Source organism: Schistocerca nitens, chromosome 5 (genome assembly GCF_023898315.1).
Source record: "Schistocerca nitens isolate TAMUIC-IGC-003100 chromosome 5, iqSchNite1.1, whole genome shotgun sequence".
Taxonomy (NCBI): domain Eukaryota; kingdom Metazoa; phylum Arthropoda; class Insecta; order Orthoptera; family Acrididae; genus Schistocerca; species Schistocerca nitens.
In genome coordinates, this window is record NC_064618.1 from 801,632,883 (window position 1) to 801,704,971 (window position 72,089).

Here is a 72,089-nt window from a genome sequence, read left to right on the forward strand (position 1 = left end):
AACCCAAAGCAGGCTCAGATATATTCAAAATACTTCCAATTTGTTTAGAAAGTGTGCTGCATTACCTGATATCAACAAAAAATCTGTAAAACATATATACTACAAACAGTGCCTGAAAGAAATTGGTTTTGATTTTTACATAATATTGAGCCGGAAAAGTACCCTGTATCCTTAATGAATAGGTTATGACAGCATTTTACATTTTTAAACTCGGTCAGTAATAACTATACGAAATATTGAAAATCAAATTTATTTTGCCCCTGGCAGTTGTTAGATAGGCAAACCCGCAAGTCGGAATGTGACAGAAGCACCGGGTTCGTCAGTTAGGAGTATAGATAACTATCATACCATATTTTGGCAACCGGTTAAGTTTTATGGCCCATCGTGGTTATGTCCTTTACACCGACAGCAGCTTGGAAAGGCAACTTACCGACCTGAGGTAATTCTTCATCAGCAGCGATGACCGGCAGATGGCGGTGCACTGCAGCAGCCACACCACGCCGTGGTTGACCAGCATACTGATGGTGACCGTGTACGCGACAGCCACACTCGGATGCCCGATGTCGAATATGAACGTCTCCGCCATGACTACCAGGAAAGTGAATAGCGGCACCACCACTGTGAAGAACATCGACGGGCGCCGCAGTCTGAGGTTGAGTTGTGTCCCAGTAGTCCTCAGATACGTCTCCTGCAATAAGTGAACTTGCGACTGGAATCGGGTCAGAGCACACTCTTCCGCGTCCGCACAGCTGTCTTTCTTTGCGGATGACAGCACCATTGTAATTACTGACAAAACACCTGATCTCTTCGTAGAGAAATTGAATGAAGCCCTCATAGATTGGTCAGCAAATAATGAACTAATGGTGAATATAAAGAAAACTTACAGCAAGAATTTGTTTGTACCACGTTAGAACTTATCGTATCAAGGGGCAGTGACCTATCTTCGGGCTAGAAAGTGCCGGAGGTTTGTAAAGGGACATCCTCCTCTTGCATTACTTTTCCTTAACAGTAGTAGTCGATACCAGAAGTATTTTTCGAATTTTGGACAGATCAATGTTATCTCAGCTGTATTTTTGTAGATTTTCATATAGTTTTATGCACACTATGTTATATTTCAAGCTAAAATGTATGAAAACGAATTACTTTGTTTTCGTTGTTGCAATCGATATTTACTAGCTCTGAATGCATAGTTAAAATTGTTTTTAGAAACATCTAAAATTACAAAATATTTGGCACGCTTAAGGTTTATATTATTATTTACGCTATCTAGTACTATTTATTAGCCCACTTGGCTAGCTGCGCGGTCTAACGCGCAGCTTACTAAGCGGGAAGGTGTGCCGGTCCACAACACGAATCCGCCCAGCAGATTAGTGTCGAGGTCCGGTGTGCCGGTTAGCCAGTGGATGGTTTTTATGGCGCTTTTCAATTTGCCTCGGCTAATACGTGCTGGTTCCCCTTATTCCGTTTCAGCTACACTGTGTCGCCGACTGCTGGGCAAACACCGTTTCCACGTACGCGTACACCATAATTATTCTACCAAGCACTATTAATCAAATTGCGTGCATGTGGAGTATCGTCTCAGTCATGTGACTGGATTCGTGATTTACTCTCAGAGAGGTCACAGTTAGTGGTGATAGATGGTAAATCATCGAGTAGAACAGAAGTGATATCTGGCGTTCCGCAAGGTAGTGTCATAGGCCCTCTGCTGCTCCTGATTTACATAAATGATCTAGGTGACAAGCTGCGCAGCTCCCTTAGATTGTTTGTAGATGACGCTGTAATTTACCGTCTAGTAAAATGATCAGACGATCAATTACAATTACAAAGTGATCTAGAGAGAATTTCTGTACCGTGCAAAAAGTGGTAATTGGCACTAAAGAAAGAAAAGTGCGAGGTCATCCACATGGGTACTAAAAGAAATCCGATAAATTTTGGGTATACGATAAATCGCACAAACGTAAGGGCTGTCACATTCGACTAAATACCTAGGAATTACAATTACGAGCAACTTAAATTCGAAAGACCACATAGATAATGTTGTGGGGAAGGCGAAGACAGCACTTTGTTGGCAGAACACTTAGAAGACGCAATAAACCCACTAAAGAGACAGCCTACAATACACTTGTCCGTCCTCTGCTGGAATATTGCTGCGCCGTGTGGGATCCTTACCAGGTAGGATTGACGGAGGACATCGAAAAAGTGCAAAGAAGGGCAGCTCGTTTCGTGTTATGACGCAATAGGGGTGAGACTGTCACTGACATGATACGTGAGTTGGGGTGGCAGTCACTGAAACAAAGGCGGTTTTCTTTGCGGCGAGATCTATTTACGAAATTTCAATCACCAACTTCCTCTTCCGAATGCGAAAATATTTTGCTGACACCCACTTACGTAGGGATAAATGATCATCTTAATAAAATAAGAGAAATCAGAGCTCGAACGGAAAGATTTAGGTGTTCCTTTTTCCTACGGGCCATCGAGAGTGGAGTGGTAGAGAAGTAGTATGAAAATGGTTCGATGAACCCTCTGCCAGGCACTTAAGTGTGAATTGCAGAGTAACCATGTAGATGTAGATGTAAATCTTTTGGGGTTACACTCGTCTGGTATGAGACGTTCTAGGGCGTCCACTGGGGGCTGGGGCGGCGGTGTGGGCGATGGACTGCTGTGGCCTGTTGTGGGGGTTGTGAACAACTGAGGGCTACAGCGGGACGAAGCCTCTCCGTCGTTTCTAGGTCCCCAGTTTAATACATACCTATATACTGTTTATTGTGTTTATTTCTGAGTTCATTTATAAAATAGTAATCTAAACTAATAGAAATAGCACTAGTAAGCATGCCTCTGATGTGATCGGACGCATTTTTGTGTTTTGGACGAACGACGTAATTTCGGCTTTGTTAATGTGAAAATTCAAATGACAGTGTGATACAGTAAAATGTGAGACAATAAATTAACGTGAATACAAAAATTCTGCGTAGATAGTTTTCAGAATTATTTAGATCAATTGAACCACGAGAACCTAAAGCGTGAGAATTTCAGTTCAAGTATCAGACACCTAGGCGTGAAGAACTCGAGTCAACTGTGCGAGAAAAGATAAGTAAAAAGTTTATTGTAAAACTTACTCCTCTCGAATCTTCTGGAAAGACTTCACCATCGTGGACAGTAGCAGCAACAAGGAAGGGAGGGGCAGATTACAGATTCACTGCGCGGTGGTCGGCCACGACTGATGTGGTTGTTGTCTGGAGTGGCGCAAGCCGGAAACGTGATTGGCGAGGCGTGTCTGATGGGCGGAGAGAATCAGCCGCGAACGAGGGTCTACTCGGTGCCTGATCGAGCTATTTTATTGCTGAAGTAGCAGTGCTTGATCGGGAAACGTGAAACCTGCATTTGTGGCTTTGCAAGTACGACGAAGCCGACGTTTGAATTAAGGTATGATTGTACTGTACCTCTATTGAGAGTTTACTGAGGAGGCCTCTTTAAACTGTTCACTGCTGTAGTCACGGTCTATCTCTTGTGAATTATAGATTACTATTTGTAATTCGGATACAAGGCGTGGAATTTAACAGTGGTCATTCCCTTGAAATGTGCCAATGGTATTTTTAAAGGAGCACTAAAGGCATCTCATAAGGCACCAGAGTACTAGGGCGGTGTTTCTTTAATAGTTTTGTAGCAGTCTGACGCTGCTGACCTCATTACAGGTGCTTGCATATTGTTTGTTAAGCTGATGAAACGTTGTTCTTCCCTGTGTGTAACATATGCCTGTTGAAAATTACTGAAACTGGTGTCTAAGTCCTACGTTTATGAGAGTACCGTCTGCGTCGATGAACTCCATATAATGTTGCTCCTGTGGAAGGAAAACACGCCTTATACGGGTTTGTGTTGCTGAATCACTGGAGAGAATAACGGAAGTCGTTGAGGTGTGTTGCAATGGAAGGAAAGCAGTATTTTGCATTCATTACAGATTTCTGCAAATGATACTGTAAAAGATATTCACATACTGGGCTCTAACCTGTATCGACAGCTAATGGCCTCAATGATCACGGTTTGTTCGATAAACATGGAAAATCAAGATGATTGTACTGTGGTTTTATAACAGTAATAATTTTGGATTTTGTATTTGCTGATTTTTAAATTTCTTGTCTTAATAACAACTTGTGTCATCTTTGCTTATCAAAAACTATATTATGGAACCTTAAGGATGGAAACTGTTTTTTAAGATTTTGCTACAGCGATTTAATTTTTAGTAGCTTTATCTTGTTAGTCATTCTTACATTAACTTGCTATTATTATATTGTACTAGTTAAACTATTTATTACTGGCGTCACTATTGTGTAATTTGATCATTAAGTATGACCTTGTATAGTATACTCAGTCAATTGACTCTACGTGTAATTACTTTGGGTCCAACTCCCTGCTTCCATTGCAAGTTTGAATAGGCAAAATGTACAGTCTAACAAAAAAAGTGAAGCAGCCTGAAGGCATGGTCGGATGTTAACGCAACTTCGTACATGTACATACCGTCAGCTGAAATGTAAATGAGTTGCAGCTCTCTGGGATGCACAGAACGTGCTCCTAGTGGTGTTACCAGGACTAAGGTTGAATGATCACAGAAATGATGACGGAGATGCCGCGAACTCGAGTGCGACAGCCATCAGCGTATGACAGAGATTGGAAGGGCTCTCTGTTATGATGGAACCAAGGTAACCCCTGAGGGCCGGCAAACCATATTACACCGCAGAGGACTGGGTTGTCTATGTCCAAGGTGTGCCAAAAGCGCCATGGTAAACACCAGCTACTTACATAAAAGATAATGAAAACAGACATTCCGAGCACTACTTCCTGCATGTGGAGCTCGAGCCACGGCCTGCAGGAGGTATCACTACACCAAAACCTGATTGGCTGGAGACAGCTATTTAGGGGTTAGAACCAGCCCCGAAGTTCTGTTCAATCCAGATGCCAACCTTGTGGACTTCGACCGCTGAAGATTACGTCTTCGTCTCTGAATTGGAGTTTTACTAGTGTGTGTGTGTGTGTGTGTGTGTGTGTGTTTGTGTGTGTGTGTGTTACCACGAACCTTTGTGGAAAATTAGAAAGGAACTTTTGTTTGCCTCTCTTAGGAGACTTTTACTGGTATCGTTATTGTTACCTTTCTTTTGTGGTTCAGTCACCTTGTGAACTTACATAAATTAATGTTGTGTTTGTGAAAAATTGCCAACTCTCAGTCACAAGAGTCTCATTATGGGTCTTAAGTTGAGCGGGTGGTCGAATAGTGCAATATCCAGATCTGAATGTCATTTGGTTGTCACAGTGGGCCGACATTGGACTACATGGGAACGTGGCGGTAGAGATACTCGTTGTCGAGGTTCCGCTCGAACAAGGCTGATCACCATGAGGGAGGATCGTCGTATTGTGCAGCAAGCATAACTTGAGCTCTTTACATCTGCGCCTGCCATTTGAGAACACCACCGCACCATTGCTCTGAGACTTTCAGCACCCCTACTAGGGAATTGCCGTCCTATGCATAGCCTGACATCGACACCATAACGCAAGCAGCTGCGCTTCGAGTGTTTTTGTGATAGGTAAATATGGAATGCTATTGAATGGCGTCGCATCGAGTTCAGTGATGCCCAGATCTGTCCCCGATAGAACATCTTGAACCGGCTCTAATGTCTACTCCGTCGCATTTACAATACACAGGATATTAGGAACCAATTGCGAGAGTTGCAGGCCAGTTTGACTTGGAGGAGGATACAGTGACTTTGTTACATCCTTCCCGAGCGAATCAGGAAATGCATCTAGATCGGAGGGAATGGAGTATAATACTGACATGTGGACTCATACTGCGAAGTTCTTAGCCAATTTGAGTCGATTTTGTAATCACTGAAATAATATCACGTACTCTCTCAACCCGTGAAATTTCTTTTCAGTTACCCATACTCTTGGGGATGATTCAATTTTTTCGTTAGTCAGTATATTATCGTCGAATTACATGTAGGTGATAGCCTCAAAGATTACGTAACAAACACACAATTTTTTAGGGATGAATATCGGCAGGCAGTTGAAGTGGAATGAGCGCACCAAGATAATAGCAAAGGGAATGTCATGATGTTATGACGTTAGACTCCTGTCATTGGTGAGTAACTTCTAGTGCCTCGTAGTTACATAGCTTTCCTATCTATGTTATGTATCGCTTTTGGGGATTAAGTGCACAAAAGGTGGCTACGATATTCATGCTACAGAGAAGTGCAATAAGAATAGTAACGGAAGACAATAATCAGACCATTTGTCAAAGTCTGTTTACAGATTTAGGGATTCCAACTACGTCTTACGAGTACATCTACCAACCCAGTAGGGTCATTAAAGCAAACATTAGTAACTGTTACACAAATAGGTTCACTCAAGATCGGGCAACTGTAGCCACTCTTAACTCGCACATATCGAGTAGAAGAAAGTAAATAAAAACAACTAATCCCTATTAGCGAATAAAAATGTACTACAAACTGACCAAGGGAATGAGAGAGTTAATTAAAAACAATACAGTTAACGAGTTCCAGCAGAACAAAACTGTTGAACAGGTAATAACTCTACTTCGATACAAATTAATTGAAACTACTCGCATTACCAAGCGACACTTTGTCGAAGCGTATCAGTTCGTAACAATCTGTGAACTGGTACTATCGTGTCCCGCTGTGTCAAATTTCATCAGAATCATTTGACTCTGAGGCAGCAGAGAGCAGTTTGCTGCCGAAGTACGATCAGTTGTACGTAAAATACACTCCTGGAAATTGAAATAAGAACACCGTGAATTCATTGTCCCAGGAAGGGGAAACTTTATTGACACATTCCTGGGGTCAGATACATCACATGAACACACTGACAGAACCACAGGCACATAGACACAGGCAACAGAGCATGCACAATGTCGGCACTAGTACAGTGTATATCCACCTTTCGCAGCAATGCAGGCTGCTATTCTCCCATGGAGACGATCGTAGAGATGCTGGATGTAGTCCTGTGGAACGGCTTGCCATGCCATTTCCACCTGGCGCCTCAGTTGGACCAGCGTTCGTGCTGGACGTGCAGACCGCGTGAGACGACGCTTCATCCAGTCCCAAACATGCTCAATGGGGGACAGATCCGGAGATCTTGCTGGCCAGGGTAGTTGACTTACACCTTCTAGAGCACGTTGGGTGGCACGGGATACATGCGGACGTGCATTGTCCTGTTGGAACAGCAAGTTCCCTTGCCGGTCTAGGAATGGTAGAACGATGGGTTCGATGACGGTTTGGATGTACCGTGCACTATTCAGTGTCCCCTCGACGATCACCAGTGGTGTACGGCCAGTGTAGGAGATCGCTCCCCACACCATGATGCCGGGTGTTGGCCCTGTGTGCCTCGGTCGTATGCAGTCCTGATTGTGGCGCTCACCTGCACGGCGCCAAACACGCATACGACCATCATTGGCACCAAGGCAGAAGCGACTCTCATCGCTGAAGACGACACGTCTCCATTCGTACCTCCATTCACGCCTGTCGCGACACCACTGGAGGCGGGCTGCACGATGTTGGGGCGTGAGCGGAAGACGGCCTAACGGTGTGCGGGACCGTAGCCCAGCTTCATGGAGACGGTTGCGAATGGTCCTCGCCGATACCCCAGGAGCAACAGTGTCCCTAATTTGCTGGGAAGTGGCGGTGCGGTCCCCTACGGCACTGCGTAGGATCCTACGGTCTTGGCGTGCATCCGTGCGTCGCTGCGGTCCGGTCCCAGGTCGACGGGCACGTGTACCTTCCGCCGACCACTGGCGACAACATCGATGTACTGTGGAGACCTCACGCCCCACGTGTTGAGCAATTCGGCGGTACGTCCACCCGGCCTCCCGCATGCCCACTATACGCCCTCGCTCAAAGTCCGTCAACTGCACATACGGTTCACGTCCACGCTGTCGCGGCATGCTACCAGTGTTAAAGACTGCGATGGAGCTCCGTATGCCACGGCAAACTGGCTGACACTGACGGCGGCGGTGCACAAATGCTGCGCAGCTAGCGCCATTCGACGGCCAACACCGCGGTTCCTGGTGTGTCCGCTGTGCCGTGCGTGTGATCATTGCTTGTACAGCCCTCTCGCAGTGTCCGGAGCAAGTATGGTGGGTCTGACACACCGGTGTCAATGTGTTCTTTTTTCCATTTCCAGGAGTGTAGATGGCAGGATGCGATTTAGCGGTAGCGTATGGGAAACTATTGTTTGTGTGCAAAAGATATTGCACACAAAACTCGTACGGCTCATACTTGGATACTGCTCAAATGTCTAGGACCCATTTCAGGTCGTACTAATAGCGAACGTCGATCTTAGATAGAGAAAAAGGCAAAAAGAAAATGTTGACCCCAAATCTCAGTGTTTATCTACGTATTTAAGGTATAATTTTCAAAATTTTCGGCAGGTACCAATGTCACATACAACAAATTTAGAAGTAAATAGGTCGGTCATGAGATCTCAGACACTTCTCTGCGAGACTTTCATAGAGGCCTAGAGCGTCTTTTATTTCTTTCTTTCTTTCTCTCTCTCTCTCTCTTTTTTTTTCTTTTTTACGGCAGGTGACCAATCACGATAATTGTTATCAAATCGCACACATAGCTTCCAAGCTATTGTTACAGAGACACACCGGTAGCCTTGACATGTGTGAAAGGGGTAACTAACGAACATGTATGAGTCTGCCAACTATTTGAAAAGCGAACGTCTGGTTTATACGTACCTTGTTCCCACAAGGAGCAACAACCTGAGAAGTGGTAGTGATCTACTACCTCTCTGACCTCCCTCTTTTCCCGCTACTTAAGTTACACAGCCAGCCTAGTAGGTTAAGATGAGGAATGATAGTGGAAAAAATTATTAACATACGAGGTGTGGCTAGAAAACAACCGGACTAGTACTGGTGAAACAATAAAACGAATGCAATAAGGCTGAAAGTAGCGTGGCCTGTCACGTGACTCTCGCTCCGCCTACTGCTCGAGTTTCATCTGCCTCCTGCACTCAGTCTGCCCGTGGCGTCCGTTTTAAGTAGTTGACGTTTTGTCTGTGCGTCGGAAAATGTTGAGTGTACAGAAAGAACAGCGTGTTAACATCAAATTTTGTTTCAAACTAGGAAAATCTGCAAGTGAAACGTTTGTAATGTTACAACAAGTGTACGGCGATGATTGTTTATCGCGAACACAAGTGTTTGAGTGGTTTAAACGATTTAAGGATGGCCGCGAAGACACCAGTGATGACACTCGCACTGGCAGACCATTGTCTGCAAAAACTGATGCAAACATCGAAAAAAATCGGTAAACTTGTTCGACAAGATCGCCGTTTAACAATCAGAGCAGTGTCTGAGTTAACAGGAGTTGACAAGGAAAGTGTCGAACAAGTTTACCGATTTTTTCAATGTTTGCATCAGTTTTTGCTGAAAATGGTCTGCCAGTGCGAGTGTCATCACTGGTGTCTTCGCGGCCATCTTTAAATCGTTTAAACCACTCAAACACTTGTGTTCGCGATAAACAATCATCGCCGTACACTTGTTCTATCATTACAAACGTTTCACTTGCAGATTTTCCTAGTTTGAAACAAAATTTGATGTTAACACGCTGTTCTTTCTGTACACTCAACATTTTCCGACGCACAGACAAAACGTCAACTACTTAAAACAGACGCCACGGGCAGACTGAGTGCAGGAGGCAGATGAAACTCGAGCAGTAGGCGGAGCGAGAGTCACGTGACAGGCCACGCGACTTTTAGCCTTATTGCATTCGTTTTATTGTTTCACCAGTACTAGTCCGGTTTTTTTCTAGTCACACCTCGTATGTTGTCTTTAATTTGAGACTGGTTCTGGAGTTTTGGTGCAAGGATATGAAGGGAAAGATTAAAAATAAGAGGCTGCTTGTGGGAGAAGAAACCTTTTAGCAATAAGCAATTCGACTCGTCTCAATCTTCGAAGCCAGAGAGAAGACATAGTACTCACCTAGGAAAAGTTTTTTTTTAAATAGTTAGCATGATTGTAAAATGAAAGATTTGCCAGTGGTGGAACGAGTGTAGCATGTGATAACACCTTCTTCTTTTCTTTGGCAGACGTTTTAACTTACCAACTGTTGCCTGTTCTCAGGTGCCACATTCTTCTGTCACTTTCCTTCTGATGTTGTTGTTGTTGTGGTCTTCAGTCCTGAGACTGGTTTGATGCAGCTCTCCATGCTACTCTATCCTGTGCAAGCTTCTTCGTCTCCCAGTACCTACTGCAACCTACATCCTTCTGAATCTGCTTAGTGTATTCATCTCTTGGTCTCCCTCTACGATTTTTACCCTCCACGCTGCCCTCCAATGCTAAATTTGTGATCCCTTGATGCCTCAAAACATGTCCTACCAACCGATCCCTTCTTCTGGTCAAGTTGTGCCACAAACTTCTCTTCTCCCCAATCCTATTCAATACCTCCTCATTAGTTACGTGATCTACCCATCTTATCTTCAGCATTCTTCTGTAGCACCACATTTCGAAAGCTTCTATTCTCTTCTTGTCCAAACTAGTTATCGTCCATGTCTCACTTCCATACATGGCTACACTCCATACAAATGCTTTCAGAAACGACTTCCTGACACCTAAATCTATACTCGATGTTAACAAATTTCTCTTCTTGAGAAACGCTTTCCTTGCCATTGCCAGTCTACATTTTATATCCTCTCTACTTCGACCATCATCGGTTATTTTACTCCCTAAATAGCAAAACTCCTTTACTACTTTAAGTGTCTCATTTCCTAATCTAATTCCCTCAGCATCACCCGACTTAATTCGACCACATTCCATTATCCTTGTTTTGCTTTTGTTGATGTTCATCTTATATCCTCCTTTCAAGACACTGTCCATTCCGTTCAACTGCTCTTCCAAGTCCTTTGCTGTCTCTGACAGAATTACAATGTCATCGGCGAACCTCAAAGTTTTTACTTCTTCTCCATGAATTTTAATACCTACTCCGAATTTTTCTTTTGTTTCCTTTACTGCTTGCTCAATATACAGATTGAATAACATCGGGGAGAGGCTACAACCCTGTCTCACTCCTTTCCCAACCACTGCTTCCCTTTCATGCCCCTCGACTCTTATAACTGCCATCTGGTTTCTGTACAAATTGTAAATAGCCTTTCGCTCCCTGTATTTTACCCCTGCCACCTTCAGAATTTGAAAGAGAGTATTCCAGTCAACATTGTCAAAAGCTTTCTCTAAGTCTACAAATGCTAGAAACGTAGGTTTGCCTTTTCTTAATCTTTCTTCCAAGATAAGTCGTAAGGTCAGTAGTACCTCACGTGTTCCAACATTTCTACGGAATCCAAACTGATCTTCCCCGAGGTCCGCTTCTACCAGTTTTTCCATTCGTCTGTAAAGAATTCGCGTTAGTATTTTGCAGCTGTGACTTATTAAACTGATAGTTCGGTAATTTTCACATCTGTCAACACCTGCTTTCTTTGGGATTGGAATTATTATATTCTTCTTGAAGTCTGAGGGTATTTCGCCTGTCTCATACATCGTGCTCACCAGATGGTAGAGTTTTGTCATGACTGGCTCTCCCGAGGCTATCAGTAGTTCTAATGGAATGTTGTCTACTCCCGGGGCCTTGTTTCGACTCAGGTCTTTCAGTGCTCTGTCAAACTCTTCACGCAGTATCTTATCTCCCATTTCGTCTTCATCTACATCTTCTTCCATTTCCATAATATTGTCCTCAAGTACATCGCCCTTGTATAAACCCTCTATATACTCCTTCCACCTTTCTGCCTTCCCTTCTTTGCTTAGAACTGGGTTGCCATCTGAGCTCTTGATATTCATACAAGTGGTTCTCTTCTCTCCAAAGGTCTCTTTAATTTTCCTGTATGCAGTATCTATCTTACCCCAAGTGAGACAAGCCTCTACATCCTTACATTTGTCCTCTAGCCATCCCTGCTTAGCCATTTTGCACTTCCTGTCGATTTCATTTTTGAGACGTTTGTATTCCTTTTTGCCTGCTTCATTTACTGCATTTTTATATTTTCTCCTTTCATCAATTAAATTCAATATTTCTTCTGTTACCCAAGGATTTCTATTAGCCCTCGTCTTTTTACCTACTTGATCATCTGCTGCCTTCACCACTTCATCCCTCAGAGCTACCCATTCTTCTTCTACTGTATTTCTTTCCCCCATTCCTGTCAATTGTTCCCTTATGCTCTCCCTGAAACTCTCTACAACCTCTGGTTCTTTCAGTTTATCCAGGTCCCATCTCCTTAAATTCCCACCTTTTTGCAGTTTCTTCAGTTTCAATCTGCAGTTCATAACCAATAGATTGTGGTCAGAATCCACATCTGCCCCTGGAAATGTCTTACAATTTAAAACCTGGTTCCTAAATCTCTGTCTTACCATTATATAATCTATCTGAAACCTGTCAGTATCTCCAGGCTTCTTCCATGTATACAGCCTCCTTTCATGATTCTTGAACCAAGTGTTAGCTATGATTAAGCTATGCTCTGTGCAAAATTCTACAAGGCGGCTTCCTCTTTCATTCCTTCCCCCCAATCCATATTCACCTACTATGTTTCCTTCTCTCCCTTTTCCTACTGATGAATTCCAGTCACCCATGACTATTAAATTTTCGTCTCCCTTCACTACCTGAATAATTTCTTTTATCTCGTCATACATTTCATCTATTTCTTCATCATCTGCAGAGCTAGTTGGCATATAAACTTGTACTACTGTAGTAGGCATGGGCTTTGTGTCTATCTTGGCCACAATAATGCGTTCACTATGCTGTTTGTAGTAGCTAACCCGCACTCTTATTTTTTTATTCATTATTAAACCTACTCCTGCATTACCCCTATTTGATTTTGTATTTATAACCCTGTAATCACCAGACCAAAAGTCTTGTTCCTCCTGCCACCGAACTTCACTAATTCCCACTATGTCTAACTTTAACCTATCCATTTCCCTTTTCAAATTTTCTAACCTACCTGCCCGATTAAGTGATCTGACATTCCACGCTCCGATCCGTAGAACGCCAGTTTTCTTTCTCCTGATAACGACGTCCTCTTGAGTAGTGCCCGCCCGGAGATCCGAATGGGGGACTATTTTACCTCCGGAATATTTTACCCAAGAGGACGCCATCATCATTTAATCATACAGTAGAGCTGCATGTCCTCGGGAAAAATTACGGCTGTAGTTTCCCCTTGCTTTCAGCCGTTCGCAGTACCAGCACAGCAAGGCCGTTTTGGTTAATGTTACAAGGCCAGATCAGTCAATCATCCAGACTGTTGCCCCTGCAACTACTGAAAAGGCTGCTGCCCCTCTTCAGGAACCACATGTTTGTCTGGCCTCTCAACAGATACCCCTCCGTTGTGGTTGCACCTACGGTACGGCCATCTGTATCGCTGAGGCACGCAAGCCTCCCCACCAACGGCAAGGTCCATGGTTCTGATAGAACTCTTTTTCCATTGCTTTGGTTATAGTTACCCTCCACATTGCCCTCATCCTCCCTCAATTCACTCAACTCCTTCTCCCAGGCGGAGAGCAGTTGAACGAACATTGTGGCCATCGCTGTTCCTCCTTTCGTCTGACATATCAACACCATCTCAATGCTCTAGCATCAATCCTGTCTGCGACTGATTCCACCGCGCCCTCTCCATTATTACATATTCAATCCTCAGTCGATCCAGGCAAGTCGCGATTCAAGCATCTCACCCTCATGCTCTGCTGTAATACATCCATTTTGACAGGCTCAATTTTCCTCCTTTGTATCTCATTCAATGTCCAACACTCTGAGCCATATGACAGAATGTTTCTAACCACAGAACGTAGCACCACTTTCTTTATTCGTATGAGTATGCGCGACTTGAAAGGATACAATTTAATGAACTAATCGCTATACTCGCTTGACTTAACCTACGGGGTATGTCCACTTCACGCTGCCCAGTCTTATGATTAGTGAACCCATATTTTAGAACACTTCCAAATTTTTTACCCAGCCAAACTCAAAATCCAAATTATCACCTTACCCATTTCCAACAACAAGATATTCTGTTTTATTCATATTGACTGTTAAGCACATCGTTTGAAAGCATCCATTAACTTTCTCATTTGATACATTGCCTCATCCTTATCAAAAGCCATAAGTACTTGATCGTCGGCAAACAGTGATCAGTGCAAACACTGATGCTACACTGCCACACCAAAACGTCTGCACTGTCTGTTCGAGTAACCAAGAACAACTTCTAGATACGAGTCTCACTCCAAAAGAAATGCACACTTTTTTTTAATCCATCTTTTATTCTACATGTTTGAAAGTTTTACAGTGTGTAGATACATTCTTTAGGAACAATATTTTCATTTCTCCACATAATTTCCATCCCTCTCAACTGCCTTACGCCATCTAGGAACCAGCGCCTGTATATCCACACGGTAAAATTCTGGACCAACCTGATAGAGCCACTGTTTGGCAGCGCGCACAAGGGAGTCATCATCTTCAAACCTTGTTCCACGAAGAGAGTCTCTCAGTTTCCCAAAGAGATAATAGTTACATGGAGCCAGGTGAGGACTGTAAGGCGGGTGTTTCAGTGTTGTCCATCCGAGTTTTATGATTGCTTCCATGGTTTTTTGACTGACATGTGGCCCTGCATTGTCGTGCAACAGCAAAACATCCTGCTTTTGCCGATGTGGTCGAACACGACTCAGTCGAGCTTGAAGTTCCTTCATTGTCGTCACATATGCATGAGAATTTATGGTGGCTCCACTTGGCATAATGTCCACAAGCAAGAGTGCTTCGGAATCGAAAAACACCGTAGCCATAACTTTTCCAGCAGGTGGTGTGTTTTTAAATTTTTTTTTCTTGGGTGAATTTGCATGATGCCACTCCATTGACTGCCTCTTCGTCTCTGGTGAAAAATGATGGAGCCATGTTTCATTACCTGTCACAATTCTTCCAAGAAATTCATCTCCACCATTCTCGTACTGTTCCAAAAGTTCGCTGCATACCGTTTTTCTTGTTTCTTTGTGAGCCACTGTCAACATCCTGGGAAACCACCTGGCACAAACCTTTTTTAACGCCAACAGTTTCAGTATTCTGCAAACACTTTCTTCTCCTATCCCAACGTAGCGTGACAATTCGTTCACTGTGATGCGTCTGTCAGAAGACACCAATTCGTTAATTCTCTGCACATTGTCTGGAGCGTGTGCAGTACGAGGCCTGCCGCTTTCATACTGTAACTTGCTTGCCCACCGACTAACTGTACTGCGATCGACTGCAGCATCTCCATACAACTTTTTCAACCCCTTCTGGATGTTTCCCACTGTCTCGTTTTCACCGGACAGAAAATCTGTGACAGCACGTTGCTTCTGACGAAAGTCAAGTGTAGCAGCCATCTTGAAGACATGCTGTGACGGCGCCACTCACGGGAACAGGTTGAACTAAATTTGAAAACAAGCGGGAAGGATGTATCTACACACTGTAAAACTTTCACACATGCAGAATGAAAACTGTATTTTTATAAAAATAGTGTGCATTTCTTTTGGAGTGACCCTAGTACAATTTCAATAAGGTTGGTAACATAGAATATACTTGTCTTAATCCTTTTCTAGTTTCAAAACTTTCTGATATCTTAATGCCAAACTTCGCAACTGCCTCACATTGGCGATACATTCTTTCCATCAAATCTACTGACGCACTGCTAATATAATTTGTTACAATTTACTGTAACATGATGGACATTTTGGAACAATTTTGCTGTAAAATGAAGCAATTTGTTACAATTTTACTGTAACATAGTGATTATAGGGAGGTGAAATTTCATGTAGTCTCCACTGTGCAATAGCATAAGACGACGTTTTGTACTGTAAAGTTAAACTAATACCCTAAAATGGGTAACAAATCATGTTTGGCTGACTTTGATATCGGATTTACCTGAATTAAGACGAATTTTTGACAATTTTAGATGTAGGAATCGTGGCGCTTACTTTGGCACAAAAATCAAAATCTTCTCATTGATAAGTGACCTTCAAGCTGCAAGTTAGATCAGCAGGAATGCCGATGTATGTTTTGTAGTACTATAGAACACATTTTTATGTATTTTTTTAATATGTGGTGCAAAGACTGAATGATATTCATAAACCAGTTGTTTATTTCATTAGTACAAATGAATGAGCTATATGTGTTTTCATAAGTAATACAGACAATTTGGATGTGAAATACTTTATTTGAGAGTCCATGGTGCCTTGTAAAATGTGGTGCAATAATCGAAGTTTGGTCATCATCAGTGTACCGAAACCTGTAAGTTTCATCAGTAGTGCCAATATTTGAGTCATGTGTTCTTCTATGTTACAGAAGAAAAAATTACGACTGTAAAGCCATATATATTTTCTGCTGGAAATATTACGTATTTTGAGCAACACTTTTAGTTTGGTATGAAGATCGAATTTTCGATTGTGATCAGAGATCTGCAGTTATGATTACATACCACGATATGCAACCTGTGTGTGTGTGTGTGTGTGTAAAACCTTGTTCGATCATTGTCTTTGGCAATTTTTGCATTCGTATGCCATGCATTGTGAAAGTCTCCTTGCGTATTACAAAAACATGCAGTTAAAGTGATACACCACAATTAGGATTTAGTAAAAAAAAAAAAAAAAAAAAAAAAAAGGAAAACGTTTGCCCTTCCTAAATGATGCATAGTCAGTTCGTTTCGTTAGCCTTTGGCTATGATGTAGTTTACATTTCGCATTATGATTAGATTTTGGTATTATTTAGTGGTAGATTACGAAAATACAGTCTGTAAACGTTTCCGAGCCTGGTGAATGTCGCAGCCTTCCTCAAAAGTTGGTTGTGTATATAACCTCGAGTAGGCCTAGATCAAATGTAATAAAAAGATATATTAGCTTGTCAATACCATCGATTATATTTTTCTAGTATAGAACGTGATGCATTACATTCTTCATCTTCCCGCTCTCGCTGCTTAAAATGTTTCATGGTGATGTGATGCGTTAGTAAACACATTAAAATTTTTTGACATCAACTTGAGACATGAGAATAGTGTAGGTTACCCCTTTACATACACTGAAATAAGCGTGAACGTAACATTTAAATCTTCACATAAACACTGTGTGTATGTGTGTGTGTGTGTGTGTGTGTTTGTGTAAGTGTTGTTATGCTATTCACTCCTAAAATGATACTTGGTCATATTTGTTGATTTAAGCCAAGAATGGAATGTCAGCTGCACATCACATGGTTTTCTATAGTTATAGGACAATTTTGTTAGGGAATTAGCGTCATGGCAATTAACTGGGGAGTTCCTAGTCAAGCTTTACGTGTCAAGTACATGTCATACGTTCATCCCAATCTTTCACTAACCGACGTTAATTTACACTGCTTATTTGTTTGTGTCAGCTATCACTTCTTGCGTGCAAATCACAGTATTCTAGCCAACATATGTTTCGTGCAAATCAGGTGAGTTTTTACTCAAACCCTTATTTAGGCACAAGAATGAAATGTCAACTGTCTGCTTAGAACGTTATTTTTTAGTCATATACAACAACGTAAACACGGGAATAGCATGGGGACAGTTACCGTACTATAAGACGCACTGTTATCTTCGAAAAATTGCCTAAAAATTCAGGTGCTTCCTATGTTGTTGTTCTTGTGGTCTTCAGTCCTGAGACTGGTTTGATGCAGCTCTCCATGCCACTCTATCCTGTGCAAGCTTCTTCATCTCCCAGTATCTACTACAACCTACATCCTTCTGAATCTGTACAGTGTATTCATCTCTTGGTCTCCCTCTACGATTTTTACCCTCCGCGCTGCCCTCCAATACTAAATTGGTGATCCCTTGATGCCTCGGAACATGTCCTACCAACCGATCCCTTCTTCTGGTCAAGTTGCGCCACAAACTTCTCTTCCCCCAATCCTATTTAATACCTCCTCATTAGTTATATGATCTACCCATCTAATCTTCATCATTCTTCTGTAGCACCACATTTCGAAAGCTTCTATTCTCTTCTTGTCCAAACTAGTTATCGTCCATGTTTCACTTCCATACATGGCTACGCTCCATACAAATACTTTCAGGAACGACTTCCTGACACTTAAATCTACCGGGTGATCAAAAAGTCAGTATAAATTTGAAAACAGAATAAATCACGAAATAATGTAGATAGAGAGGCAAAAATTGACACACATGCTTGGAATGACATGGGGTTTTATTAGAACAAAAAAAAAGTATTGCTAGAGGCGTGAAAGATCTCTTGCGCTCGTCGTTTGGTGATGATCGTGTGCTCAGCCGCCACTTTAGTCATGCTAGGCCTACCAGGTCCCCAGACCTCAGTCTCTGCAATTATTGGTTTTGGGGTTACCTGAAGTCGCAAGTGTATCGTGATCGACCGACATCTCTAGGGATGCTGAAAGACAACATCCGATGCAAGTGCCTCACCATAACTCCGGACATTCTTTACAGTGCTATTCACAACATTATTCCTCGACTACAGCTATTGAAGAGGAATGATGGTGGACATATTGAGCATTTCCTGTAAAGAACATCATCTTTGCTTTGTCTTACTTTGTTTGCTATTTTGATCAGATGAAGCGACATCTCTCGGACATTTTTTAAACTTTTGTACTTATTTCGTTCTAATAAAACCCCATGTCATCCCAAGCATGTGTGTCAATTTTTACCTCTCTATCTACAATATTCCGTGATTTATTCTGTTTTCAAATTTATACTGACTTTTTGATCATCCGGTATACTCGATGTTAACAAATTTCTCTTCTTCAGAAACGCTTTCCTTGCCATTGCCAGTCTACATTTTATATCCTCTCTACTTCGACCATCATCAGTTATTTTGCTCCCTAAATAGCAAAACTCCTTTACTACTTTAAGTGTCTCATTTCCTAATCTAATTCCCTCAGCATCACCAGACTTAATTCGACTACATTCCATTATCCTCGTTTTGCTTTTGTTGATTTTCAACTTATATCCTCCTTTCAAGACGCTATCCATTCCATTCAACTGCTCTTCCAAGTCCTTTGCTGTCTCTGACAGAATTACAATGTCATCGGCGAACCTCAAAGTTTTTAATTCTTCTCCATAGATTTTAATACCTACTCCGTATTTTTCTTTTGTTTCCTTCACTGCTTGCTGAATATACAGATTGAATAACATCGGGGATAGGCTACAACCCTGTCTCACTCCCTTCCCAACCACTGCTTCTATTTCATGCCCCTCGACTCTTATAACCGCCATCTGTTTTCTGTACAAATTGTAAATAGCCTTTCGCTCCCTGTATTTTACCCCTGCCACCTTCAGGATTTGAAAGATAATATTCCAGTCAACATTGTCAAAAGCTTTCTCTAAGTCTACAAATACTAGAAACGTAGGTTTGCCTTTCCTTAATCTTTCTTCTAAGATAAGTCGTAGGGTCAGTATTGCCTCACGTATTCCAATATTTCTACGTAATCCAAACTGATCTTCCCCGAGGTCAGCTTCTACCCGTTTTCCCATTCGTCTGTAAAGAATTCGCGTTAGTATTTTGCATCCGTGACTTACTAAACTGATTGTTCGGTAATTTTCACATCTGTCAACACCTGCTTTCTTTGGTATTGGAATTATTACATTCTTCTTGAAGTCTGAGGGTATTTCGCCTGTCTCATACATCTTGCTCACCAGATGGTAGAGTTTTGTCAGGACTGGCTCTCCCAAGGCCATCAGTAGTTCTATAGGAATGTTGTCTACTCCCGGGGCATTGTTTCGACTCAGGTCTTTCAGTGGTCTGTCAAACTCTTCACGCAGTATCGTATCTCCCATTTCATCTTCATCTACATCGTCTTCCATTTCCATAATATTGTCCTCAAGTACATTGCCCTTGTATAGACCCTCTATATACTCCTTCCACCTTTCTGCTTTCCCTTCTTTGCTTATAACTGGGCTTCCATCTGAGCTCTTGATATTCATACAAGCGGCTCTCTTTTCTCCAAAGGTCTCTTCAATTTTCCAGTAGGCAGTATCTATCTTACCCCTAGTGAGATAAGTCTCTACATCCTTCCATTTGTCCTCTAGCCATCGCTGCTTAGCCATTTTGCACTTCCTGTCGATCTCATTTTTGAGATGTTTGTATTCCTTTTTGCCTGCTTCATTTACTGCATTTTTATATTTTCTCCTTTGATCAGTTAAATTCAATATTTCTTCTGTTACCCAAGGATTTCTACTAGCCCTCGTCTTTTTACCTATTTGATCATCTGCTGCCTTCACTACTTCTTCTCTCAAAGCTATCCATTCTTCTTCTACTGTATTTCTTTCCCCCCATTCTTGTCAATTGTTCCATTATGCTCTGCCTGAAACTCTGTACAACCTCTGCTTTAGTCAGTTTATCCAGGGCCCATCTCCTTAAATTCCCACTTTTTTGCAGTTTCTTCGGTTTTAATCTACAGTTCATAACCAATAGATTGTGGTCAGAGTCCACATCTGCCCCTGGAAATGTCCTACAATTTAAAACCTGATTCCTAAATCTCTGTCTTACCATTACATAATCTATCTGAAACCTGTCAGTATCTCCAGGCTTCTTCCATATATACAACCTTCTTTTATGGTTCGTGAACCAAGTGTTAGCTATGATTAAGTTGTGCTCTGTGCAAAATTCTATCAGGCGGCTTCCTCTTTCATTTCTTATCCCCAATCCATATTCACCTACCACGTTTCCTTCTCTCCCTTTTCCTACTCTTGAATTCCAGTCACCCATGACTACTAAATTTTCGTCTCCCTTCACTACCTGAATAATTTCTTTTATCTCATCATACATTTCATCAATTTCTTCGTCATCTGCACAGCTAGTTGGCATATAAACTTGTACTACTGTAGTAGGCGTGGGCTTAGTGTCTATCTTGGCCACAATAATGCGTTCACTATGCTGTTTGTAGTAGCTTACCCGCACTCCTATATTTTTATTCATTATTTAACCGACTCCTGCATTACCCCTATTTGATTTTGTATTTATGTGCTTCCTATATTTATGTGCTTCCTATATCCGAAATTAACAGAAGAATGTCCAGTGTTTGATTTAAAATTCCCGCCAGTCTTAAAAATGCCCATATACTCGATGACGCGGGAAACCCATCTCTGTCCGGCAACATGGGATTCAACTGGCAACACCAGTGCACCGATGCGATGAACATGAGTTGCCGGGATTCGCAAGCTTGTTAACACTTTCTGCCTCCCGCCCCTCCGTCACAATCCAGAACATTATCTAGCCTGTGACACGTCATTGCAGTCTGTGGCGCCAGTAAACTTGAATTAAAAGTGAGTTGTGTTGTTGGTAACAGTATAACATCTTCTTTAAGTAGTTAGTTTCATAATGGAAGAAAATATGAGGTATCCATATGACCCATGCTACAAATTGAAAGTAACAGCATATAAAGAACAACATGGAAAGAAAGAAGCTGAGCGGAATTTCGTCCCTCCACCAACAGAAAACACCATTCACAATTGGTGGGTTAGTAAAGAAGAGCTGAAAAAAATGAGGAAGACTGAATGTGCAAATAGATGATTGAATGCAAAATGCCCAACAGTAGAAGATGACGATTTTAGGGGTTTTAAAGGTCAGTTCGGTGTTATAAACTAAGAATTTTTTTTAAGTCTGGCTTTGCAGTCTGATAATAAACATGACAAAATTGCTATATAAAATGTTTAAAAATTTAGGTGTGTCTTATTGTGTGTAGCGTCGTATAGTCCCTAAAATACTGTAATTGCCGGCCGCTGTGACCAAGCGGTTCTAGGCGCTTCAGTCAGGAACCGCGCTGCTGCTACGGTCGCAGGTTCGAATCCTGCCTCGGGCATGGATGTGTGTGATGTCCTTAGGTTAGTTAGGTTTAATTACTTCTACGTCTAGGGGACTGATGACCTCAGATGTTAAATCCCGTAGTGCTTAGAGCCGTTTGAAACATTTTTTTAATACGGTAATTTGAGAACACACAGTCATGTTTTAGATATCAATTTGGGCAGGTAAGTGTCAGTGTGAAAATAATATTGTGACACTTGGCATTTTTCTGTTGCTGGCGTATTTTTCCAGATATTTTAATGCGAAGATAATATTGTGACATTTAAGAAGCATCATGTAATTTACAGAATAATTAAATATGTTCAAATATTTAATCTGAAGGTGCGTTGTTCCTTACACCAATTGGGATACATAGCTAGAACTATGAACGTCAACAAATAATGCTTAAGATGCACGTTCACGCCATAAACATTGTGTGTATGTGTGTGTGTGTGTGTGTGTGTGTGTGTGTTGGCTCTGAGCACTATGGGACTCAGCTGCTGTGGTCATCAGTCCTCCTCTAGAACTTAGAACTACTTAAAACTAACTAACCTAAGGACATCACACACATCCATGCCCGAGGCAGGATTCGAACCTGCGACCGTAGCAGTCGCACAGTTCCGGACTGCGCGCCTAGAACCGCGAGACCACCGCAGTGTGTGTGTGTGTGTGTGTGTATCAGAGACAGAGAGAGAGAGAGAGAGAGAGAGAGAGAGAGCGAGTTAAGGTTATGTAATTTTTTGAAAACGGTATGGTATTTGCAATTTTTTTTGGGCATGGCATCTTTTTTACGCAATTCAGACGAAGAACACGAATTTTTTATGGTGTGTGCACCTTAGAAATGTTAGGTACAGCAAGGAAATACAGAGTTGGAGATAATATATTGTCATATATTTCTAAACATGGTCCAAGATAAATCAGATACTTTTGAATATGGAAGGTACGTAATGACTCACTGTTTCATTTTAATGGCTGCTAAAATACTAGGCTGTGATTGGTAGATCTAGATATATGTATAGTCTTAAAAGATTTCTGGTTGGCCAAGGGGTATGTCTTAGAATGAAGTGGACAATAATATGATCGGTCGGTGAAATACTGGCCTGTTATTTGCGGAGGGAAGAACAGACGAGTGAGAGAGAGAGAAAGGTAAGGGGGAGCGAGACGTGGCTTGTGACATCATGATGACGTTATCGTAGACAGGGGAAGGGGGTAGTTTCACTGTCACGTTTGGTGATCTTTATGCTGCAATAAGTGATCTGAATAGTAGGTAGTTACACTACTGTTATCGATGGAGAATCATAGAATTTGGTTCAAACAAAGTTAGTTTCACTTCTCTGTCACTGTACACGTTTTTTTTGTCCAAAAAGGTCACATGTAATTTGGGTAGTTACAACATTACAAGACAGCTTTGAGAAACAAGTAATGTTCCACAAGAGATATAGCTGCTGCCGAAAATAAGGGAGTTGTACAATGAATAAGTTTTGTTTCCTCAGAAGCATAAATTGTGGACTAAATACTTTATATGTTGCATACTTGGCCTTAAGTTTCTGTAATTTGTTAAGCATTAGCCGTCGCCCCTGTAGCAATGAAGCATGTATAAATCAGACGTTCGTTTTTCTAATAGGTGGCTGGATCACACGCGCTCACTTATTAGTGCTTTCACGCGCTGCCGAGGTGACTGCTGTGTCTTTCCATAATAACAGCCCGATGGCGTTGTCTTTGCAACCGCTACGTCTCCGTTGCGTCGGCCAAAGTCGCTGTCAGCTGCGTGTCTATAGTGTGGTGCAAGGCTAGATATGACATGCACTTTTGTTATTGATTAAGTTCTGGGAGTACATGAAGTGGCTTCTATCTCGATCAGTCACTCGTTAGGTTAGTGTTGTTTAACGTCCCGTCGACAACGAGGTCATTAGAGACGGAGCGCAAGCTCGGGTTAGGGAAGGATGGGGAAGGAAATCGGCCGTGCCCTTTCAAAGGAACCATCCCGGCATTTGCCTGAAACGATTTAGGGAAATCACGGAAAACCTAAATCAGGATGGCTGGAGACGGGATTGAACCGTCGTCCTCCCGAATGCAGTCACTCGTGAGCTTCCATGTGCACACTGCGTTAATTGCTGACTGTACAATTATAAGCGACTTAACAACGTTCCCTAAATTGTGCACTGCCACCGGAAAACGAGCGCTGTCGCTTTGTATTTTTTTTTTTCAAATAATAATACGTCAAAGCACATATTTACAGAAGTGTGACAGGATTTCTTGCATGGTTGTGAGTTTCGTGTGGAATTACTGTCTATTTTGTTTGGTGGTTGGCTGGTTATTTTTTCTTTATAATAATGGTCTGTCTGACTTCATTTCTGTCGCTTTGACGTGTTCATTGCTTGGATAAACAGTGCACGGTGAACAGTGACCCTTGTCTTAGCAGTGGCGCACACCAACAGCAAGTGGAGAAGTCAAAGTATGTTACACGAACCTGCACAAGCAATTGCTTGAATAAAGCGAAACCCTATGCGGACATTGCTCGATCTGCACAAACCACCATTCTGACCAGTGTAATTGTTTATGAGGGGCGTGCAACTCCAAATTGTTTACCTAAATGGATAAAGGGATAGTGCGTGCGTGTGTGTGTGTGTGTGTGTGTGTGTGTGTGTGTGTGTGTGTGTGTGTCTGTATGTGTGTGTGGTCTCCTCCACACCCCCAATCCTATAGGCATTTTTGAAACAGCCCATTTATCACACCCCCACCTGGAAATTCGTTAAAATTAAACAAGCTAGGGCTTATACTCAGAACGAGGAGTTAGGGGTATGATTAAGGTGTGACCTTGAACCCCTCATGATACCGACGCAGATGGGCACAATACCGTCCTCGCACTCGCCTTGTGTACTACTGCTTGCTACGTAAGAGTGCCCATGTTCTCAAGAAACTATAAGTTTACAGACAATAACATGGATAATCAAAATTTGAATACAATGCGTTCATTGTAAGTCACTCAAAATGAGTAGTGAAAATAACACATGGCAGTTTACATTACTGTTCCTCAAAACTAATAATTCTTTACACTGAGGAAGGTAATTATCTGATCGTAAATAGCTCTACATCTAAATCTGTCTATATTCTGTAAACCACTGAAGTGCACGGTACAGAGAACTTCCCACTGTGCCACATATTAGGGCTTGTTACCATTTCATTTGCGCCTGAAGAAAGATTATACGTGTGAATGCGCACTGGGATTAGTCTAAGTCAGGCCTCGTGATGCCTACGGAATTAATAAGCCAAAAAAATTTTTGTGTCTATAAAGACGAAAAACACTGCACTTGTGTCAGACGTTTAGTAATTGATAAAGTATTTTGATAGAAGTTTTGTTTAATACTTTTCTTACAATCGTAACTAATATTTCTTCTTCAAACCACACTAACATAAATTTCGCGAATCAGCAACGCAAAGCGAGCTTCTAGCTTTGTTCAGTTTCATTTCAGCGGCGTGTGAATTGAGGGAAGCTCGTAAAAGAAGAGAAACAAAGTGTTTCAGATGCGGTGCTATAGAAGGATGTTGAAAATTAGGTGGAATGACGAGATAAGAAATGAAGAGGGCGCCGGAAGAATAGGTGAACAAATCAACTTGTGGAAAATATTGAAACTGTATTGGAATATATCCAAAACATCTTTGAAGAAGTTGCGTACAAGGGCTACTCTGAGATAAAGACGTTGGCACAGGAGAGTAGTTTGTGACAGGCCGCATCAAACCAGTCAGCAGACAGAACATATGGTGAACACGCTTATGCAAGGCACACTAGTAAGGAAGAAGTACCTGAAACTCCACCCACTTCTTCAGAAGAGCGACTACCTTCTTCGCTCCGAACCAGTAGAAGGGGTGCAGAAGAAAGCTCGGAACGAGGGAGGCGAGTGCAGCGGTCATGTAGACGCTGCCATCATTGAAGTCTCGGTGTGTGATCAGGTAGCAGGCGACGAATGCCGCCAGGCCAGACACCACCAGGTAGCACCCCAGGGAGTACAGGAAGGCGCCAGAAGTTGGCCTGAACGCAGGACTCGCTGTGAAAACAGAAACTGTGTGTGAGATTACCTTCCGCTGTTTCATACATGTCAGTTCTCAGCAACAACGGTTAAAAAATGTTTGATCTGGAGACGTATGAGGGATGGTCATAAAGTGCATACTGTCATCGTGGAATACGACGGTAAGACTGAAAATATCTGCTAAATACGAGGGTCAATCCATGAGTCATGACAGCTACGGGGTTCAATCCATGAGTCATCACAGCTACCGTATATCGTGCGAAGACGTGGCATCACCGTAATCGCAGTAAATACACTGAAGAGCCAAAGAAACTGGTACACCTGCCTAATATCGTGTAGGATCCCGCGAACACTCAGAAGTGTCGCAACATGACGTGGCTTGTGCTTGACTAGTGTCTGAAGTAGTGCTGGAGGGAAGTGACACCACGAATCCTGCAGGGCTGTCCAAAAATCCGCAAGAATACGAGGGGGCGAAGATCTCCTCTGAACAGCACGTTGCAAGGAATCCCAGACATGGTCAATAATTTTCATGTCTGAGGAATTTCTGGACCAGTGGAAGTGTTTATACTGAGAAAAGTGTTCCTGGATGTGTGGGGTGTCGCACTGTCCTGCTGAGACTGCCCAAGTCCGGCGGAATGCACAATGGACACGAATGGATGCAGATGATCAGACAGGATGCATACGTATGTGTCACCTGTCAAGAGTCCTATCTAGACGTATTAGGGGTCCTATTGTAACCTCCCCCTCACTTATCGACCTTGTTGGTTGATTGAAGGTTTGCAGTCGTCGATCGGCGAGGTGCCGACAGTCACTCATTGTCGGCCGTCGCTGTTGCAGAAGCTGGATGTTGGCACGCCTTCTTCTCGATACGGTCACCAGGCGAAACGGGCTCTTGATGTGCGCCAGCTAATGCTTCCCGTCCGCGACACCGTGTCAGAAACCATCATAGCAAGTCGAGCGCAATTACATGCTGCCAAACCCCGAAAGCGCGGCAACTCGCGGGAGCGTCACACAACACACCTGCTCCACCGCCCTACTCCAGCCAGACTCTCTCTGCCCGCGCTCCATGCGGCAGAGTTAACACTACCAAAGATCCTAAACACTTTGGTTCTCCACACGACCTATCGATGTAATCGTTCGATAGCATAGTTTTCCCTAGGGCAGACCCAGCGTAAAAATACAAAAAATATTTACAAAAAAAACCAATTATACATCGACATAAATGCATATATATATATATATATATATATATATATATATATATAGTAAAACAATTACAATATATAAAGACAGAAATGTCATATCTTCAGGTAACAAAATAAGGAAAAAAATTTATAGTACAATAGATGGAAATAGGACGATATGCATTTCCGGCGTTACACTGTATCACTCCAACTGTACACGCCCACACCATTACAGAGCCTCCATCGGCTTGAACAGTCCCATGCTGACATGCAGGGTCCTTGGATTCATGAGGTTGTTACACGTCCACGCAGTTTCAAACGAGACTCGTCCGACCACGCAACTTCTTTCCAGTTATCAACAATCCAATGTCGGCGTTGACAGGACCAGGCGATGCGTAAAGCTTTGTGTCGTGCGGTCATCAAGGGTACACGAGTGGACCTTCGGCCCCGAAAGCCCATATCGATGATGTTTTGTTGAATGATTCGCACGCTGACACTTGTTGATGGCCCAGCATTGAAATCTGCAGCAATTTGCGGAAGGCTTGGACTTCTGTCACGTCGAAAGATTCTCTTCAGTCGCCGCAGGTCGTGTTGTTGCAGGATATTTTTCCGACCGCAGCGATGACGGGACCAGGCGATGCGTAAAGCTTTATGTCGTGCGGTCATCAAGGGTACACGAGTGGACCTTCGGCTCCGAAAGCCCATATCGATGATGTTTTGTTGAATGATTCGCACTCTGACACTTGTTGATGGCCCAGCATTGAAATCTGCAGCAATTTGCGAAAGGCTTGGACTTCTGTCACGTTGAAAGATTCTCTTCAGTCGCCGCAGGTCGTGTTGTTGCAGGATCTTTTTCCGCCCGCAGCTATGACGGGACCAGGCGATGCGTAAAGCTTTGTGTCGTGCGGTCATCAAGGGTACACGAGTGTACCCTCGGCTCCGAAAGCCCATATCGATGATGTTTTGTTGAATGATTCGCCCGCTGACACTTGTTGATGGCCCAGCATTGAAATCTGCAGCAATTTGCGAAAGGCTTGGACTTCTGTCACGTTGAAAGATTCTCTTCAGTCGCCGCAGGTCGTGTTGTTGCAGGATCTTTTTCCGCCCGCAGCTATGACGGGACCAGGCGATGCGTAAACTTTATGTCGTGCGGTCATCAAGGGTACACGAGTGGACCTTCGGCTCCGAAAGCCAATATCGATGATGTTTTGTTGAATGATTCGCACGCTGACACTTGTTGATGGCCCAGCATTGAAATCTGCAGCAATTTGCGAAAGGCTTGGACTTCTGTCACGTTGAAAGATTCTCTTCAGTCGCCGCAGGTCGTGTTGTTACAGGATCTTTTTCCGCCCGCAGCTATGACGGGACCAGGCGATGCGTAAAGCTTTGTGTCGTGCGGTCATCAAGGGTACACGAGTGGACCCTCGGCTCCAGAAGCCCATATCGATGATGTTTTGTTGAATGATTCGCCCGCTGACACTTGTTGATGGCCCAGCATTGAAATCTGCAGCAATTTGCGAAAGGCTTGGACTTCTGTCACGTTGAAAGATTCTCTTCAGTCGCCGCAGGTCGTGTTGTTGCAGGATCTTTTTCCACCCGCAGCTATGACGGGACCAGGCGATGCGTAAAGCTTTATGTCGTGCGGTCATCAAGGGTACACGAGTGGACCCTCGGCTCCGAAAGCCCATATCGAACATGTTTTGTTGAATGATTCGCACGCTGACACTTGTTGATGGCCCAGCATTGAAATCTGCAGCAATTTGCGAAAGTCTTGGACTTCCGTCACGTTGAAAGATTCTCTTCAGTCGCCGCAGGTCGTGTTGTTGCAGGATCTTTTTCCGCCCGCAGCTATGACGGGACCAGGCGATGCGTAAAGCTTTGTGTCGGGCGGTCATCAAGGGTACACGAGTGGACCCTCGGCTCCAGAAGCCCATATCGATGATGTTTTGTTGAATGATTCGCACGCTGATACTTGTTGATGGCCCAGCATTGAAATCTGCAGCAATTTGCGAAAGGCTAGGACTTCTGTCACGTTGAAAGATTCTCTTCAGTCGCCGCAGGTCGTGTTGTTGCAGGATCTTTTTCCGCCCGCAGCTATGACGGGACCAGGCGATGCGAAAAGCTTTATGTCATGCGGTCATCAAGGATACACGAGTGGTCCCTCGGCTCCGAAAGCCCATATCGATGATGTTTTGTTGAATGATTCGCACGCTGACACTTGTTGATGGCCCAGCATTGAAATCTGCAGCAATTTGCGAAAGGCTTGGACTTCCGTCACGTTGAAAGTTTCTCTTCAGTCGCCGCAGTTCGAGTTGTTGCAGGATCTTTTTCCGCCCGCAGCTATGACGGGACCAGGCGATGCGTAAAGCTTTATATCGTGCGGTCATCAAGGGTACACGAGTGGACCTTCGGCTCCAAAAGCCCATATCGATGATGTTTTGTTGAATGATTCGCCCGCTGACACTTGTTGATGGCCCAGCATTGAAATCTGCAGCAATTTGCGAAAGGCTTGGACTTCTGTCACGTTGAAAGATTCTCTTCAGTCGCCGCAGGTCGTGTTGTTACAGGATCTTTTTCCGCCCGCAGCGATGTCGGAGATTTGATGTTTTACCGGATTCCTGATATTCACGGTGCGTTCGTGTAATGGGCATACGGGAGTATCCCCGCTTCATCACTACTACGTAGATGCTGTGTCCCATCGCTTTTGCGCCTATTATAACACCACTTTAAAACTCACGTAAATCTTGATGAGCTGCCATTTTAGCAGCAGTAACCGATTAAAAACTGCGCCAGGTACTCGTTGTCTTGCATAGGCGTTGCCGTCCGCAGCGCCGTACTCTGCATGTTTCCATATCTCTGTATTTGAATACGCATGCCTATACCAGTTTCTTTGGCGCTTCAGTGTATATTCTAAAGCCTTGGGTCAACAATACCGAAATCAACCGACAGATTGCGACCGCATGCGAGGATGGCTCGGTACCGGCGCCTGAAACATTCAGCGTGAGCTTGGTCGTGCTACACGGTGGATATAAGCAAAGTGGGAAAGCGAAAATTGCATTTCTTGCTGGCAGACATGCCACTCAGTGTCATGAGGAACTACGAGCAGCTGTGGGTGACAAGGCGTTGGAAATTGGGTGAAGGCTTTCCTACGTGGGCGCCCAACAGCGACAGACTCGCTACGACCGACGTCTGTGCGTGCTGACCTGTTCGTAGCTGTTGTTGCGACAGTGTTTAAGGGGCTCCGGAAAGGCTCAAAATCATGAAAAGTTCAATTTTTACTTTTTTGCGTTTTCTGAATCTGCAAACTATTACCTTTTAATAGATATATAATTTATTCAATTCCGAAGACTACAACTATTTTTAAATTTTTTTTTGAAATGTGTTCTACATGGGCGTGACCCACTGTGGCGCTGTTAAACTGCTGTCAAACGGTGTTATTATTAACGTCCGTGTTCATCAGGTACATTTTAGTGATGTGAGATAAGGTATGTGTTGTGGCTAACCTGTGATGGTTCAATATATATCGCTGGTGTGATTGTCGATTGTTTCATGTTTATTTACTCTGTCGTTATCTCGAAAATATTCGTAATTAATTCTGTTTCTTGAGTCTCTGTTTTGTTGAAGTATAATAATGAGTAAAAGTAAAGTTATTAGAAATCCTCTGAAGGCTTTTAAGAAAAGGAGAAATGTTGTAAAGCCAAAGGTATGTGTTATTACTGTAAACAATAAAGACGATGAAAATTCCCAACATAGCTTGTGTCCCAAAGAAGAAGACAGTTGGTGTAAATATAACAAAGGATTGCTAACTGGTGAAGTGTACACTCATAAGCATAGTCTGCCTCATGCAATAATGGAGGTGATAAAACCTATTTTCAGAGACTTAGCAGCACCTGGACTGTTGAAAAAGTGTATTCACGGAAAAACTCAAAACCCCAATGAAAGTGTAAATAGTGTTATATGGTCGAGAATCCACAAGACTGTATTTGTTGGAATAGAAACACTTCACTTTGGTGTGTATGATGCTGTTGCGACTTTCAATGATGGCAACATTGTAAGGTGCAAGGTATTTGGAAATATGGGAATAAAGATAGGTTCTAACATGGTACGAGCGATGCTTGCTTTAGACAAGGAACGCCTTCGGGCTGCAGACAGGGCTGTAACGAGTCTAGAAATACAAGCAAGAGTAAACAGGAGGAGGAACAAGAGGAAGCTGGAGGAGGAGTTTGCAGAGGATGAAGATAATCCATCCTATGGACCTGGAATGCACTAAAAAGTTAATCCAATCTTTGTCGCTCGATTCACAAAACTTTTATTTTCTCATACTAATTACATGTTTTGTAAGGATCTTCCAAACATATTTGTTTCAAACTTTCAGTAAATGTTACACAGTACCTTCTGCATAATTTAACACAGCCTTTTTCCAAAAAACTATATATTTTTGAATATATAAATAAAAAATTGCCAAAAAATGTTGTGAATTTTCATTACAATTGAAAAAAAATCATCTTTAATAACTGAACTAAAATTTTGTAAAATCCCTGTGTTAAGTTGTAGCCCATATTCCAATAAATAATCTGTAAAAAGTTCAACTTCCTACCTCAAATACTTTGTGAGGAAAGATGTAATTTATAAGCGTTATTTTAACATTGCAAGTATAGGGCGTTCCGGAGCCCCTTAACACAGGACAGACGTTGGGCTGTGCAGGAATTAATGACACGGACGGGTTTGTCCAGCATTTTACGGTAGGACTTGAATGTGCCCAAGAAGTGTTCAAAATCGGTGCCACACCAATTAACAGAGGTACAGAAGTGGACGCCATGCGAGACCAACCGTATCAACTTGGAGCGATTTCAGATGGAGGGGAATGACTTGTTCAGACGCATTATGACCTAAGCACGAGCTTATGAACCAAAATTGACCAAAATTGAAGACCCAATCAGCAAAATGGCGTTATCTAGGTTCAGGACGAAGACGCTAGGCGCCACAGAATCCATCAACTACCGAGCTCATGCTCATTCCGGTGTATGACAGCCACGGTATGATGGAGTGTTACCCAGTTAGCTACGTCCTAGCCGTCAATACCCAGTATTACAGCAAGTTTCCGCTGTACCATCTACTACGTACACTTTGGCGAAAACGTCCGGCACTGTTGGATAACGCAGTCATACTTCATGATAACGCTACAGCCCACACTGCAGACCTCATGAAGAATTGTGCACAGGGGTGCTGGTGGGAAATCCTCCCCCACCCAACCCTCTCATTAGGACTCAGTCCGTGCGACTTCGACCTCGTCCTACAACAGAAGAAACCGTTGAGTGGAAAGCGATTTGCAAACAGGGGAGATATCATTATCGGCATTTCGGCGATAGGCTGCACACATTATTGACAATACCAATGGCTTTCAACGGCTTCCACATCATCGTTGGTAATGCTGTGTGAATGCATTGGGGGACTCTTTTTCACGACAGTAGTTGATTCTGATTTACTTTTGTTCCATTTGTACTCGTGCACAACTAATTTACACGGAGTTCCAATGCGTCAGAAACCCTATTTTATGTTGGCATTCGGAAACACATTGCCTTACCGGTTCAATGCACATCGTGGAATTCCTAAATTGTCGGATTATCGCAAGATATACTACGAGGGCAGTTCAATAAGTAATGCAACACATTTTTTTCTGAAACAGGGGTTGTTTTATTCAGCATTGAAATACACCAGGTTATTCCCCAATCTTTTAGCTACACAACACTATTTTTCAACGTAATCTCCATTCAATGCTACGGCCTTACGCCACCTTGAAAAGAGGGCCTGTATGCCTGCACGGTACCATTCCATTGGTCGATGTCGGAGCCAACGTCGTACTGCATCAATAACTTCTTCATCATCCGCGTAGTGCCTCCCACGGATTGTGTCCTTCATTGGGCCAAACATATGGAAATCCGACGGTGCGAGATCGGGGCTGTAGGGTGCATGAGGAAGAACAGTTCACTGAAGTTTTGTGAGCTCCTCTCGGGTGCGAAGACTTGTGTGAGGTCTTGCGTTGTCATGAAGAAGGAGAAGTTCGTTCTGATTTTTGTGCCTACGAACACGCTGAAGTCGTTTCTTCAATTTCTGAAGAGTAGCACAATACACTTCAGAGTTGATCGTTTGAACATTGGGGAAGGACATCGAACAGAATAACCCCTTCAGCGTCCCAGAAGACTGTAACCATGACTTTACCGGCTGAGGGTATGGCTTTAAACTTTTTCTTGGTAGGGGAGTGGGTGTGGCGCCACTCCATTGATTGCCGTTTTGTTTCAGGTTCGAAGTGATGAACCCATGTTTCATCGCCTGTAACAATCTTTGACAAGAAATTGTCACCCTCAGCCACATGACGAGCAAGCAATTCCGCACAGATGGTTCTCCTTTGCTCTTTATGGTGTTCGGTTAGACAACGAGGGAGCCAGCGGGAACAAACCTTTGAATATCCCAACTGGTGAACAATTGTGACAGCACTACCAACAGAGATGTCAAGTTGAGCACTGAGTTGTTTGATGGTGATCCGTCGATCATCTCGAACGAGTGTGTTCGCACACTCCGCCATTGCAGGAGTCACAGCTGTGCACGGCCGGCCCGCACGCGGGAGATCAGACAGTCTTGCTTGACCTTGCGGCAATGAAGACACACGCTTTGCCCAACGACTCACCGTGCTTCTGTCCACTGCCAGATCACCGTAGACATTCTGCAAGCGCCTATGAATATCTGAGATGCCCTGGATTTCCGCCAAAAGAAACTCGATCACTGCCCGTTGTTTGCAACGCACATCCGTTACAGACGCCATTTTAACAGCTCCGTGCAGTGCTGCCACCTGTCGGAAGTCAATGAAACTATACGAGACGAAGCGGGAATGTTTGAAAATATTCCACAAGAAATTTTCGGTTTTTTCAACCAAAATTGGCCGAGAAAAAAAATGTGTTGCATTACTTATTGAACTGCCCTCGTATATTTACCGTAGCTTATGGAATGACTCTCGTATGTTTTTCTAATTTATTACAACAGCAGTTTACAATATCATTTTTCAGTGTATTCACCCAGATTTTCAGCGCACTTTTCCATCGTTGCAAAACGTTTCCAATATCTTACATGCATTTCTGATAGGACAGACACTGTATATGATCCACGGTTATATGAAATAATTGGAAATTATAGTGACATACGAAAAATAGTTCCAGACCAGGACTTAAAACTGATTTCTTACTTTGGCTATCCATGCATGCTCCCCAGACTGACCCAAACTTTCATATGTCACACTGTGTACATCCTTACATCGTGAACAGTGTCTGTTCTTTCAGACATGCATGTAATCATTACAGACCTAGACAGGCACACTACGATAACAACACTGGTTTTGATTCCTTGTTGTATCATTCTTATTTTTACGGGAATCCAAGAAATGTGACTAGCATTAGGCTATGATATTAGGATGCAGACATTGTGACATATGGAACTTTGGAGAGCATGCAAGGACAGACGCGGTAAGCGGGAAATCCGGCACAAATTTTCACTACTGATTACTAGATCTATACCTATAAACATGTTTTTCGGAGGAACAGCAAGTCACACTTCCTTCACCTCATCATTGGAGGTGAATCGGTGACCTCTTAAGTCATATTTAGTCCTACCAAACAGTCTTAAATCTGGCTGGGCGAGGTCAGGAATGTATGCACGATGCTTCAGTGCCTCGAAATGCGTATTATGAAGAGTATGAATGGCGTGCGTGGCCCTGTATGGAGGCGTGTTGTCACGTAAAAAACGAACGCCGTTTGCCAACACAGCTCGGCGTCTGCTTCGAATTGCGGGTTTCAACGCATTACAGACCATTTCATTATACCGTTGACTCTTTACTATTGACCCCTTTCCATTCAGTGCCCCAAACTTAGCCCACGTACGTCGTATTTTGTTTGCCGTTTCATACTCAGTCACAGACTTCTCAAATTTCTGTTACGAGGCATCAGCAGTAGGTGTCACCTTGTTGCTTGTTCGGCCACTTTTCGGTCACTGTTGAACTGTTCAGTCTACTGGTAAACATTTAGCTTTGGAATTACATTGCCCCCGTATTGTGCTGAAAGTCTCCTATGGATTCCACCTCCTAATACACTTTCGGATCACAAAAATACCAACTGCAAAATGCTGGTACACGTTGTATAAACGGGAACGGGTGCAACAATGCTTAGTTTCGCAAGAATGCAAAGCGAAGCCATGTGACAAGTTACAGTCTATGGTTCGGTAGTTTTGGTACAGTACATAAATGATATGATAAATGGTAGGATTACCGGCAGTATTGGTAACATTTGTAGGGGAAACAACACAAATGAATGTGTGAGAGAGAAGCTGGAAGCAGACAACTTCTTCTTGTTTGTTTGTTTCACACATAATTAGAACTGCACATCATTCAGTGTTAGTCCCTTACGTACTTTATATCCTTACAAAAAAATAAATTGCATTTTATAAGTGATAAAAATTACCTGATCGCGTAACTTATGCGTTTTTATGCAACCAAAGCAACTGTTTTTGATGCAAGTACAGTTTACATGCACAGACATAAAAAATCTCTATAATTATTATTGCCGGTTCTGGGCGCTACAGTCTGGAGCCGAGCGACCGCTACGGTCGCAGGTTCGAATCCTGCCTCGGGCATGGATGTGTGTGATGTCATTAGGTTAGTTAGGTTTAATTAGTTCTAAGTTCTAGGCGACTGATGACCTCAGACGTTAAGTCGCATAGTGCTCAGAGCCATTTGAACCATATTATTGCCGGCCGCTGTGGCCGAGCAGTTCTAGGGGCTTCAGTCCGGAACCACGTGGCTGCTACGGTCGCAGGTTCGAATTCTACCTCGGGCATGGATGTGTGTGATGTCCTTAGGTTAGTTAGGTTTAGGTAGTTCTAAGTTTAGGGGATGATGACCTCAGATGTTAAGACCCACAGTGCTTAGGGCCATTTGAACCAATTATTATTGTTATTTTTGTACTCAGTAGAACTTCCTTTATCGTGATCAAATGCAAGAGTTTCCAGTTATTACTGATAAGTGTGAAGTTGTTTATGAATAACAGAAACATGTTTTACATAAGCTCGATGAAGTATTGAAGCGATGTTTGCTATGTTTTTGTTGTTTTAATTACTACTTTAGGAAATTGCGTTTTCTGAATACTGTTTCTTGTTTTTAATACAACATCCCTCTGTTTCAAGTTACAAACCAACAATTTTCGAATAAAAACTGAATTAATCGTTGAGAATATCAATTTTGCTGTAAATACTGATTATTTTTAAGTAACAGGATGGTAAGTGTGTAGAACAAAAATGTTCCTAAGTTTACTCGACTCTTTATATATCCTCGATCAGTTTCTACACGGTTCTCCGCTTTCGGTTTCTCGGGAAATCGACGAGGGAGAGTCAATAAATAAGTCGCAAACTCCAGTATACTACATATAGTTTTTGAGTTCGCTTCTGCACGTGTCTGAAAGGTGGCAGCACATGTGGCGTGGAAGGTAGCCGACACACAGTATTCCGCCGCTAATCGTTAATGATCTGCAGTCAGACCAAGATGACAGGTGTGCTACGAGTGTGTACCCGACAAGAACAAAGCGGTTTTTGCGAGCAGAGAGACTCTCCGCAGTGCACGCCCATAGCGAAATTCGTCCCTTATATGCTTAGTAGCCCATTTCAAGGAAATTTTTGTTCAATTGGAGACTGAAAATCAGCAAAGGACAAAAAAATTCAGAAATGAGGAGCACCCTTGGCGCCTTGGTTGTCCAGTGGTGGCACATCGTCTCCCCGTTTAGGTAATTTCGCTACCCTCAGGACATATCGGTCTTGTGGGTTGGAGTGATTTACTGAACCAAATAAACCTTTTTATATCCCGAGAGATCACTCGTCAGATACGAACGCTGCCACAAGAATTCTATGTTGCAGGCTTTTAACGCCTTGTCGAACGATGGGATAAGTGTTTAAATTTACAAGGGGTGCATGTTGGAAAGGAAAATAAATTTAAGGTTGATACACGTGCGTCTGATATCTCAATTCTAGTTTGCCAGTTATTTATTGAATCACCCGCTTAGCAAGACATCGATCCCATATGCAAACAAAGCGATTGATATGAGGTAGGCCCGATAGGTACGCAACACACCCAAGGTACAGGCAACGCGGTTACGATCTTAAGTGATCGTAGCTATTAGGGAAGCTACCGTAGTCTACGCTTACTTATGTCGGTAGTTTTACAACACTAGACTGCGGTGAAACCTGCCATAGACGAAGAGAAAAGTGCCATCTAGTCGCTGCCGAGTACATTAAACAGTGCTGCCAAGCTAAAAACGATTAAACCAGGAGTTCAGATATTGACTATCACCAGATAGCCATCCGTCCACGAACTGGCCTAGCCCGACTGTGCTTGGCTTCGGTGATCTGACAGGAAGCGGTGTATGCACCTTGACATGGCCGTTGTTGCCTTCAGCTGGATATGACATTCCTATAGAAACTGGTGGACTTGTTCTCACCGAACTGAGGTGAGGTGAGGTTAGAGATGGTGTTACCCAGTGATGGTTCCTGGACGTGACTATCTTTTGATCGATGTATTTGCGAATAAAGACTTGATTGGATGCAATACCGTTAACAGGCCACTGAAGACAAGTCATGGATTCAGTTTTGTGCTACGCCATTGTCATTCCCCTGACAATTGCTGCGCTGGGGCATATCCGTAGTAAGGATCTGTTCGGTATGCAGCAGACACAACTTTGGCAGCTGCAACACCACAGCTGACCAGTTCAGGTGAGCGCAAGTATTGGCCTTCTGGCCAGGCACTTCAATGGATGATGTGATCATTGGTTCAATGGTAAGCTCATCAAGTCATCACTTAGTCAGTTGTCTTTGAGGTCGGCTTCTGCCCCATTAGGCAACTCCACCACTTCCCACTGGACCATCACCATCCAGACAAAGTGTCAGGGTTGTTACCTAGAAGTCTCTTTCACACTTCGTGGACTGACGTGTTGCAAAATTCGCCTGTAGCCGAACCCAGCCCCTGCACCACTGGGCACCCGTCAGCACTTGCCGCCACCAACCGGTAGGCCTCTACTTGGCTGTCCACTTCACTACCAGCTTAACAACATTGGCAGGCTGCATCGGCATCTGACACAGCTCCTCTCGGCTACTTTTAAAATTCAAGATAACTTTCTGCTGAGGCCGACATTGTGGGTAGCATCTGCTGTTGTTGCCACGACAACACCTGCCTCTGTGGCCCGTGAGATCCACACCAGACCACGCCTGCAGAACATGGACTCCGTGGATCGACACCAGTCTGCAGCAATGGACGAGGACAGTTACGTGTTGCTGTCTACGCTTCTTCGTCCTCTTCTTCTGCTGACTAGCGCTTCTCCTACTTGTCGGCCTCATTCTGTTGATGTACTGCACCAACCATTATCCCATCTCTTGGGCTGCTGTCTGGGCAGTCATTTCCCATGTTTTCAAATTTTAAGCCTATCCACATGGTCTTTTCAATTTGTTTCTCTTGTCTTCATCCTTTTGTTTATATATTGTCTTCCAAACTGTTTCCTTACCGACACTTTTGTTCTCCTGTCCAACATGACTACTTCTTCGATCTGTCTTAGTACCTTCATCTTCACTGCCATTAGCTTTACTTTTATCTTTCATTTTTGCTCTAGCTTTTGTTGTACTTGACACAATGGTACGCACCATAGTTATACATATTTTATTGTCCTCTGAGTTGTTATAAATTTGTTTCTTCATACAGTCTTTTGTAGGCATCTGGGTACCCTTACTGTCATTGTCTCTTGGTTTTTCACTTTCATGGTTAAGTCTTGATGGGTGGTGAGATCACTTGCCAGATATGTAATGGTCATCACTTTTCAGTTGGCATATCTCCTGCGATTGCTTCTAATTTAGATGAGTGTTTCTGATATTATCACGTTCTTTGACTTTTTAGATGAGATGTCCATTTTATATTGCTTAGCTGTTTTATTGAATTGGTGAAGTAACCTTTATAAATCGTCCTCATCATTTGCTATCAGTACAGCATCATCAGCTAACATATAATATTTACCACTGTATTTTCCATTTTAGATCCTGGTTTCTTTCTTACGGAATCAATGATGGAGTTCATTACTAAACCGAACAGGAGTGGGCTTAATGAGTCTCCCTGACTGTTTCCTTTGTCTTTTATAATTTCATCTTTCAATCCTTTGCGTGTTTTAATTTTCGTTTTATTAGTTTGATCTGTATCTTCCATGCTTTTTACTAAACCCTTTGGCACTCTTGTGTCGATTATGGTTTGAATTATATCCTTTCTTCTAATGCTATTAAGGTTTTTGAAAAGTCAACGGAACACACATGGGCTGGGTTATTAAATTCTATGGATTTCTCCACAGTCTGTCTTAGAGCGAAAATAGCATCTATTGTGCTCATGAATTTCCTGGATCCTTGCTGTTGTTTCGTTATTTCTGTATATTCTGTCGCCAGTTGCTGATTTTAACAGTTTTAAGGTGGTATCAAGCAGAGTAATTCGCCAGTAATTATCTAATATTTGTTTGTCTTCAGTATTATATACTGCGACTCTGCTGCCCCAACCACTATCGTTTTATGTAAGCAACAATGTAATAAATGAGATTTTCAATTCTTTCACACGCTACTCGCAAACTGTTAGTCCTACAAAAAAATAAAGAAATAAAAGAGCAAGATTCTTTTGTAGCATATTTAATGTCGTTAGGTTTTGTACTTGGAAAACTTTTTCGCTCGAGGCCATGATTTTCGAGTTATTCAAGAGAGCAGTACAATAGTGACCTTCAAACGCACTTCCACCCCGCAGTCATCCTTCACCAGTCAGGTTATCTAGTGTGTTATTTACGGCACTTCCTCCTAACACCGTGGAAAAATTTCCGACTACACGAATTATTTCCGATATTCCACCAATTTTGGTCTCTAGTTAATGGCCTATTGCGCCACCAGCATAGTAGGCTACTTCGTTGACATTACGAATTTAAATGTGCCCGTGAGGGCAATGAACGAAAAATGACTTTTGTATATTTTACGTTAAAACTAATTACATTAACAGTCCGATCGAAACCCTTACAAGCACAGTAGTTTTGTATTCAGAAAGCCTGAGGAATAGAGTGATGTAAATGTTTACTTTATGTTGTTAAAATTCACAACGTTGTTAGGTCAAATTTAGACAAACGTCAGATTTACGGTCTGTAAGTGTTCGACTAAGCCGTTGGCGCAATAAGGCCAGTCAATGACGACCAAGAAATGTCAAATGTGGGAAATAATTAGTGCTGTCGCAAATATCTGTAAGTGGTAGGAGGGAGTGCCATGAACAAGGTATAGAAACTCTGACACGGTGAGGACTGAGTATGGGAGTAGGGGTGCGTTTGACGGTCAGTTTAGTGCGTTTTCCTCGAATAACTCGAAAACTACGGCATCTATCGAAAACGAATTCCAGTACAAAATTTATCTAAATTAAATTTCCTACAAAAAGGTCTTACTCATTTTTTCTGTAGAACTAATAATTTACGCATAGCGAGCGATAGAATATGAAACTCAGGCGCCTGGTCTTTGGAGGCCAGCGTTTTCATGCATTGCGGGTTGCATAGGACGACAGCGGTAAAGACGGGGGATCATGCTGTATACTGGAATTGAAACAATTTCTTACCATTCTCTTGATATCCTGCCTTCCTTCACAGTACTGTCAAATAAAATACGAATCTGTTGATAGAATATTTGCTCCCCCCCCCCATATTTTATTGATTGATTATATATGCTATGTGGCATTTTTAAGTCATTCATTACAGTGAATATTTCCTTCAATGACAAGTCTGTTTCGTGGTCATTTTCTGTGCTTTGGTGTGTATGGTCAATTTATACATTTGTGATGTCCTGATACTATAATTTAAAATATTTTTCCCACTGAATTTTGCTTAAATTCTGAGTTTGAATGTGTTCGTTACACTCTTCCTTCGCTTTTGGAGCATTCACCGTACTTTCTCCCGTGTTCCATAAAGGTCCTGTTCCTCACCTTTTATTATCGCTTGCAATATTTATTTCTAGAATATCCGAGTTCACCCTATTACAAATCATCTTATACTAAAATGGTTGGAACAATAAAGACTACATGCATACCGTGTGCCTTTCTGTAGTCACCTTCCTATTCCGACGGACTTCTGTAGACTTCGTCCATCCATTGAACCCACAACGCCCAAGCAGCAGATTCGAATGCCATTTTGGCGAACCAAAGAACTTCTCTCATACCCCGTCATATCGTTTGTTGCACTTGAACCCTTTGCGGTTGTCTACAGGAGACTTTTCTTAGGCAACAGTTAAATAAATAAAAGAAGCATGTAAAAAGCAAAATTTTGTTCAGCTGCCAAACACAAACAGGAAGCGCCGTCAGGTAAGCTCTAGTACCTGTCTGCAGGCCTTCTATTGGCAGCAGACCCAAGGCCCTCATCAGTGTCAAGGAAGGGTTCAAGTCGCTCGCGAAGACACCCAGTGTGTCAGCTTTCTTCCTCCGTCGTCCCGCGTCGTCGTAGAGGACGATACTCCCCACCCGCGAGTGGTAGATCCATGCAGGGGCCCTCATCGTGCTACTGACGCTCTACCAGATCTCCTGTCGATTCACTGCAACAAATATTTGTGTCATCATTTGCTTGTGTATAGATGACGCTCACGAGGAAGACGTGTGTCGGGTAGCTCTTTTGGTAAGACAGTTCTCAGTGAAAGAAATCTGAATTAGAGGTTGAGTAGGAAAATACATTTGATTCGGCAGAAAGTTTCCTAATAGAGAACATTTTAATATACACTGTAACTCTGATTCTAGAAGCGACCTCTAATCTGTACCTTACATGTTCATTTCCAACTTTTCCGAAGTCCTCCTCTCTGGAGTTATAGTCCACAGGTTGTTTGGTATGTCTCGTAAATTTGTATGAAGTAACTGACATTTTTGTTAAACTGCATAATTGTTGACTCAGTCATAAACAAAGTTTGAACCAGGTGAGTCAGGCAGTTAACTTTTGACAAACATCTCAAGCGTTCATTGTAGCAGCTGCTGCAGAATATGGACAAAAAAAGTCTGTAAAACCGTAATAAACATTTGATTGGTCGCCCTGCTGGTCAGATTAAAACGAAATGTCTTGAGGACTCTGTCACAACAATATAGACACTTTGATTTTAAATTAATGTATTTAGCATGACCGTGCAAGCAGTGAAGATAGAAAGCCTCGATAAGGTCACCTCAACGGAATCATTGGGAAAAATCTCTAACAGTGGACAGAACCACAAAGTGGAAGTGTGAGACATAGTGGCGTCTGTAAACATCTCAAAGGAATGAGCTCACAATAACTTGCACAACGAAATGAAACGTTGAAATGAATTGCTGTCGAGATTTCTACTCATTGACCAAAAACACACCCAGATGAAAGTTTCAACGCAAGCTGTTGGCCACACTTTGTCACAATCTGTAGAAAATTGTGCACCACTTCGAGACTCTAGGTATTTCATGAAACAGCAGCGACAACAGTGGACGGCAATTTAAACAGCACACGGCACCTCCGCTTCTTGCAGCAATCACAGTGGCAAAAGCGAATCTACCGGCTTTATAACTGATTCTTCATGCATCTATTGTCCAGCCTTAGATTTTTCCCGTTCTCCAATATGACAATGTGGCTTAATGGGAACTAAACTCCGTTAAATGAGGAAGCTGTGATTATTGTCAATGAGTATTTTGTTGAATCTGACAAAATCCGTTTTTTTTCTTCAAATGAGCGAAAAAAGTGATTTGAAATTTCTGAACCAAATAGATAGCCATAGATGTAAACTACTTTGGGAAAAGTAGCGAGTTTTTTAAACTGAAATATTTTATTTGCATGTTCGCCCACATATGCAAGGACCGTAGTGTGTTGGATAATTTCTGTAGAGTCTGAGCCGGCTGGAGTGGCCGAGTGGTTCTAGGCGCTTCAGTCTGGAACCGGGCGATCGCTACGGTCGCAGGTTCGAATCCTTCCTCGGGCATGGATGTGTGTGATGTCCTTAGGTTAGTTAGGTTTGACTGATGACCTCAGAAGTTAAGTCCCATAGTGCTCAGAGCCATTTGATTTTTGTAGAGTCTGAAAGACTTGTATAAACGCACTGGAAGTTTAAAGCACTGAGTGGCACCTCGAGATGTGCATTTCAAGGGCGTTGACCGACAGAGGCAAAAGCGAAGATGTTCATTCGAGTCCTATCTGGCTCAAAGTTCTTTATCAAGACTGTCCTCAACAGGTATAGACGATGTTTTCAGCTGTTTAGACTGCAAAAACGCGAACTACTCGTTAAGATATTGTATCAGGATAACTTTCATTTTTCGGATGACATTGTAAGTATACATCTGCAAATGAACTTCAATATAGAATGAACGCATATAACAGAGAAAGTCTGGAAGTAGACTTGCATATTTACTTCAGTAAGACAGGAAGAAGAGAGAATAGTGTGAGAGGCAGTCAAGTGAAATCTAGGCAGGTGGACAGAAAGTAAATAAACTGTTTATTAGTTCAAAATTAATCGCCATATTTATTAATACATTTATCCCACTGTGAGACAAGTCTGTCAATGTCTTCCTGGAAAAATGTTTGCGGTTGCCCATGGAACCATGACTGTACTCAGAAGTCCGAAGCAAATCGACGCCCAAGCATGTCTTTCTTTGGGGCTCCAAAAATATGGAAATTGCATGGGGAGAGATCGGTAGTGCAGTATGTGGGGGATGAGGGAGGACACACATGATGCTGGAGCTGTTTCTAGTTCGCGTCAGAAGTTTCGCTTGGAAGATCTTACATATTCTCGATACAGCTCAGATCTCTCCACATGCGATTCTTAGGTACCCTGAAGAAAGACATTCGTGGTCGTCGAAGTGCTTCAGACGAAGAGGTGCACGGCATGGTACAATCATGGTTCCGTAGGCAACTGCAGACATTCTCCCACAAAGGCATTTAAAGACTTGTGTTCTAGTGGGATAAATGCACTAACAGTTGTGGTCGTTACTTTTGAAATAATAAACTATTTTCTGTCTGTTTCGTTTTCATTTGACTGTTCCTTATCCAATTTAAAATGACAGAATCCTTCCAAAAGTTCTGGCATTAGGACAGTTGAAGTAAATGAGAGAACACACAGCTAGAGATAAAAGCAGAAGAGCAAAACTGGTTGGCTCTGAGCACTATGCGCCTTAACTTCTGAGGTCATCAGTCGCCTAGAACTTAGAACTTATTAAACGTAAATAACCTAAGGGCATCACACACATCCATGCCCGAGGCAGGATTCGAAGCTGCGACCGTAGCGGTCGTTCGACTCCAGACTGTAGCGCCTAGAACCGCACGGTCACTCCGGCCGGCAAGAGCAAAACTGTTGATGTGTAGTTTCAGAGACGGTGATGGGAAACTAGTACAATTTACATCAATTTTATTTCAGATTTCGTTCGTACTGAAAAGTATTTCAGGCAGATGAGAACGAACTCATGCACAAACGGTTGGTCGACTCTGAACGGCTGCCTGATAAACTCCCAGCAATGTCGCAGAAACATAACGCACGAACAACTAAAAACCTGAAACACACAGAACATAATCTGTACGATCCACAAATGAGGCAAATGAAGTTCACCACATTCTTCACTTCACAGTGTAACGGCCCCCTGCCTTAATATGATGAAAATTCAGTTTTATGTTAGTAAATAAAATGTCACATGCTTTAGGAAAATATAATTTCTCATCAAAACATTTCAGAGATGTTCGCATGGTGGTCGTCACAACGCTGAATAATACCGTTTCAAAGATAAAGTTTATGGCTCTTCACTTTTGTTGTCTAGGGTATTATATATTTACAAGACGTCCGGACTTTTTAAAAAGGTAAGGCTGGAGACATCTAGTAGTTTTATAAAAGTCATCACACGTTTTTATTCCTCTTTAAAAAACACACGTAAAGTTTACATGGCGTCTCTGACAAAACAGTTACATCTTGTGCATCAGCCTCTTTGGTTCTGCGATCCACACATGTTAACATACAATGGAATTAGCCGGCACTAAAAACACTGACAGACGTGACTTTCACAACTACACTGAGCCAACTGCCTCCCGGTCTTTGACAGTGCTTGTATTTATAACCTTCCAAAGAGGTCAACAAATTATCTCTTTTTTTAGAGTCAATTAAATTGTTATTAAATGAATTATTTACATGAAATAGTTACAAATTATTCTGGTGCTCAGGTGTTTAGATTAAAACCATAAATGGTGCATTTTACAAATAATTACAAGTGTCACCCAAGTGAAATAGCTGGATTAGAAAGTGTTGAATATGACCTTTCTCATTTCCATAATATTGTGGTTAAAAAGTGCAAATCTGTAAATTACTTGAGTATACAGTACAAAAGTACTATTAAACTTATTTGTTTTTTATACTAAGTGTAGTGAATAATCAGGTTTTCCTGGCCAAATTTTATAACAAGCAATTTCGTAGTCACATATGTTGACACTTTGAATAAGCTCACGTGAGCAAAACATATCAGTTCCTAATGAAATATTCGTGTTAAAACAGGTTAAATAAATGCACCTTGCTTTTTCAATCTCTTTTGGATCGAAATATTATATATTAATGACATTGGAAAACATTGCATCATAATTGCACCCATACGAAATTTAACTAATTTGAGTTTAATTTACTGAAAAATCGTAATTTATCCTCAGTATCGTATACTTCCATACTTCTTTTCCCTCCTATCGGGATCATTACAACAGGAAGATGGCGTCCACATGAGACATTAACTGCAACAGGATCCGTTTAAAGCCCAGAATACCCAGGCGACCCTTCCGCGGTGGCCGAGCGGTTCTAGGGGCTTCAGTCCGGAACCGCGCGACTGCTGGGGTCGCAGGTTCGAATCCTGCCTCGGGTATGGATGTGTGTGATGTCCTTAGGTTAGTTACGTTTATGTAGTTCTAAGTTCTAGGGGACTGATGACCTCAGACGTTAAGTCCCATAGTGCTCAGAGCCATTTGAACCAATGCCCAGGAGACATAAGCGACCTCTTGGGGCGCAGAGTTGAGGGGGGCGCCAGCGGCGGGCAATTGCAAGATTTGTATACAGTGGGTACCACAGTTAATAGCGAAAACTGAGAAGGGCGAAAGTTTATGAGAGAACAGTGATAAGATAAGTGGCTTGTGTGGAAGAAGGTTATCCGCCCGGCCCTGACTGTCAAGATTATTGTTGTGACAAAGCTTAGCCCATTGTAACGAACCACTCCTGTGTCGATTCAGTAGCACGAAGTCGTGAGGGGAGAATTGCTCGTCAGTTCAATAACCAGGTTCCATGACACAAAAGCTCATATTCAGTATGCAAAAACACTTATTCAGTACTGTGATGATGTCGAAGATACCAGCCAGCGTTCAGAAAGTTGAAACACCAACAATCTTTCTGAAGGAGCTGACCAGACAGGAAAGACAGAACAAAAGAATTCATAGTTCCGCAATGTTAACGATTCATGTGCCAGCCCAGCTCAAATACACTACTGGCCATTAAAATTGCTACACCAAGAAGAAATGCAGATGATAAACGGGTATTCGTTGGACAATAATATTATACTAGAACTGACATGTGATTACATTTTCACGCAATTCGAGTCCATACATCCTGTAAAATCAGTACCCAGAACAACCACCTCTGGCCGTAATAACGGCCTTGATACGCCTAGGCATTGAGTCAAACAGAGCTTGGATGGCGTGCACAGGTACAGCTGCCCATGCAGCTTCAACACGATACCACAGTTCATCAAGAGTAGTGACTGGCGTATTGTGACGAGTCAGTTGTTCGGCCACCATTGACCAGACGGTTTCAGTTGGTGATAGATCTGGAGAATGTGCTGGCCAGGGCAGCAGTCGAACATTTTCTGTATCCAGAAAGGCCCGTACAGGACCAGCAACATGCGGTCGTGCATTATCCTTCTGAAATGTAGGGTTTCGCAGGGATCGAATAACGGGTAGAGCCAAGGGTCGTAACACATCTGAAATGTAACGTCCACTGTTCAAAGTGCCATAAATGTGAACAAGAGGTGACCGAGACGTGTAACCAATGGCACCCCATACCGTCACGCCTGCTGATACGCCAGTTCAAATGGTTCAAATGGCTCTGAGCACTATGGGACTCAACTGCTGAGGTCATTAGTCCCCTAGAACTTAGAACTAGTTAAACCTAACTAACCTAAGGACATCACAAACATCCATGCCCGAGGCAGGATTCGAACCTGCGACCGTAGCGGTCTTGCGGTTCCAGACTGCAGCGCCTTTAACCGCACGGCCACTTCGGCCGGCCGATACGCCAGTATGGCGATGACGAATACACGCTTCCAATGAGCTTTCAACGCGATGTCGCCAAACACGGATGCGACCATCATGATGCAGTAAAGGGAACCTGGATTCATCCGAAAAAATGATGTTTTGCCATTCGTGCACCCAGGTTCGTCTTTGAGTACACCGTCGCAGGCGCTTCTGTCTGTGATGCAGCGTCAAGGGTAACCGCAGCCATGGTCTCCAAGCTGATAGTCCATCCTGCTACAAACGTCGTCGAACTGTTCGTGCAGATGGTTGTTGTCTTGCAAACGTCCCCATCTGTTGACTCAGGGATCGAGAAGTGGCTGCACGATCCGTTATAGCCATGCGGATAAGATGCCTGTCATCTCGACTGGTAGTGATATGAGGCCGTTGGTATCCAGCACAGCTTTGCGTATTACCCTCCTGAACCCACCGATTCCATATTCTGCTAACAGTCATTGGATGTCGACCAACGCGAACAGCAATGTCGTGATACGAGAAACCGCAATCGCAACAGGCTACAATCCGACCTTTATCAAAGTCGGAAACGTGATGGTACGCATTTCTCCTCCTTACACGAGGCATCACAACAACGTTTCACCAGGCAACGCCGGTCAACTGCTGTTTGTGTATGAGAAATCGGTTGGAAACTTTCCTCATGTCAGCACGTTGTAGGTATCGCCACCGGCGCCAACCTTGTGTGAATGCTCTGAAAAGCTTATCATTTGCATATCACAGCATCTTCTTCCTGCCGGTTAAAGTTCGCGTCTGTAGCACGTAATCTTCGTGGTGTAGCAATTTTAATGGCCAGTAGTGTATACCATCCAATTTTGACCCTCATAATCAGTAGTGTGTAGCTGTAAACAACATTCAGTTGACACCAGTCCCTAGTTGTGAGAAGACGTCCACTTGCAGTCCAAAATGAAGCAGTCATCGCAGCTGTCCGACTCTGCGGTCAGTAGCTGCTGGCCTGCTCCTGAGTTTAGCCTGTATGCAGCCAATTTAGCACCTTCACACTGTCGAGTCACCAACTGGGTGACTGACATTTGCTGAAGGCCGCCTCTGTGGTGAGCCACATGTTCAAGACTGGGCCATCTAGGTGCCCAGCCACCACTGCTCGATTGCAGAACCTGTCGCCGTCCATCGCTACCTCGTGCGAACCTACATTATTGCTGTTGAATGCCGAGAGGGGGCACACACCAGTAATGGTGGAGGCAGCAGTTTGACCTTGCTTGTCACGTTGGGTCTTCTGTCACCATTATGGAAGTAGGCCAGCAGCCATTGATGCCCCTGAGCTGACTACAGCACGATGCCACCAGTCGCCTTCACCACGTCCCACCTACATGATAATCTACTGATGACACCATCATAATGACGTTTATAAACGACTTGGTAGCATGTGCAAGGCAAAGCGTCCAGGTAAATGAAAGACTGTTGCTGATGGCCAGATTAAGCTAATTAAGTTAGGTTCAAATGGCTCTAAGCATTATGGGACTTAACATCTGAGGTCATCTGCCTCCTACACTTAGAACTACTTAAACCTAACTAACATAAGGACATCACACACATCCATGACCGAGGCAGGATTCGAACCTGCGACCGTAGCAGCAGCGCGGTTCCGGACAGAAGCGCCTAGAATCGCGCGGTTACAGTGGCCGACAATTACGTTAGGTGAAAATATACATAATGTACCATGTGGATCTGACAAATGTGTGTACATTTCAACAGATGCAGGAAGTGCTTTTACAGAGTTATCTGAACCAGTGTCTTTCATGTGCAGCTCACTGGGTATCCCAGAAACGAAACGAATCAGTAGAAAGCTTTCTAGATAAGATCTGAAATTTCAGTTGTCAAACCTATCAGTTAACAGAGGCAAACAGAGCTATCCTGCAGGAGGCAGAGTACAGAGCACTGGAGGCTTTCTTAAGGAGGCTTCAACCTGGAATGTCTTGGATAGTGCAAACGAAAAATTAAAATATTTGGCCACCACCATCAATGTAGCTATGCAGCTAGAAGAGATAGGTGTAGCGATGCAGATGCAAGACAAATGAGGTATTTTTTTATACAGATACAAAGTGTTATAGATGGGAGCGAATAGGCCACTTTAGAAATCAGTGTCACCAGCCACATTGCCATCGGTGTGGAATGGTTGGGCAATGCCCCCCATGAACCATGGACCTTACCGTTGGTGGGGAGGCTTGCGTGCCTCGGCGATACAGATGGTCGTACGGTAGGTGCAACCACAACGGAGGGGTATCTGTTGAGAGGCCAGACAAACATGTGGTTCCTGGAGAGGGGCAGCAGCCTTTTCAGTAGTTGCAGGGGCAACAGTCTGGATGATGGACTGATCTGGCCTTGTAACATTAACCAAAACGGCCTTGCTGTGCTGGTACTGCGAACGGTTGAAAGCAAGGGGAAACTAAAGCCGTAATTTTTCCCGAGGAAATGCAGCTTTACTGTATGATTAAATGATGATGGCGTCCTCTTGGGTAAAATATTCCGGAGGTAAAATAGTCCCCCATCCGGATCTCCGGGCGGGGACTACTCAAGAGGACGTCGTTATCAGGAGAAATAAAACTGGCGTTCTACGGATCGGAGCCTGGAATGTCAGATCCCTTAATCGGGCAGGTAGGTTAGAAAATTTAAAAAGGGAAATGGATAGGTTAAATTTAGATATGGTGGGAATTAGTGAAGTTCGGTGGCAGGAGGAACAAGACTTTTGGTCAGGTGAATACAGGGTTATAAATACAAAATCAAATAGGGGTAATGCAGGAGTAGGTTTAATAATGAATAAAAAAATAGGAGTGCGGGTTAGCTACTACAAACAGCATAGTGAACGCATTATTGTGGCCAAGATAGACACAAGGCCCATGCCTACTACAATAGTACAAGTTTATATGCCAACTAGCTCTGCAGATGATGAAGAAATAGATTAAATGTATGACGACATAAAAGAAATTATTCAGGTAGTGAAGGGAGACGAAAATTTAATAGTCACGGGTGACTGGAATTCGTCAGTAGGAAAAGGGAGAGAAGGAAACATAGTAGGAGAATATGGATTGGGGGGAAGAAATGAAAAGGAAGCCGCCTTGTAGAATTTTGCACAGAGCATGACTTAATCGTAGCTAACACTTGGTTCAAGAACCATAAAAGAAGGTTGTATACCTGAAAGAATCCTGGAGATACTAAAAGGTATCAGATAGATTATATAATGGTAAGACAGAGATTTAGGAACCAGGTTTTAAATTGTAAGACATTTCCAGGGGCAGATGTGGATTCTGACCACAATCTATTGGTTATGAACTGCAGATTGAAACTGAAGAAACAGCAAAAAGGTGGGAATTTAAGGAGTTGGGACCTGGATAAACTGAAAGAACCAGAGGTTGTAGAGAGTTTCAGGGAGAGCATAAGGGAACAATTGACAGGAATGGGGGAAAGAAATACAGTAGAAGAAGAAAGGGTAGCTCTGAGGGATGAAGTAGTGAAGGCAGCAGAGGATCAAGTAGGTAAAAAGACGAGGGCTAATAGAAATCCTTGGGTAACAGAAGAAATATTGAATTTAATTGATGAAAGGAGAAAATATAAAAATGTAGTAAATGAAGCAGGCAAAAAGGATTACAAACGTCTCAAAAATGACATCAACAGGAAGTGCAAAATGGCTAAGCAGGGATGGCTAGAGGACAAATGTAAGGATGTAGAGGCTTGTCTCACTAGGGGTAAGATAGATACTGCCTACAGGAAAATTAAAGAGACCTTTGGAGAGAAGAGAACCACTTGTATGAATATCAAGAACTCAGATGGAAACCCAGTTCTAAGCAAAGAAGGGAAGGCAGAAAGGTGGAAGGAGTATATAGAGGGTTTATACAGGGGCGATGTGCTTGAGGACAATATTATGGAAATGGAAGAGGATGTAGATGAAGATGAAATGGGAGATACGATACTGCGTGAAGAGTTTGACAGAGCACTGAAAGACCTGAGTCGAAACAATGCCCCAGGAGTAGACAACATTCCATTATAACTACTGACGGCCTTGGGAGAGCCAGTCATGACAAACCTCTATCATCTGGTGAGCAAGATGTATGAGACAGGCGAAATACCCTCAGACTTCAAGAAGAATATAATAATTCCAATCCCAAAGAAAGCAGGTGTTGACAGATGTGAAAATTACCGAACTATCAGTTTAATAAGTCACAGCTGCAAAATACTAATGCGAATTCTTTACAGACGAATGGAAAAACTGGTAGAAGCGGACCTCGGGGAAGATCAGTTTGGATTCCGTAGAAATGTTGGAACACGTGAGGCAATACTAACCTTACGACTTATCTTAGAAGAAAGATTAAGAAAAGGCAAACCTACGTTTCTAGCATTTGTAGACTTAGAGAAAGCTTTTGACAATGTTAACTGGAATACTCTCTTTCAATTCTGAAGGTGGTAGGGGTAAAATACAGGGAGCCAAAGGCTATTTACAATTTTTACAGAAACCAAATGGCAGTTATAAGAGTCGAGGGGCATGAAAGGGAAGCAGTGGTTGGGAAAGGAGTGAGACAGGGTTGTAGCCTCTCCCCGATGTTATTCAATCTGTATATTGAACAAGCAGTAAAGGAAGCAAAAGAAAAATTCGGAATAGGTATTAAAATGCATGGAGAAGAAGTAAAAACTTTGAGGTTCGCCGATGACATTGTAATTCTGTCAGGGACAGCAAAGGACTTGGAAGAGCAGTTGAACGGAATGGACAGTGTCTTGAAAGGAGGATATAAGATGAACATCAACAAAAGCAAAACGAGGATAATGGAATGTAGTCAAATTAAGTTGGGTGATGCCGAGGGAATTAGATTAGGAAATGAGACACTTAAAGTAGTAAAGGAGTTTTGTTATTTATGGAGGAAAATAACTAATGATGGTCGAAGTAGAGAGGATATAAAATGTAGACTGGCGATGGCAAGGAAAGCGTTTCTGAAGAAGAGAAATTTGTTAACATCGAGTATAGACTTAAGTCTCAGGAAGTCGTTTCTGAAAGTATTTGTATGGAGTGTAGCCATGTACGGAAGTGAAACATGGACGATAAATAGTTTGGACAAGAAGAGAATAGAAGCTTTCGAAATGTGGTGCTACAGAAGAATGCTGAAGATTAGATGGGTAGATCACATAACTAATGAGGAGGTGTTGAATAGGATTGGGGAGAAGAGAAGTTTGTGGCACAACTTGACTAGAAGAAGGGATCGGTTCGTAGGACATGTTTTGAGGCATCAAGGGATCACAAATTTAGCATTGGAGGGCAGCGTGGAGGGTAAAAATCGTTGAGGGAGACCAAGAGATGGATACACTAAGCAGATTCAGAAGGATGTAGGTTGCAGTAAGTACTGGGAGATGAAGAAGCTTGCACAGGATAGAGTAGCATGGAGAGCTGCATCAAACCAGTCTCAGGACTGAAGAACACAACAACAACAACAACATGCGAGGAAACTGCACGAATAAAAAAGAAAATGGGCGAGGACGTAGTAGATGGTCATTAAACACCAATGAGGACTCCAAATCTGACAGAAAGCATTCCAAATAAATTTCAGTGCTATGTAGACATCTAAAGAAGCGGAGTGTTGCTTAGTTGTCGCATAAATAGCACGGAACATAAGTTGTTATTAGACAAGGGGGCTCATGTGTCTGTGTCAAGTTTGAACCTCATGGGTAGGAAGACACTCAAGTTTCCATATTATAGGTTATGTGGAGCAGTCTTCAGTGAGGTCGTGGCAACATACCGAATAATACACTAATATCTTATATGTAGTAGAGTCATTGGCAGACAAAAATGGTTCAAATGGCTCTGAGCACTATGGGACTTAACATGTATGCTCATCAGTCCCCTAGAACTGAGAACTACTTAAACCTAACTAACCTAAGGACATCACACAACATCCAGTCATCACGAGGCAGAGAAAATCCCTGACCCCGCCGGGAATCGAACCCGTGAACCCGGGCGTGGGAAGCGAGAACGCTACCGCACGACCACGAGCTGCGGACCATTGGTAGACAATGACGAATTGGACACACAACATTGTTTTGTTATAGGCAGGTGGTACGCATGCAAGAAGGTGAAGAACATGTGGTTGCTATTATGTATATAATTTTGGCGCTGATGAAGTGGATTTGACTAAAGGGTTGTAGGTTAGCAACTTGGACGTTCTGGACGCGGACGATTTAGACTGATTAAGTATGGACCATGGCCATAAGCAACCTGCTATTACATCTGCATTACATGAAAAAGTTAGAGGTCATGACAGCCATGGAGAAGCTGTTAAATAGTTTGCAGATTTATTCAATACTCTTGGCTCATTGCCAGCTATACTCATTATACAGCACAGAATCCTGACTGGGGACAAGCCTTTTGAGTGCAGAAAACCATACAGAAAACCCCACCATTTAGATCTAATAATGGAGGCGTTTGTTAAGTAACAACTGAATGATGGCGTTACTGAAGCGAGTAGTAGTCTCTGGGAAGCACCACTCGTCACTAGCCAGGTCGTCAGGTAGAACAAAAATGTCTGTCGTGAACATCGCTATTTGATGCTAGAGCAGTTATGGATGCGTATCCATGCACTCTTAATGTTACCACCCTTGCTTTTAACGTCACCAAAGGTTGTTTTGACTTTTTTATATGCTGAATCAATCCTCCTGACAATCATTACTTTTTCGAGTTCTTCACTTCTTTCGTGCACCCATCTCACCTTTGCCGGGCTGCACTTCCTAGCCGGCCGCTGTGGTCGAGCGGTCTACACGCTTCAGTCCGGAACCGAGCTGTTGCAACGGTCGCAGATTCGAATCCTGCCTCGGGTATGGATGTGTGTGATGTCCTTAGGTTTGTTAGGTTCAAATGGCTCTGAGCACTATGGGACTTAACTGCTAAGGTCATCAGTCACCTAGAATTTAGAACTACTTAAACCTAACCAACCTAAGGAAATCACACACATCCATGTCCCAGGCAGGATTCGAACCTGCGACCGTAGCGGTCACGCGGTTCCAGACTGTAGCGCCTAGAACCGCTCGGCCACTCCGGCCGGCATGTTTGTTAGGTTTAAGTAGTTCTAAGTTCTAGAGGACTGATAACCTCAGATATTAAGTCCCATGGTGCTCAGAGCCATTTGAACCATTTTTTTTGTACTTCCTATTTTTTCATTCCTAAGGGATTTTTATTGCTGTGTTCCTGTCCTGCCCTGAACATTTTTGTACGTCCTTCTTTCGTCGATCAATTGAAGTATTTCAGTTGTTACCCAAGATTTATTTGCATGTACCTTCCTTGTACCTATGTTTATCTGTCCCATATCTGTGATTTTCCTTTTTAGAGATGCCCACTCCTTCTCAACTAAACTGCCTACTCATGTATTCCTTATCACATTATCCACATCCTTAGCACATTCAAACGTGTGTCGTCATTCCTCATTACGTCGCTACCCCATGTGCTCCCACAATGATTCTTTCAATCGATTTTCTTAAACTTCGATCTACTTCTTCTTCTTCTGTAGTGGTCAATCCATGGATTGGTTTGCAACAGCTACAATGGCAGCTTGTCTCCATTCTGTGCGTCTTTCAGCCTTTCTCTTCATTTCTTTATAGGTGTTACATCCCACATCTTTCACGATTTGATCCATGTACCTCAGTCGTGGTCTTCCTCTTGATCTTTTTCCCTCGACATATCCCTCTATGATTGTGTTCAGGAGTCCTTTATGTCTTAATAGATGGCCTGAAAATTGCACTCTTCTTTTAACAATGGAACTCCAGAAGCTTCTCTTCTCACCTGCTCTTTCCAGAACCACTTCGTTTGTGACCTTGTCGATCCATTTTATTTTGAGCATGCGTCTATAGCACCACATTTCATAAGAATTTAGCTTCTGCTGTTCCTCTGTCCCGAGAGTCCATGTTTCACACCCATAGCATGCCACACTCCACACATATGATTTCAAAAATCTTTTCCTGGTTTCAAGGCTGATGCTCTTAGATGTTAATATGTTTTTCTTCTTGTTAAAAGCAGCCTTTGCTTGAGCTATTCTACTTCTCACTTCTGCCTTGCTCCTTCCATCCCTGGTAATATTACTGCCCAGATAAGTAAATTTATCAACTTATTCAAGCAGTTCATTGCCTACATGAACTTGGACTTTCACTTGATCTTCTTTGTCGCATGCCATTACTTTTGGTTTTGCTTTATTAATTCTCATATTATATTCTTCACCCATAATTTTATCCATTCTATTCAGTAGGACTACAAGATCTTCTTCACTTTCAGCCAGGACAGCTATATCATCGGCATATCTTATCATATCTATTCGTTGGCCATGAATTACTACACCTGTCTGTGAATTTTCCCTTACTTTTTTCAGCGCCTCTTCAATGTATACGTTAAAGATAACAGGGGACAGTGCGCAACCTTGCCGGACACCTTTCCGTATCTGCACCTCTTCTTGTTTTGTCCGTCCACGAATAACTGCTGTCTCGTTTTTGTACAGGTTCCATATCATTTTTCTATCTTTATGGTCTATTCCTACTTTTTTGAGTACCTCAAACATCTTATCCCATTTAATATTATCAAAGCCTTTCTCTACATCTACGAAAGCTATGTATGTTTTCAGGTTCTTATCTAGTCGTTTCTCTATTATTAGTTTTAGAGCAAAGATTGCTTCTCTGGTTACTCTATCTTTCCGGAATCTAAACTGGTCTTCGGAGAGTGTAGCTTCGACTTTTTGTTCTATGCGTTTTAGGATAATTGAGGTTAATATTTTAGAGGCGTGAGTAACTAGGCTGAGTGTCCTATAATTTTCACATCTTGTAGCATTTGCCTTCTTTGGAATGGGGACCATAATGTTTTTCTCAAAGTCTGTAGGAATTTTACCCTGCTCGTACATGTTGAAAACAAGATTATACAACTCCTGATTCAGTTTTGCTCCCCCAGATTTCAGAAGTTCGGCTGGGATATTGTCTATACCAGGCGATTTGTTGTTTTTCAATTTTTTCAGATCTAGTTCAAACTCTACCTTTAATATAGGTTCACCTATGTTGTGTGCATCTACTTCTGTTTCTTCTTCCATGATGTTTTCAGACAGGTCTGGTCCGCTGTACAGTTTTCTATATATTGTTTCCATCTTCTTGCAACTTCATCATCGTCATCCAACATATTGCCATTTTCATCCATCACAGCCCTACATTTGTTTCTTCTGTCTCCAAAGCAATGTCTCACACATTTATAGGCCTTGTCGATATTTCCCTTGCTCATGTTGTCCTCAACTGAAATACAGAGATCATCAAGGTATTTTTCTCTTGCTTGTTTTGCCTCTCTGTTGATTCTGTTTTTCAGACTCTTGTATTTCTCTTGGTCTTCCTTCTTCACAGAATTTTTTAATTTCCTTCTTTCTTCCATCATATTTAGTAGGTCATTAGTGATCCATTCCTTCCTTCTATCTGTCCTTTCTTTTCCTATTACTTCTTCTGCTGCTTCTAAAATACCAGTTTTCATTTTTTCCCAGCTGCTTTGGATGTCATTGCAGCCCTGTGTATTTGTTTTCTTGTCTGTTTCTATTGATAGTGCTTCAGTGTATTTTCGTTTTTCAGGTTTGTCAGATCCCATTTACATGTACTTCTTCTTTTAACGTTCTTGAATTTTAGTTCAGTCGTCATCATAACGAGTATGTGGTCACTTTCCACATCACAGCCTGGATATGATCTGCTGTCCTTAACTTGGTTTTTAAATCTTTGCTTCACTAATATTAAGTCAATTTGGTATCTGTTAATGTCACCAGGCATTTTCCAAGTATATCTTCTTCTTGGATGATGATTAAAGAAGGTATTTGTAATGCAAAGTTTATTTCTTTGGCAGAATTCTACAAGTTTATCCCCTCTTTCATTTCTTAATCCTAATCCAAAATTCCCTGCCACATCCTCTTCTTTACCTTCCCCAACAACGGCATTCATATCTCCCATGATGACAAGGTTTTCAGCTCCTTTAATTCTGCCAATTACTTCTTCAAGGTGGTCATACATCATGTCGATTTCATCATCCTCGTGCCTTGTAGTTGGCATGTATACTTGGATTATGATTGTGTCTGTTGGTTTAGTTTCCAATCGGACATAAATTATCCTCTCACTATGTTGAACAAATCCTTTTATTCTTAACCCCATCTATTTACTGAGGATAATTCCCACTCCTGCAATCCCGGGACTGTCTTGTGCTGTTCCAGTGTGTATGATTCTGTAATCCCCTGACCAAAAGTCGCCAGCGTTTGGCCATCTCATTTCTGAGACTCCCAGTACATCAATATCCATTCGTTTCATTTCAATTTTCAAGTTTTCCAGTTTACCACATTTAAGAAGAGAGTTGACGTTCCATGTTGCTATCTTTCTTACATTAATGCTTTTGGATTTTGGTATCTCTTTAGTTGTCCCCACCTGGAGATCCGAATGGGGGACTATTTTACCTCCGGAGAATTTAACCAAAGAGCTTTCCATCATAAGCTGTTGATACTTGGGATACCCGCCCGGGTCTTTAATGGAGTGGTTTCCCGTTTCCTTCTCCATTCTATGCCGTTGGCCACCTTGTGGCTCCTCCGCCTTTAGGAGCAGTTTCCCACCCCAAGGGCAAGAGAGTGCCCTTCCTTCTAGCCGCTCATCCGCCCTCCTAGAAGGCCGTTGGCACTTGATAGAAGGTAATCTCCTTATCCCGGGAGATATTCGGCTCAGTAGAAGTATAGGTTGGAAATGGAAGACCCCTAGCCCTCGAAACCTAATAGCGTCAGGGTCGGAAAAGAACAAGAGTTGGCCGAGGGTGGCCAAATAGGAAAGATAAAAGTGAGGAGCCTGGCATAAGTAAGTGGAAGCAATGCCAGTACTCAGCTCGGGACCCCGTGGTCGCCAGCCACGTACTCACTAGGTGTGAGTCCCTGATGATTCTTGAACAGCGTATTCACTATTGCCATCTGAAAGTCATTGCAGATCTCAATTAATCTTTCTGCTCTCTCATGCCTACTGCCACGCTCATAATATGCAATAACCCTTTCTTCTATTCTTTCCCCTACAATTGCCTTTGAAGCTCTCATGGCTATTAAATTTTCATCTCCCTTTACATACCGAATTAGCTTTTCAGTGCCTCCGTACGCTTTCTCTATTGCTTCACATGCAGCTTGCGACATTGGCATGGTTACCTGAACTATCATTTCCAGTGTGGCATCTGTTCAGAACAAAACTACCAGTGAACTGTTCACTGTAGTTCACTCTCGACTCTACTTTTCTATTCATAACGAATCCCATTATATCATTTTCTGCTGCCGTAGAAATTACTCTCATCAGAAATCCTTGACTTCACTGATCCCTATACATGTAGATTGAGCCTTTGGGTCCCCTTTTCAGATTTTCCAGCTTTCCTGCTACGTTCAAACTTCTGGCATCCCATCCTCTGGCTCATAGAACGTTATCCCTTCGTTGCTTATATGGCCAGCAGTTCAAAGCCTTACCTGACCGTTCAACAAGAAATGGCTATTGGGGTTAAAAGATCCATTGAGCAGATTGACCTGGTGTGTATTAAAATTAAGCGAATTCGACTTCTAGATGATTCACAAACTGGGCAGAAAGCATGGTAATGCAGGTGGACTAAGCAGAAGGATTAGTGCAATATGAGCTCTTGGTTGAAGCGTCATGGAATGGAAGGAGGAGGAAATTGCTGATGCAGACTGCGAGTTATTCAAAATGCAACTGCAGTTCACCGCACCCAATGGTTTGCTACGTAGCACAATGAAGCTTGTGCCACACATCGTGGCACCTACTGCACTGTCAAAGTAAGCACTGAAAGAATATCACAACCATACATTATCTGGAGATGGGGGATGACAGTCAACATATTATCTGGTAGCTGAAAGACATTGGTCGAGAATGTGAAGATAGTATGTCGACCAGTTTTTGAGAGGTTGAATGTTGATTTCAGTCATAATGAAGTACCATTTAAAAGGTTACCAGAAGTGCCCAAGGCGTTTGAAATGGTTGGAATGGACATCTCAGGTCCATTCTGATAAACACTGGTGGGCAGGCACTACATGTTGACTAGCATAAACCATTTTTCGCGTTACATCACAGTAATTGCAGTTCCATATCAGCAGGTGAATAAAATAAAATAGGTAATGGTGAATAAATGGGTATTAAAATTTGGTGTCCCCAACACATTAGTTACAGATCAGAGCATCAACTCTATGTTGGAGCTAATGAAACAGCTGTGTCGCCTGTCACGCGTATAGCACAAGCCCCTTGCACCCAGAGCTAATGGAAGTACTGAGCACGTTCACTGAACTAAAGATAAAATACTAACCTATTGTGCAAACAGCCATCACAATGGCTAGGATGTTTATCTACTGTGACGTAGCTGTATGTGATAAAAGGTGCACAACAGCGCTGAGATCTTTCCTTATAAGGTGGTGCATGGAAGAAAGAGATCATCACCTCTGGAAGTCTTTAAAATTCGATAGCGAAAATGTATAATCAGGATGGAAAGCTGCTAAAAGATTAAAGACCTATGGATGCGATTGTGGAAGGTAAAAACTGAGGCACAATTGCTGACACTGACAACTAGTCCATGTGGCGTGCGTTAGATGCTTTAAAGAGGCTTCAGATATTTACCATAAGCGTCAATGTAATTACCTGGAATGAAGGCAAGGGTAAAGAGGGAAAGGAAGGAATTAGGAACTTTTACTCAGGCCGCACGCAATGTACATTGTGCACTCAGGACATTCAAGTAAGTAAGTAGGCTTATGTGTATAGTCTGAGAATATGTCATGGATAATGAGTATATAGTAAGCTTAGTGGTAAATTATATTGTATTCATATAGTTTTATAACTATGCTTGGTATATCATTCTTTAGTGTGGGGAGAACTGTGTTTCCTCTTCTGTTGGTATGATTCCTAGTAGCAGGTTTGGTAGGCAGTACAATGCATGAGTACATACGTCGGAGTTACAGGACGAGAGTTGTGACATTGTTGGTTGTAATGTTGGGCGACGAAATTCGATATTTCGAGAGAGGGAGAGAGAGTGATCTGCATTCCTCCCTCCAGGCGGCGTTATTACTGATGACGACCATGAATTTTTTTAAGTCATCATACTTATGACTCGTTTGACGCGGTCCTTCACGTATTCTTCTGTGCCAACACTTTCATCTTAGAGTAGCACTTGCAACGTACATCCTCAATTATTTGCTGGACTTATTACAATCTCTGTCTTCCTTTATAGTTCTTACCCTCTACAGCTCCTTCTGGTACCATGGAAGTTACTCCCTGAACTTTCAACAGATGTCCTGTAATCTTATCCCTTCTTGTTGGAGTTTTCCATATATTCCTTCCTTCGCCGATTCTGCGGAGAACATCTTCATTCGTTACCTTATCAGTCCACCTGATTTTCAACACATCTGAAATGCTTCGATTCTTTTCCGTTCCTGTTTTACCACAGTCCATGATTATCTACCATACAATGCTGTTTTCCAAACGTACATTCTAAGAAATTTCTTCCTCAAATTAAGGACTATGTTTGAGACTACTAGACTTCTCTTGACCACAAACGCCCTTTCTGGCAGTGCTAATCTGCTTTAGATGTCCTCCTTGCTCCGTCCATCATGGGTTATTTTGCTGCCTAGGTAGCAAAATACCTTAACTTCATCTACATTGTTATCACCAATTTTGATATCAAGTTTCTCCCCGTTCTCATTTCTGCACTGACACGGAATTAGAAAACAGTTCTTGTCAAACACAAGTAGCTCTTTACTCACATGAAGTATTCACTGCTATCGAAAAGGGATTTGATTGATTCCGTATTTCTAGATTTGCAGAAGGCTTTTGACACCGTACCTCACAAGTGGCTTAAAATCAAATTGCGTGTTGCGGAATATCGTCTCTGTTATGCGACTCTATTCGTGATTTCCTGTCAGGGAGGTCACAGTTCGAAGTAACTGGCGGAAAGTCATCGAGTAAAACATAACTGATTTCTAGCGTTAGTACTATCGGCCCTCTGCTGTTCCTTATCTATATAAACGATTTGGGAGACAATGTGAGCAGCCGTCTTCGATTTTTTGGAGATGATGATGTCATTTGTCGTCTCGTAAAGTCATCAGAAAATGAAAACAAATTCAAAGCGACTTAGAAAAGATGTCTGATGGTGCATAATTGGCAATTGACTCTAAATAATTAAATGTGTGAGGTCATCCACATGTGTGCTAAAAGGAAACCTTTAAACTACGCTTACATGATAAATCGAACAAATCTAAAGACAGCAAATTCAACTAAAAACTTAGGAATTACAATTACGAACAACTTGAATTGGAGAGAACGCGTAGAAAATGTTATGGGGGAAGGCGAACCAGAGATTGCGTTTTATTGGCAAAACACTTTGATGATGCAACAGACCTAATAGATTGCCTATACTATACTTGTGCCTCGTCTTTTAGAGTACTGCTACGTGGTGTGAGGTCCTTACCACATGGGATTAACGGAGTACGTCGAGAAAGTTAAAAGAAGGGCAGCACGTTGTGTACTATCGAGAAATAGGGGACAGTCTCACGGACATGATACAGGATTTGGGGTGGACATCACTGAAACACAGGAAAAAAATAAGGGAAATCAGAGTTAGCACGCAAAGATACAGGTGTTCGTTTTTTCCGCGCCTTGTTCGAGATTGGAATAATAGAGAATTTTTGTGAAGGTGGTTCGATGGACCCTCTGCCAGGTATTTAAGTGTGATTTGCAGAGTATCCACGAAAATGTAGATGCAAATGCTACTTCACACTGCTTTCAACTTTCTTCGATTTACTGTCAATCTATATTCCGTCTTTATTAGACTGTTCATTCCATTCAACAGCTCCTGCAATTCTTCATTTTCACTGACGACGGCAAAATCATCAATAAATCTTACCATTCATACCCTTATCCTTGAATTTTAATCCCACTCTTGAGGCTTCCTTTTATTTCCATCATTGCTTCTTCGATGTATAGTCAGAACAGAGGGGATGAAAGACTACATCGCTGTCTTACATCCTTTTTCACCAGAGCATACTTGGTCTTTCACTCTTGTTGTTCCCCCTTGATTATTATACTTATTGTAACTCACAGGTCTTTCCCTATTGCTTACACTTATTTTTCTCGTAGTTTCGAACACGTTGCACCATTTTACGTTGTCGAAAGCTTTTACCGGTTCGACAAACCCTAAGAACTTGTCTTGATTTTTCTTCAGTCTTGCTTCCATTATAAACGCAACCTGCCTTTCCCTTTCCTATAGCCAAACTGACAGTCATCTAACAGATCGCCAATTTTTTCCCGTTCTTCTGTATTTTATCCTTGTCAGAAACTTGGATCCATGAGCTGTTAAGCTAATTGTGCGATAATTCTCGCATTTGTCAGCTCTTGCAATCTTGGGAACTCAGTGGATTATGTTTCTCCGATAGTCTGATTCTGTACCGCTTATCTCATATATTTTTTACACCAACATGGCTAGCCGTTTTGTTGCTACTGTGGTGTCACCGCCAGACACTACACTTGCTAGGTGGTAGCCTTTAAATCGGCCGCGGTCCATTAGCATACGTCGGACCCGCGTGTCGCCACTGTCAGTGATTGCAGACCGAGCGCCACCACACGGCAGGTCTAGAGAGACTTACTAGCACTCGCCCCAGTTGTACAGCCGACTTTGCCAGAGATGGATCACTGACAACTACGCTCTCATTTGCCGAGACGATAGTTAGCATAGCCTTCAGCTACGTCATTTGCTACGACCTAGCAAGGCGCCATAGCATTTGACATTGAGATTTATAACATGTACCGTCAAGAGCGATGTACACCAATTGTGGATTAAAGTTAAGTATTATATCAACCACGTACTTTATTTGCTACTATTAATTCTCTTAACTGTTCCAGACCTCGCGCCAGCCTGGGTGAGCTTAAGCGCGTGCCTTTCGGCTTCCTCTCATAGTGACTTGGCTGTCTTGCCAAGTCACAACATTTTGGCGACGAGTATACAAACGGACTCCTTTATATTGCACTAATTTACTTGTGTCATGGCTTCGCCACAATCTCCAGATGTACTGTCCGAATTTTATCGCTTGCAGAATCAGCAAACGCAGGCCTTATTGGATGCCCTTGGACAGCTCGTCCAGGGTCAACGTGCAATGCAAAACGATGCGGCAGCCGCCGCTCCACCGCTACCGCAGCCACAACATGCTGTTGCACCACCTTTTCGTCCTTTTGATGCGGCACTGGAAAGCTGGACGGAGTGGTCACGCCAATTTGGATTCCATCTCGCCGCCTACAGAATTCGAGGTAACGAGCGGCAGCCTTTTTTGTTGGCATGTGTAGGTGTGTCTACCTACCATGTGATAGTGAAATTGTTTCCCTGACGCGACGTAGCAACTCTGTCCTACGAAGAAATTTTGTCGGCATTAGATGCATATTTCAAAGAATCAGTCAATGTCGTTGCAAAAAGGTATACTTTCTTTCGTACCAAACGTACGGCCGGTCAAACTAATCGGGAGTGGGTTGCAACTTTGCAAGGCCTTACTAGGGATTGTGCTTTTGAGTATGACTGTGGACTCCCTTATTCAGATACAATGGTGCGTGATGCAATTGCACAGAACGTTTCTGATGTTCGTATAAGGGAACAGTTTTTGAAACTAGTCAATCCCTACCTTCAACAAGTGATAGACATATTGGATCGGCAGGACACACTTGACTTTGCTCAGGAATCATTTGCAACTTCGCCAGCCGTGTGTCACGTTAACCGGCCCGCCGGGCGCGCTGCACGGAACAGTAAACAGCCCTCGCGCCCGTCCGCGCAGCTGCTGCCAAGCTCTCCGCTACGTTTGCCGCGGCAGCAAGCAAATGCAGTGCTAAAATCATGCCCGCGGTGTGCTACTAGACATTCGCGTGAGAATTGCCCATCACGCCTAGCTATTTGCTTTTTCTGTAATAAAAAAGGACATGTTCAAAGTGTTTGCCAGAAAAAGCTCAGATCGGACACTCACAACCATTCCAGGCCCTTTGCTTCGCGCTGGAATCGGAATCGAACCAAGAATACTCAGGCTCGTGAACCTTCGCCCATGGAAATTCATGTAGTTAATTCCACTCCACCCACTGCCACTCTCTCTAATGGTGACTGTGTTCGTCCCACAAAAAGTATGCGTCAACGTCGCCGGAATTCGCGTCAAGTCGCGAGTGCTTCTGTACCAGTGTCGGTTCACGTTGCACGAGACAGTCGCTCTTGTCAGCAGGACAATAAACTTTTTGTAGACTTAGACATTCATGGCCACATGATACCATTCCAGCTCGATACCGGAGCTGCAGTTTCATTGATCAATAAAGACACGTACAAACAACTGGGCACACCTCCGTTGCGTGCCGAAAATGTTAAGCTAACTACATATTCAGGTCACAAGATCTGTGTGTTAGGACAGTGCAGCCTTCTTGCAACGTACAAGGGACAAACAAAACTTGTGTCATTTTACGTCCTTCGTTCTTCTTCTGCGGTGAACTTGTTTGGTTTAGATTTATTTCAGTTGTTTCACTTGTCTATAGTAAATCAGGTCCTATCAGTGAACCAGACTGTGCCTTCAGCCATTGTTTCTCGTCTCTGTGAAGAATTTGCGGACATTTTTGCACCGGGCCTTGGTTGCGCTAAGAACTATGAAGCACATTTGGAACTGAAAGTAAACGCGCACCCGTAATTTTTCAGAGCGCGCAATGTTCCTCATGCATTGCGTGATGAGGTCGCGAGAACCTTACAGGATTTGGAATCACAAGGTGTCATTGAACGTGTGCAGGCTTCTCTCTGGGCCTCACCCTTAGTAATTTTGCCAAAACCTTCCGGAAAATTGAGACTTTGTGTGGACTTCAAGACAACGGTGAATCCACAACTAGTGATTGCACCTTATCCTTTACCCTGCCCGGAAGATCTTTTTGACAAACTGTGCCCGGGTAAATATTTTTCGAAGTTGGACCTAGCAGATGCGTACTTGCAAATACCAGTGGACGACGAATCCCAGCGTGTCTTGGTGGTTACCACGCATCTTGGTTTGTACCGATTCAAAAGACTGCCATTCGGGTGTGCATCCGCCCCTGCATTGTTTCAACGATATCTGCAAACTGTTTGTGCCTCGGTCCCTACTGCAGCAAACTATCTGGACGATATTGTGATCTCCGGAAAGACGGAAGAAGAACATTTTAGCCAATCTCAGATCTTTATTTCAGGTCTTGCGACAAAATGGTCGTCGCTTGCGGAAGGACAAATGTGTGTTTTTTGCTCGTGATTTACCATATCTGGGACATGTAATCAATGCCCAAGGCATAGAGGTAAAGGTGGATAAATGGGCCCCTACTCTGTTTTTTATATAACACCTTTTATTTTTAGTATAATCACCTAAAATTAACATAAAACATTTCTCTAGTATGTCCTGCAATAGTTACGACATGTTTTGGTCCAGCTATTTAATATTTTAAACAAAATTTAATTTTTTTCCTGATACTCTGCATTTTGTTGCGTCAAGAATTTGTGCTGGTAATATGGGCCCCAAGGTAGTTTGAAATAAAAGGAAACAAAAATTTGGAAAATATAATTTTATTTAATTTTTCTGTATAATGAAAGAAAGAGTCACTCTGAACATTGTTAATTAGTCTACTGCTGGGATGATTTTCACAGCCTACGCCTAGCCTATTTACAATAGTCACACACATAAGCATCTTTTTCGCATCCAGCGCATTCGTTTTGAGCCCACATCTCACAGGTTATACACTGGACCCAAAGTTCACGTTTGTGTCCTTTGAAAAAATCCCTTCACAAAATAGACATACAGCATCATCAACATCAGGGACAGAAACCCCAACTTTTTTTTTCTTGTGCAAAGCTGGTAGGTCATGAGCCTGACGTCATTTCTGTTAAGGCCGTAGAATTTGGATTCCATAATGAGAAGATATTTAACCAGTTCGTCCTCAAGTCCCTGTGGTAAAACCGGTGGAAAGCCTTTGGAGCGTAGAACGAGGGACAGAGTACACTTTAACCGCTTTTTTCAACCCCATTTTTTTCTCTTTAATAGCTACAATAGCATTTGCCATATTTGCTATGTCCCACGATTGCCGTTTCGATTTTTTTGGGGGTACAAGATGTGTTCGAGGCATCTGAAACATAAAGAGTAGCAATATCTGATTAATTTTACGGGGCCCATAATACCAGCAGCAAAAGGGGCCCATATATCCACCCTCTCCATCTTGGGAAAAACGATCTTGCCTACAGTTAGTTTGGTTCGCAACCGACGTTAATTAACGTAAAACGGTATCCCAACAGCAAGCCAAATACGTACCTAACCTTAGTTCTACTAATAACATGTTAGAAATTTGAGTTTTATTCAAGTAAACACTAACCTTTCAAACTTTTGATGACAGCGAAAAAATTCACAGCACAACTACTCACAAACCATGACAGCTACTACGTCTGCGCACTCTACAGTGAAGTTTGGCAACTAGTTTTAGTAGTTCATGTGCTCTCCACTAGAATTCATGGCCTGTACTTCCAAATATGTAGGGGGCCCATAATACCAGCAGGGGCCCATTTTTCCACCTTTGCCTCTACATCCCAGTCCAGAACACCTCCGTGCCATACAAGACTTGCCTTCGCCGCAGAATTTGAAGCAGCTACAGAGTGTGCTGGGAAAAATTAATTATTACAACAGATATGTTCCCCATGCCTCTTCCATTTCAGCTCCGCTTCATCGCTTACGCCGTAAAGGTGTTCCGTTCGTCTGGACGACGGAATGCGAACGCGCCTTTCGCCAGTTGAAATCGGCGTTGCTTTCAAATACTTGCCTTACGCCATTCGATCCGCAGAAACCCCTTTTGTTGATGGTAGATGCATCGGATTTCGGGATCGGTGCTGTGCTTGCGCACAAAGATGGATCGCATGATCGCCCTATTGCCTTTGCGTCCAAATTGCTCTCGTCTGCGCAAAGAAATTATTCACAGATCGAGAAAGAAGCCTTGGCTCTCGTATTTGGTGTTACTAAGTTTCATGATTTCTTGTATGGTCGTCACTTTACCATCATCACAGACCACAAACCTTTGACATCGCTTTTTCATCCGAACAAGCCTGTACCTCCACGTACAGCGCAGAAATTTATTCGCTGGTCAATTTTCCTCTCGCAGTACCGCTACGATATCTTGTATCGGTCCACTGCTAAGCACGGCAACGCTGATGCGTTGTCCCGTTTGCCTGTTGCTGAGGATAGAGCATTCGATTCCTCAGAACTTGCTTGCATGTTCATTGATTCGGAAACCGATGACGTGGTCGCATCGTTTCCGATTGATTTTCGTCGTGTAGCTACTGCCACAGCTGCTGACCCTGTCCTTGCTACCGTTTTGCGTTTTGTTGCTACGCAATGGCCGTTGTCAAAGTCACGCATCGAGGATCCGTTGGTTCGCCGATTTTTTGCTCACAAGGAGAGACTTTTTGTTCGACGTGGTGTTTTGCTGTTGCGTTCTGATAATGATCAGTCCAGAGTCGTGGTCCCACGTTCGTTACAGTCCTCTGTCTTACGGCTTCTCCACCAAGGACATTGGGGTATAGTGCGAACGAAACAACTTGCTCGTCAGCACTGTACTTGGTTCGGAATCGATGCTGCGATTACGAAAATGTGCTCTTCTTGCATGGCGTGTGCCGAACAACATTTCGCACCGCCGCGGAAATTCTTTGCATGACCACAAGCCACTTCCCCTTGGCAACGCTTACACATCGATTTTGCTGGTCCATTCTGGAATGCTCGATGGTTGGTTGTGGTAGATTCATTCAGTAATTTTCCTTTTGTTGTCCGGATGTCTTCCACGACGTCGTCTGCCACCATCCAAGCGTTATCTGCTATCTTTTGCATTGAAGGTCTTCCACAGACTATTGTTTCCGACAATGGCCCACAATTCATGTCCGCAGAATTTCAGTCATTCTGCAAGGCCAATGGTATTCAACATCTGACATCTGCACCGTTTTCGCCTCAGTCAAACGGTGCCGCTGAACGATTGGTCCGGACTTTCAAGTCACAGATGTTGAAGTTGAAAGCGTCGCATTCTCGGGAGGACGCGTTATTGCTCTTCTTGTCCTCGTATCGCTCTCAGCCCCGAGATGGTCGCTCGCCGGCTGAGTTGCTCCACTGTCGTCCTCATCGAACCTTGATGTCTTTGCTGCATCTGCCGCATCAAGTTCCTGTGCAGCGGCAGCCACCTGCTTTTGCCCCAGGCGACGTTGTATACTATCGCAACTATCGAGGTTCACGGCGTTGGCTCGCAGGGCGCATTCTTCGCTGCCTCGGCCGGGCTATGTATCTGGTTTTGGGGGCCTCTGGTGAGGTGCGTCGGCATCTCAATCAGCTGCGCCTCTGTCGTCGCACGGGTTCTGCCGCTCCCCGTCTGCTTTCAGCGACGGTGCCGTCAGGTCAGCGCCCTGGGGACCCATCTACTGGCTCGCCTCATCCCCAGGTGTTACCGACGCTGCCTTCCATTTTGCCCCATGGCGACGCGCCGCCGCCGCCGCCTGTTCTCCCGCCGGCGACGCCCGCAGTGGACGCTTCGCTCCAACCGCCAAGCGCCTCCCTGGGTCACGCGCCGCCGATCGCTTCCCGTGACCAGCTGTCCTCCGCCATGGAACTCTTGCCCGCTCCGGACCAGATGTCGTCTTCACCCGTCGGCTGCCCCGACGCGATGGAGGTCGAATCTTCGGCCCCTCCTGTCTCTCTACGGGCGCATACACCGCATGTTGGCGTGCACCCTGGAATAGGTTTTCAGGCGTTTCCTAGCTCCCCTCGGACCGAATGGCCGGGTGCGGATGGCACAGCCTCGACTGTTGTTAGGCTCCCCACCTCGTCGTATACGTGTACATGGGGTCCTCCCCACGGCGGGCGGAAGCCTTATAACACAACCGTACGCCGATTTGCGGGGGAGGAATGTGGAGTCACCGCCAGACACCACACTTGCTAGGTGGTAGCCTTTAAATCGGCCGCGGTCCATTAGTATACGTCGGACCCGCGTGTCGCCACTGTCAGTGATTGCAGACCGAGCGGCAGGTCTAGAGAGACTTACTAGCACTCGCCCCAGTTGTACAGCCGACTTTGCCAGAGATGGATCACTGACAACTACGCTCTCATTTGCCGAGACGATAGTTAGCATAGCCTTCAGCTACGTCATTTGCTACGACCTAGCAAGGCGCCATAGCATTTGATATTGAGATTTATAACATGTACCATCAAGAGCGATGTACACCAATTGTGGATTAAAGTTAAGTATTATATCAACCACGTACTTTGTTTGCTACTATTAATTCCCTTAACTGTTCCAGACCTCGCGCCAGCCTGCGTGAGCTTAAGCGCGTGCCTTTCGGCTTCCTCTCATAGTGACTTGGCTGTCTTGCCAAGTCACAACAGCTACTTCCCCCAACGTTATTTGTCTCTTCTGTCTTATTTGATCTTAAGCCCCCAATAACTCTTTTAAATTCTGATTCTAATACTGGATCCCTACCTTGACTCCTGTTTCTTCTGTCAGGGCATCCGACAAGTCCGCCCCATCATAGAGGCCCTCAGTGTACTCCTTCAATAACGTGTCCCGTAATTCTGGCGATGCTACACCTCTTCCGTGGGGAAGAGGTAGACGCAATGCGGAATCAGCAACTTCACAGAGGCGTACTTTTCTTCAGGCAGGTGGGCGTCATACTGAACAGCCACTGGTGAACACTGACACTGACTAACAACACATGGGAGGTAAGGAATGAGATAAGCAGACTGGAGGAGAAGTTCACCACACTACATCTTGAGGCTGAAAGTAAGAGTGTGTTGGAGGAAGTATGTGCAAAGTACCAGTGTCTGCGTCTCTCCTGTGAGCGGCTACAGGACGAATAACACCAAGTAATAGATTACACATTACTGTGTCAAAAAAGGAGGTGGTTGGAAACAGAGGGGAAATTTTAAGGATTTTCGGACTACAAGTACTGAGGATATCCAGGAACTGAGTGACGTGCTGGGACAAGTGAAAGAAGTGGCGTTTACTAGTAGAGCTATTATGGCGTGTTATAGCATGCAACTAACAAACTTGGAGGAAAGTGTTTTAAATAATGCCCGAACATTGTAGGAACTAAAAAAGTAACTAATGGGGTACGTGGAAGCAACTAAGATCACGATGAATCTGGATTTGAACGTGATACAGACCGGCGGGATGTGTTTAATACCAGAGTGGCAGTGGCAAGACTCTGACGGTAACTAGTATATAGCGTAGGGGATGCTGGAGTGGCCGTAACATTACAGGAGGCGATATACAATGCAGTACACAGGTAATTGAGTCTTACGCAGTTGTGCCCTGAACAATTCCTGACTGATCTATGGAAGGTCCAGGAGGAGCTGACAGATGAACGACAACACATATGTAGTTAAACCGACTGAGCACAGCTTGCCATTTTTCTATCATATTTCGATGGTAGGAATTACCAATTACCTAGCTTCTCCTACTAGTTCACTCTCCCGTTACGAGTGTCTATGCATGGTAACACCCCTATCCATTAAAGAGAGAACTTCTAGGAAAGTACAGTATACAGGGTGGTCCATTGATAGTGACCGGGCCATATATATCACGAAATAAGCGTCAAACGAAAAAACTATAAAGGGCGAAACTTGTCTAGCTTGAAGGGGGACACCAGATGGCGCTATGGTTGGCCAGCTAGAAGGCGCTGCCATAGGTCAAACGGATATCATCTTCGTTTCTTTAAAATAGGAACCCCATTTTTTATTACATATTCTTGTAGTACGTAAAGAAATACGAGTGTTTTAGTTGGACCACATTCTTCGCTTTGTGATGGACGGCGCTGTAATAGTCACAAACATATGGCTCACAATTGTAGATGAACAGTTGGTAACAGGTAGGTTTTTTAAATTAAAACACAGAACTGAAGTACGTTTGAACATATTATTTCAGTTCCAATGTGATACATGTACCTTTGTGAACATATCATTTCTGAGAACGCATGCTGTTACAGCGCGATTACCTGTAAATACCACATTAATGCAATAAATGTTCAAAATGTTGTTTGTCAACATCAATGCACTTGGTAATACGTGTAACGACATTCCTCTCAACAGCGAGTAGTTCGCCTTCCGTAATGGCAATGCTGCGCCACAGCTTAGCCAAGTGTAACGAACTGCTCCTGCACCGATTCAGCAGAACGTCGTCATGGGGGTAGAAGCGCCTTTCAGTTTCATAACTAGGTGCCTTGGCACAAAAGTTAGTATTCTATATGCAAGGACACTTATTTAGTACGCTGTTGATGCTGAAGATGCCAGCCTGCGTTTTGAAAGCCGAAGTCCTGACACCTTGCAGCACCAAAAGCACTTTCTTAACTGTCCCTTCTTCTTCGACTCCAGCCACCACCACTACTGCAGCACGGCAACTACACTTCATCCTGACATACCCACATAATCCACCCCTCACGGTAGGGTCACGAACCCAATCCCTGCACTAACAGCAGTTGCCACGTACAAGGTAAGCATAGCTCATAATGTGTAGTCATGCATAGAAAAGGTACGATTTTAGACGAAGCTCTTCTAGAAAAACTGAATTTTGAACGTAGAGACAGTCAAAATATTGTGGAAATAACAACTTCGTCATGGAACAGTTGTAGTATCGTACAATAATAAAA

The 72,089-nt window shown here is 43.1% G+C and overlaps 1 protein-coding gene across 1 annotated transcript; it reads right to left on the reverse strand.

The window, feature by feature from the left end:
* Positions 1 to 397: 397 nt before the first annotated feature.
* Positions 398 to 41,649, reverse strand: LOC126260727 (gustatory and odorant receptor 24-like). The gene is made up of 3 exons (XM_049958065.1): positions 41,475 to 41,649; positions 25,622 to 25,863; positions 398 to 688 (listed from the first exon to the last, which is right to left on the reverse strand). The coding sequence occupies exons 1-3, from the start codon at positions 41,647 to 41,649 to the stop codon at positions 398 to 400; spliced, it is 708 nt and encodes a 235-aa protein (XP_049814022.1).
* Positions 41,650 to 72,089: the final 30,440 nt, after the last annotated feature.

Coding starts and splice junctions, on each gene's coding strand:
- LOC126260727 (XM_049958065.1), bottom strand. CDS start 41,649: ATGAGGGCCCCTGCATGGATCTACCACTCGCGGGTGGGGAGTATCGTC. Junction 25,864..41,474: donor AATAGAAGGCCTGCAGACAG/GTACTAGAGCTT, acceptor CTGTTTTCACAG/CGAGTCCTGCGTTCAGGCCA. Junction 689..25,621: donor AGAAGTGGGTGGAGTTTCAG/GTACTTCTTCCT, acceptor CACTTATTGCAG/GAGACGTATCTGAGGACTAC.